We start from the raw sequence: 72,089 nt of genomic DNA, 5'->3' as shown, positions 1-72,089 counted from the left end.
TTGAAGGTCTCAATAGTTACATCGTCCTTCATGATATCCTGCCCTAAATATAGATGTATTTTCATATAGAGACTGACACAGAAAGCATCTAAAAATGAATGCCAACATGTACTTTATTTATATCCTTGCTATGTTTTGGCAAATTAAACCTTTTTTTAATTAAATTTGATAACTAGAAAACCACATATTTCATTCCAGTGTCGAACTTGAAATGAGTTCTGCAATTTGTCCTATCTCCAACAGTCATCTTTGTCCATTTCATAAGTATGAATCAGAATTCCACAATACATGTAATTTTCTCTAATTAATACCTGTTTGAAGCATATTCTCCCAAGGCAGAGTCAAGACGATGGCTTGCAGTAAAGTAAAAATATCTCTGACTAGCTTTCTGTACTAATCTTTAAAAAGCTCTTCAAAAAATACAAAAATCCAGACCCAAAAATGAGAGGGAGCTTCAGGACTCTCCTCCTGAATGCAACTTGAAAGGTAGACAAAGAGAGTCAACTTCCATGTTAGAAGGGAGAGTTCTGACATCCTACTCCTCCTATTACACAGAGATCTGTGATCAGACTCAAAAGTCCAAGGCTTTGACAGTGTCTGGTGGGAAAGAACTTGAAGAAAACCATTTGATTGAGAACCCTCAGCCTCTTCAGCAGCATGCAACAGGGAAAATTTGGCCTTAGAGAAGATTAGTATGACAGGTGAACTCAATCAGTCTAATCCATATATCATAGGAGGAAAGAGAAGATTGAAGATTAGAATTTGGCAATTAGAAGGTCATGACTTTATGAGAAATCAAGATATAAGGAGATAATATATCAAAATCTATAGGCTACAGCAAAAAACAGTACTCAGGGCAAAATTTATCCCTACGTGACTATTTTAAAAAGAGAGAGAGAGAGGAGGGAGATTAATGAATTGGGCATGAAACTTAAAAAAAACTAGAAAAAGAACAATCTTGTTAAAAACCCAGAGAAAACTAAATTGGAAATCCTAAAAATCAAAGGAGAAATTAGCAAAATTGAAAGTAAAAGAACTATTAAATTAATAAATATGATTAGGAGTTGGTTCTCTGAAAAAAAACCCAAATAAAATAAAGTATTGGTCAATCCAAATTTAAAAAGAAAGAACTTCAGGGTAAACATGACTGCAGTCTAGATATAGGAATCTACCTCTCCTCATTGCCTACCTATATAGACTACCTCAGAAAACCAAAAAAAAAAAAAAACAATTAATATGAATGAAGGAACTCCACAGTGGGCGCAGTATTGAAGTTATAAAGGATTTGGGCACTTCCACACTATAAGGGGGTGAAATAGCTCCCACCAAAACATGAATTAATTTACCCTCCCCCAACCCACCTACAGAGTCAGTGCACTAGACTCAGAGCCAGCTCATACAAGAAGCAGTGAGCAAGTAAGGGACACCTCTAGGTCCTTGTAAGCTGACTAAGACCACTAAAGACCTACCCCTGAGAGCAGCTAGACTTGTGACCCTAATAGGCAGAAGAACTCAGATCTTGGGAGTAGAGATAGTGCAGAGAAGGGCTGGAAACAGTAGAAGCTGCAGAGACTGGAGAGATGGCTTCAGGCAAAAACCTCACTCCTTAACTCCAAACACAGAGAGTATGCACATCTCACTTAGACTCCTTACTGAAAAAGAAGGAAAAAACAACTTAGCAATGACAAATAATACCCAGATAATACACCTTCCAACCACCAAGAAAATTAAGAAGAAGGCTTTGACTGTGGATAAATTTTATGGAGAAAAATTTCAGACTACAGAGGAGATAGCAGAGGACAATGAACAATTAAAAACAACCAAAACTTCTAAAAAATGGGAAATGGCCACAAACTCTTGAAGAATTTAAGTCTGAGATTTTGAGAAAAATGAAGGAGTTTTGACAAGAAAAGTTGGAAATAGTTCAAAAAGAAAATAACAGTCTAAAAGATAGGAACTCCCAATTGGAGAAAGAAGCCCAGAAATCAAATAAAATGATAAATAAATGGAGAACACAATTAAAAAGCTGGGAGCCACGAGAAGCAGGATAGACCAAGCCAAAAAGGAAAATCAAAAGATTATAGCAAAAAAAAAAAGAGTATAGTGGAAAACCAGTCTTTAAAGACCAGGACTGGGTAGTTAGAAGCCAATGATCTCCCAAAACAGCAAGAATCAATAAAGCAAAGTCAAAAGAATGACAAAATAAGAAGGAAACATGATATCTCACTGAGAAGATAACTGTTCATGAAATCCGGTCTAGAAGAGACAATTGAGAATCATTGGTCTACCTGAAAACCAATAAATGAGTAGAAACATTGACGTCATGCTACAAGAAGTTATCCAAGAAAAATTCTTGATACTCTTGAACAAGAGGGCAAAATAGACATTGAAAGAGTTCAGAGGACTTCCGGGTAATCATGGCTGCAATCTAGACGCCACACGCTTCCTCTCCCCGGCACCAAACGAAATAGACTACATCAAAGGAGCATAAAATCACCTTTGGAGGAACAGAAGGACTCCCCAGTACCCCACAGAGGCAAAGGTATGTGGGGCTTGAACATTTCCACACTAAAATAAGAAGGAAAAGCTTGCACAGAAAAGTGAACTGAGCCGCCCTTCCCCCACCCGACCTCCCCCACTAAACCAGAGTGAGCTACCTGAGCGCTCACCAGGACAGCGAGTGAGTGGGGAGCGTCTCTGTCTGGGGGGGCACTCCAGGGTCCTTGGGATCTGGGGACTGCCAGGAAAAAACGTCTCAGGGCGCTTTCACTGGAGAATCCAGCGGAACTGTACTTGGGGCGGGCTACGCTGAACAACGCGGACCACGGGCTGATTATCTGGGCAGAGCTGAATACCTGGGCTCGGAGGCTGGGAAGAACTAGTCTGAAGCAACCTAAATTCACAGAAAAACCGCTCATATAACCCAGACCCCAGACCAAAAAGGAAAGGGGAATAAAACCACCAAAGGGATGGCTCACATGGCCCAAAATCAAGCCTCCAGGAAGAAAGGGAAAAAAGTGACTATTGAAAACTTTTATGGTGGAAGTACCCAAGGAAAAGAGGAGAATGAGGAGGAAATCCAAAAAAATTCAGAACACGCCTCCCAAAATGGAAACTATCAACAAGCTCTGGAAGATCTCAAACTGGAACTTATCCAAAAGATGGAAACCTGGAAAGAAAAATGGGAGAAAGAGATCAGCTGTCTGACAGATAAGAATGCTCAATTGGAAAAAGAACTCGAAGCATCCAATAGAAGGGCAGACAAGGCTGAAAAGCAAAACCAGTCCCTAATGACCAGAATTAAGCACCTCGAAGAAAGTGAGATGATAAAACAGCAAGAATCAATAAAGCAAACCCAAATAATTAATGAATTGGAAGAAAACATAAAATATCTCACTGAGAAGGTCACAGACCTGGAGAACAGAGGAAGACGAGAAAATCTCCGTATTATCGGTCTCCCAGAAAAACCAGAGGTAAACAACAAATTGGATATTATTCTACAGGAGATTATAAAAGAAAATTGCCCCCATGTTCTGGAGCAAGGGGGCAAAATAGAAATAGAAAGGATTCATAGAACACCTTCTATACTAAATCCCCAAAAGACAACGCCTAGGAATGTAATTGCCAAATTCAAGAGCTTCCAAGTAAAGGAGAAAATCCTACAAGAAGCCAAGAAGAAGAGCTTCAGATATAAGGGGGCTCCCATAAAGATCACACACGACTTAGCGGCTAATACACTAAGAGACCGCAAAGCATGGAACACAATATTTAGAAAGGCAAGAGAGCTGGGTCTCCAACCAAGAATCAACTACCCAGCAAAACTGACTATATACTTCCAGGGAAAAGTATGGGCATTCAACAAAATAGAAGATTTCCAAGCATTTGCTAAGAAAAGACCAGAGCTCTGTGGAAAGTTCGATATCCAAGCACAGAAAGCAAGAGAAACATGAAAAGGTAAATATGAAAGAAAGGGAAAAGGAGATAAATCTTATCTTTCTCTTTAAGTCAAACTCTCTTCTATAAGGACTACATTTACATCTAATTATATATATTAATATGTGGGGAAAATGTTTTGTGTAACTCTCATAAATTGTATCATCATGAGAGTAGTTAGAAGAAACATGCATAGGGAAAGATTGGGGCATTAAGAAGATTTGGGGAAAGTTGGGGCAAAGAAAGGAAAAGGGAGGGGGGAACCGCGATAATACTAAGATTAACTTCAAGAAATAGGGGGGAATCAATAGAATAATATTTCCCATATAAAGATACACATGGGAAGGGGAGGGTAAGAACTCTCATATGAGAAGGAGAGGAAGAGAACGTGAAGTGGAATTACTTAAACCTTACTCTCAGTGAAATCAAATCTGAGAGGGAAGAACATCTAGATCCAGTGGGATCCTGAATTCTATATTATCCATTAGGGCAAGAAAGAAAGGAAAATCAAGGAGGGGGAGGGGGGAGGGAGTACAAAAAGGGAGGGAAGGAGAGGGGGCAGGGGAAGGGAGCATAAAAAGGGAGGGGCTAGAAAGGGAAGCATCTCAAGGGAGGGTACTAGGGGGACTGACACTTTCTCACTGGTTCAAAAGAAGAAAGCTAAAGAAGAAAGGTCAGAACTAGGGGAAGATATCAAAATGCCAGCGAATCCACAAATAACAATCATAACTTTGAACGTGAATGGGATGAACTCACCCATAAAACGCAGACAAATAGCAGATTGGATTAGAACTCAAAACCCTACCATATGTTGTCTTCAAGAAACACATATGAGACGGGTTGACACTCACAAGGTTAGAATTAAAGGTTGGAGTAAGACCTTTTGGGCCTCAACCGATAGAAAGAAGGCAGGAGTTGCAATCATGATATCTGACAAAGCCAAAGTACAAATAGACCTGATCAAAAGGGATAGGGAAGGTAAATATATTCTGCTAAAAGGAAGTATAGACAATGAGGAAATATCACTAATCAACATGTATGCACCAAATGGTATAGCATCCAAAATTTTAATAGAGAAACTAGGAGAATTGAAGGAGGAAATAGACAGTAAAACCATATTAGTGGGAGACTTGAACCAACCACTATCAAATTTAGATAAATCAAATCAAAAAATAAATAAGAAAGAGGTAAAAGAGGTGAATGAAATCTTAGAAAAATTAGAATTAATAGACATATGGAGAAAAATAAATAGGGACAAAAAAGAATACACCTTCTTTTCAGCACCACATGGCACATTCACAAAAATAGATCATACACTAGGTCATAGAAACATGGCACTCAAATGCAGAAAAGCAGAAATATTAACTGCAGCCTTTTCAGATCACAAGGCAATTAAAATATTGATCGGCAAGGGTACATGGAGACCCAAATCAAAAATTAATTGGAAATTAAATAACATGATACTCCAAAATCGGATAGTTAGAGAAGAAATCATAGAAACAATTAACAATTTCGTTGAAGAAAATGACAACGGCGAAACATCCTTTCAAACCTTATGGGATGCAGCCAAGGCAGTACTTAGAGGAAAATTCATATCCCTGAGTGCATATATTAACAAATTAGGGAGGACAGAGACCAAGAAATTGGAAATGCAAATCAAAAAACTTGAGAATGAACAAATTAAAAACCCCCAGAAGAAAACCATACTAGAGATCCTAAAAATTAAGGGAGAAATTAATAAAATAGAAAGTGACAGAACTATTGAGCTAATATACAAGACTAGAAGCTGGTACTTTGAAAAAACAGACAAAATAGACAAAGTACTGGTTAATTTAATTAAAAAAAGGAAAGAAGAAAGGCAAATTAATAGCATCAAGGATGAAAAGGGGGATCTCACCTCCAATGAAGAGGAAATTAAGGCAATCATTAAAAACTACTTTGCCCAACTATATGGCAATAAATATACCAACCTAGGTGATATGGATGAATATTTACAAAAATATAAATTGCCTAGACTAACAGAAGAAGAAATAGTTTTCTTAAATAATCCCATATCAGAAAAAGAAATCCAACAGGCCATCACAGAACTTCCTAAGAAAAAATCCCCAGGGCCTGATGGATTCACCAGCGAATTCTATCAAACATTCAGAGAACAGTTAATCCCAATACTATACAAACTATTTGACATAATAAGCAAAGAGGGAGTCCTACCAAACTCCTTTTATGACACAAGCATGGTACTGATTCCAAAACCAGGCAGGCCAAAAACAGAGAAAGAAAATTATAGACCAATCTCCCTAATGAATATAGATGCAAAAATCTTAAATAGGATACTAGCAAAAAGACTCCAGCAAGTGATTAGAAGGGTCATCCACCATGATCAAGTAGGATTTATACCAGGGATGCAGGGCTGGTTCAACATTAGGAAAACTATCCACATAATTGACCACATCAACAAGCAAACCAACAAGAACCACATGATTATCTCATTAGATGCAGAAAAAGCCTTTGATAAAATACAACACCCATTCCTACTAAAAACACTAGAAAGCATAGGAATAGAAGGGTCATTCCTAAAAATGATAAACAGTATATATCTAAAACCATCAGCTAATATCATCTGCAATGGGGATAAACTAAATCCATTCCCATTAAGATCAGGAGTGAAACAAGGATGCCCATTATCACCTCTATTATTTGACATTGTATTAGAAACACTAGCAGTAGCAATTAGAGAAGAAAAAGAAATTGAAGGCATCAAAATAGGCAAGGAGGAGACCAAATTATCACTCTTTGCAGATGACATGATGGTCTACTTAAAGAATCCTAGAGACTCAACCAAAAAGCTAATTGAAATAATCAACAACTTTAGCAAAGTTGCAGGATACAAAATAAACCCACATAAGTCATCAGCATTTCTATATAATTCCAACACAGCTCAGCAGCAAGAACTAGAAAGAGAAATCCCATTCAAAATTACCCAAGACAAAATAAAATACTTAGGAATCTATCTCCCGAGACAAACACAGGATCTATATGAACACAACTACAAAACACTTTCCACACAACTAAAACTAGACTTGAACAATTGGAAGAGCATTAACTGCTCATGGGTAGGACGAGCCAATATAATAAAAATGACCATCCTACCCAAACTCATCTATCTATTTAGTGCCATACCAATGGAACTTCCAAAAATTTTTTTTACTGATTTAGAAAAAACCATAACAAAGTTCATTTGGAAGAACAAAAGATCAAGGATATCCAGGGAAATAATGAAAAAAAATACAAAGGAAGGGGGTCTTGCAGTCCCAGATCTCAGACTATATTACAAAGCAGCGGTCATCAAAACAATTTGGTACTGGCTAAGAGACAGAAAGGAGGATCAGTGGAATAGACTGGGGGCAAGCAACCTCAGCAAGACAGTATATGACAAACCCAAAGATCCCAGCTTTTGGGACAAAAATCCACTATTTCATAAAAACTGCTGGGAAAATTGGAGGACAGTGTGGGAAAGATTAGGCTTAGATCAACACCTCACACCCTACACCAAGATAAATTCAAAGTGGGTGAATGACTTGAACATAAAGAAGGAAACTATAAGAAAATTAGGCGAACACAGAATAGTATACATGTCAGACCTTTGGGAAGGGAAATACTTCAAAACCAAGCAAGAATTAGAAAGAGTTACAAAATACAAAATAAATAATCTGGATTACATCAAATTAAAAAGTTTTTGTACAAACAAAACCAATGTAACCAAAATCAGAAGGGTAGCAACAAATTGGGAAACAATCTTCATAAAAACCTCTGACAAAGGTTTAATTACTCAAATTTATGAAGAACTAAATCAATTGTACAAAAAATCAAGCCATTCTCCAATTGACAAATGGGCAAGGGACATGAACAGGCAATTCTCAGCCAAAGAAATCAAAACTATTAATAAGCACATGAAAAAGTGTTCTACATCTCTTATAATCAGAGAGATGCAAATCAAAACAACTCTGAGGTATCATCTCACACCTAGCAGATTGGCTAACATGACAGCTATGCAAAGTAATGAATGCTGGAGGGGATGTGGCAAAGTGGGGACATTAATTCATTGCTGGTGGAGTTGTGAATTGATCCAACCATTCTGGAGGGCAATTTGGAACTATGTCCAAAGGGCGATAAAAGACTGTCTGCCCTTTGATCCAGCCATAGCACTGCTGGGCTTGTACCCCAAAGAGATAATGGGCAAAAAGACTTGTACAAAAATATTCATAGCTGTGCTCTTTGTGGTGGCCAAAAATTGGAAAATGAGAGGATGCCCTTCAATTGGGGAATGGCTGAACAAATTGTGGTATATGTTGGTGATGGAATACTATTGTGCTAAAAGGAATAATAAAGTGGAGGAATTCCATGGAGACTGGAATAACCTCCAGGAAGTGATGCAGAGCGAAAGGAGCAGAACCAGGAAAACATTATACACAGAGACTGATACATTGTGGTACAATCGAAGGTGATGGACTTCTCCATTAGTATCAATGCAATTTCCCTGAACAATCTGCAGGGATCTAAAAAAAAATACTACCCACAAGCAGAGGATAAACTGTGGGAGTAAAAACACCGCTGAAAAGCAACTGCTTGACTACAGGGTTAGAGGAGATAAGACTGAGGAGAGACTCTAAATGAACACTATAATGCAAACTCCAACAACAGGGAAATGGGTTCGAGTCAAGAACACATGTGATAACCAGTGGAATCATGGGTCGGCTACGGGAGAGGGAAAGGCGGGGGGGGGGGTGAATAATGTATGTAAACGACCAAATAAAATAATATTAAAAAAAAAGAAAGAGTTCATAAAACACTGTCTGCACTAAATCCTCAAAAGACAACCCCCAGGAATGTTATAGTCAAATTCAATAGCTTCCAAGTCAAGGAGAAACTTTTATAAGAAGCCAGGAAGAGACAATTCAGATATCAAGGAGCATCCATCAGGATTACACAAGATCTGGCAACTTCCACACTAAAGGAACATAAGACTTGTAATATAATATTCAGAAGGGCAAGAGAATTGGGTCTTCAAACAAGGATCACCTACTCATCAAAACTGACTATATATTTCCAAAGGAAAGTATGGGAATTCAAAAAAATAGATTTCCAAGTATTTGTAAAGAAAAGACCAGAACTAAATGGAAAGTTTGATATCCAAACACAAAAATCAAAAGAAATGTGAAAAGTGTGAACCTTAAAAATTCTCAGACCCTACTTCATAAGGTTGGATTGTGAACCTTAAAAAATTCCCAGACCCTACTTCATAAGATTGGGTTAAGACCATTCCCCATTTTAAACAATGAAGGAACTTAGATCAGGAATGTGAGACTTCTACTTAGATCAGGAATATGAAGATCTCTACTCTACCCCTACTTAAGCATACTTTAGGGGAAGATAAAGTTGTAAACTCTTTGCTGAACAATGAAAGGTACTTTTACCCATACTTATAATAAGGCCAAAAGTGCTTAAGCTGTGCCAATACAAAAGGGTGCTAAGTACCTATAAAGGTCAGGCAACTTGTGAATTTACAAGGAGCAAAGAGGTGAGAAACTTACTCAGAAGTTTTCTGGTGTGAACTTAATAAAAAATTTAAGACTTCTTAGGTGTGAACTAAGAATGGTCAGTCCTTTGGAAAAACATCTACTGTGATTGGTAGATAGGAGAACTTAGGGGAGGTGACATAGGAGAAAATGCCCTTTAAATAGGAGCTCAGAGACATTCAGTGAGACATTGACATTCACATTCAGGCAACGAGCTGGTGGAGTCAGCTGAGATGAAGCTGGCCTGGTGTCACTAGAATCCTTGCTTGGACAGATCTTGTGGTGAGTGATTAAGGACTGACTGATCTTTCTCTTAAGTCTTAGGCATGGGTTGGCCAGGGCTGCCCTGGGTCAGCCTATCCTTTTCTCATTATTTCCTTTTTCTCTCTCTCTCTCTTTCTTAATTCCTCATTGTTTTAATTAAAATCTCTTTAAAACCCAGTTGACTTGGGTATATTTTAATAATTGGGAATATTTCCCTGGTGACCACCTTATATTTGATTTAAACAAGACACTGTCTTGAAACATATTTTCTGTGGTCACAAATTTACTCATCCACACTTATATCTACTACAATTTATGTCTTCCAATATTTTAATCACTACATTTTATGACCTCAACTATTTTAATTATTACAAAAGGTAAATAACAAAGATAGCAGAAAGAAAAGAATTATTTTTATTTAAATTTTCTTCTTTAAGGGCTTCAATAAGATCAAGTTGCTTATATTAATATCTGGGAAAATGTTATTTGTAACTCTCAAAAATTATATTCACTATTATAGTAATTAGAAGAATCATTAATAGGTAGAGATTGGGGTAATAAGTAATATAAGATGATATGTAAAAAAAAGAAAAGAAAAGAAAAGAAAAGAAAAAGAGGATAGGGGATTAGAATATGGCACCAAGAGAAACTTGAAGGAAAAAGAAAAATAGGACAATCTATATCACACAAACAGGCCCATGGAAAGGTGAGGGGAAGAACACTATTATAAGAAGGAGAGGAAGAAAGTGCTAATAGCTAATACTTAAACCTTACTCTCAGTGGAATCAATTCTGAAAGGGAAGATCAAATTCTGTCTTACCCTACAGGGAAAGTAATAAGGGAAAACCTAAGGGGAGGGATTGGGATGGGTAGTACAAAAAAAGGAGAGAAAGAGGGGGGAACTTAATAGACACTAAAAATAATAATAAGGGAACAAAAAGGGAGGGGAAAAAGGGAACTATAATAAATGTGGGGATGAAGGGGACTGACTAAAAGCAAACCATTGGTCTAAAAAGATATAGTAAAAGAAGAAAGGGCAGAACTAGGAGAGGATATCAAAATGTTGGGGAATACAGAGATTATCGTAACTCTGAATGTGAATGGAATGAACTCATCCATAAAACAAAAGCAAATAGCAGTGTTGATTAGAAACAAAAATCCTACCATATGTTGTCTAGAATAAACACACCTGTGGCTGGTAGACACACACAGGATGAGAGTCAAAGGCTGGGACAAATTCTTTTGGGCTTCAAATGAGAAAAAGAACACAGGAATTACAATCATGATATCTGATAAAGCCAAAGTTAAAATAGATCTGATTAAAAGAGTTAGGGAAGGTAATTACATCCTGATAAAAGGCAATATAGACAATGAGGAAATATCACTAATCAACATATATGCACCAAATGCTATAGCATCCAAATTTCTAAAGGAGAAACTAGTGGAATTGAAGGAGGAAATAGATAGCAAAACTATACTAGTGGGAGACCTGAACCTTCCTTTACCAGATCTAGATAAATTAAACCAAAAAAATAAATAAGACAGAGGTAGGATATATGAATGAAATCTCAGAAAAATTAGAGTTAGTAGATATATGGAGAAAAACAATAGGGGCAAAAAGGAATACACCTTTTCAGCAGCGCATGGTAAATTCACAAAGATTGATTGTGTATTAGGGCATAAAAATATGGCAAACAAGTGCAAAAGAGCAGAAATAATAAATGTAACTTCATCAGATCACAGTGCAATAAAAATAATTAGTAAGCTCATGGAGTGGCAAATAAAAATTAATTGGAAATTAAATAATATATTTCTCCAAAACCAGTTAGTTAAAGAACAAATCATAGAAACAATAATATCATTTTAGATCTCTGGATAGAAAAATCCCTTCCCCCCACATTGTTACTCAATTTTTTATGTTACATTTCATATTTAGGTCATATATCCATTTTTAATTTACCCTTGTATAAAGTATAAAAATGTCTTTCATTCTGCTATCCAGTTTTCCTAAAAGTTTTTGTCACTTAGTGAGTCCTCATCACAGTACCTGGGGTATTTGTATTTAATGCTAGGGTACTAGACCCATGTTTTAATGTATGCCATGTACCTTTTGTTCTACTAAACATCTCTAGATTTTAGATGAAACCAAATTCATTTTAGAATTTTTGCTTTAAAATATAGTTTAAAGCAGGCATTGCTTGTCCTCTTACATTCCTACTTCCTTTCATTATACCCCCTGAATTTCTTTACCTTTTCTGATTCCTTATGAATTTCATTATTTAAAAAAAATATATATTTCTGTAAAATAATCCTTTGGTATTTTGATTGCTATAGCATTGATGAGTTTATGAATGATTAGTATTGTTCTAATTATCAAGGTCTGTACATGAATTTCTAAAAATAGTGGTTTGTGGTTGAATGTAAGAACTATGTACTTATATAATTATTTTAACTATGTACTTATATAATTATTTTATTTTTGTTAGGTAAATTGCAAAATATTTTAAACATCCTATATTTTAAATGGAATTTGTTTTTTATCTTCTTCTGGGCTTTATTGATATTATGTGGAGATGATGATATTGCTATTATTCAGAGGTTTCAGTCATATCTAATTCTTTATGACCCCATTTTGGGTATTTTTTTGCAAAGAATTTTGTAGTATTTTGACATTTTCTTCTCCAAATCATTTTATAGATAAGGAAAGTGAGGCAAACATTTGGTTAAATGACTGGACTCACAGCTTAATTTGAACTCAGAACTTCCTGACTTCAGGCAATAACATCTAGCTGCCTCATATGGATAATGGATATGGTAGCTCTTGTTTTCTCAATGAATGGTTGGCAAAGGGGCTAGATGGAAGGAGATAATTTGGAATTGAAAATAAAAATTAAATTGAAAAATGCTAAGTATTTGTGTAGACTTATTTTATATCCTACAAGTTGGCTGAAATTATTGTTTCAATTAATTTTAGTTGACTCTTGGGATTTTAAAGTATATCATTTGAAAAAAGTGATAATTGTATTGTTTTTCCTTATGCTTTTTATGTAAAATTATTTTTGTTGTCTTATTGCTGTAGTTATAATTTCTAGTTATGTACCAAATATAAGTGGTGGCAATGGATACTCTTATTTTACTCCAGTTTTACTGGAAATGATTCTATTTTAGCTCCAATATGATAAAACAGAAGCTCTTTGCTATAGGTGTAGAGAATTTATCATTTAATGGAAATGTATATTGTATTTTGTTTAAAAGGTTTCTCTTCTATCAATATAAATATATTTATTTTTGTCCATTTTTTATTTATAACTTTTCAAAACAGATGAAGAATAAAATGATCAAGAAACAAGTAATAGTTATATCAAAAAAGAAAAAATAAACAATTTTAAAGCTATAAGAATTATGATTAAGCAGTAACCATCCATGCTTATAAAGGACCATTGATAGAATATGAAATCCACTCTCCTGATAAAGAGATGACAGATTTATAATGCAGAATGAAACAGAAATTTCTACAGCTATATAAGAACTATTTAAATTCAACCAGAAACTCCTGTTTAGAGAAATTTTATTAGGGATCTAGCATATTTGAATAATATTAATTGCTCATAGGTAGGATGAGTTCATCTCTATGTAATAAAATTTTATCTTATAATTCATATAAATATATACAAATATATAAATAATATAACCAATTATGATTTTTTTCTTGACTATATATTTGTTCTTTGTCCCCCAATAGAGTAAGAAGTAGAAGAGAAGATAGAATAATTTAATTTTTTAATTAATAACAAAGAGGTAGGAAAGTATTATAGATATGGAATGTTGGATACATACTCAAATGAGGTCATTATATTTTTAGTTTTATTTATCACTTCACTTTGTTATAAGTGACTTCTAACAGAGAATGAACTATAAATGTTTATAATGTAAAAAATACAGCAATAAAGCATTTTTACTATTATTATTATTATGTGCAGATTCATTTCTGAGAACTGAGCTTAGTTCCTTTGAAACTCTTAGGTCTGAGTCTTAGAGATGGGTAAAAGAATGCTTTATAAAGGGAGAATTTGTTTCTAGCTTTTGTAAAGTGTAGGTGACAATGGCAGTTGTTGGATATGTTTTAATCTATTTCTTTCAATTTTATGGAAATGAGAAAAGAACTGTATTTAATTAAAACTATATATGGGCAGTCTATATTTTGGTACTAGTATGACTTCATTAAAATATAGCAGGAAGAGAGTAGAGAGGATTTTTCCCAATTTAAGGGTTCATTGACCTAAGGGATAGACCAAGAGATTAGGTAGATAATTGCTTATGAACTATACTGCCTAGAATAATGAGATAATAGAAAACTCACAAAAAGAAGTAATCTAAGGAACAGAGTAGTTAAGTTTCCAGGTGACCCCACCCACCCAAAGGCCAATGTTTCCTTTAAGGTTCTGCTATGCTAGTATTAGAAGATTTGCATAACTGCCAGGGTTAGTATTTGGGATTGTCAATGACTGTTTTTTTTTTTTTTTTGGTGCAGGATTAGGTTAAGTGGTCAGAATCACCTTCTTTCTGTTCATTAAAAATACATTATCCCCACAATAGGAAAGAAGTGGAACAGAAACCCAGAATTTTAAGAATTGGAGTATATTTCAGTGGCCATCTAGTCCAATCTTTACACAAAAGGCAATCTCACTATGCATACGTACAGACTGTCATATAATCTTTGATTAGAGAACTTCAGTGAGAGGAAATCCTCTACCTTACTTGGCAGGTCATTCCTCTTTTGGACAACTCCAATTGTTATACAATTCCTTTCTGACATGAAGCTTATATCTGCTTCTTTATAACTTCTACCCATTGTTCCTAGAGCCAAATGGAATAAGTCTAGTTATTCTTTTACATGACATTTCTTAAAATATGTCATGCTTCCCTTGAGTCCTTGAGTCTATTCCTTTCTAAGATGAATATGCCCACATCCTTCTCATGATCCTAATGTGACCTGGAATGATGCCTTTACCTTGCAATTGACTCTTATTTGGACACTTTCTTGCTTATAAAATGTCCATCTTAAATCTGTAGTGTCTGGAATTCAACACGGTATTCCATGTGAAAACTGACAAAGGCAGAGTATGAAGACATTATCAACATCATATAGTCGATTAATATCCATAGCAACTTATTGTTCAATAAACCTAATGATCCAAACTTTTGGGGAAAGAACTCACTATTTGACAAAAACTACTGAAAAAACTGGAAAACAATATGGTAGAGATTAGACATAGACCAACATTTCATACCACACACACCAAGGTAATTCAAATTGGTTATTTGACCTATAAATAAAGGGTGGCATCATGAACAAATTAGAGGAATATGGAAAAATTTTACCTGTCAGACTTATGAAAAAGGGAAGAATTTATGACAAACAAGACATATAAAATATTATAAAAAATGAAATAGATGATTTTGCTTACATTAATTTTAAAAGGTTTTTGCTCAAATAAAATCAATGCAACAAAGATTAGAAGTAAATAAAAGTGGTCATCAACACAATATGGTACAGAATGGAGGATCAGTCGAATAGATTTGGGGTAAGTGACCTCAACAAGACAGTCTATGATAAACCCAAAAATCCCAGCTTTTGGGACAAAAATCCAGTATTTGACAAAAACTGCTGGGAAAATTGGAAAATGGTATGGGAAAGATTAGGTCTAGATCAAGATCTCATACTCTACACCAAGATAAACTCAGAATGGGTGAATGACTTCAACATAAAGAAGGAAACTATAAGTAAATTAGGTGAGCACAGAATAATATACTTGTCAGATCTTTGGGAAAGGGAAGATTTTAAGACCAAGCAAGAGTTAGAAAAAAAATTATAAAATGCAAAATAAAAATTTTGATTACATTAAATTAAAATATTTTTGTATAAACAAATCAATGCAACCAAAATTAGAAGGGAAGCAACAAATTGGGAAACAATCTTTATAACAAAAGCCTCTGACAAAGGTCTAATTACTCAAATTTATAAAGAACTAAATCAATTGTACAAAAAATTAAGCCATTCCCCAATTGATAAATGAGCAAGGGACATGAATAGACAATTTTCAAATAAAGAAATCAAAATTATTAATAAGCACATGAGAAAATGTTCTAAATCTCTTATAATAAGAGAAATGCAGATCGAAAGAACTCTGAGGTATCACCTCACACCTAGAAGATTGGCTAACATGAGAGCAAAGGAAAGCAATAAAGTTTGGAGGGGATGTGGCAAAACTGGGACATGATGCATTGCTGGTGGAGTTGTGAATTGATCCAACCATTCTGAAAGGCAATTTGGAACTATGCCCAAAGGGCATTAAATGACTATCTGCCCTTTGATCCAGCCATAGCACATCGGGGTTTGTAACCCAAAGAGATAATAAGGAAAAAAGACATACAAAAATATTCATAGCCACACTGGTTGTGGTCACAAAACATTGGAAAATGAGGGGGTGCCCTCCAATTGGTGGATGGTTGAACAAATTGTGGTATATGTTGGTGATGTAATACTATTGTGCTCAAAGGAATAATAAACTGGAGGAATTCCATGTGAACTGGAACAACCTCCAGGAATTGATGCAGAGTGAAAGGAGCTGAAACAAGAGAACAATGTACACAGAGACTGATACACCGTTGTAAAATCGAATGTAAGGACTTCTCTATTAGTAGCAATGCAATTATCCAGAACTATTAGGAGGCACATATGAGAAAGAACACTATCCACATACAGAGGAAGAACTGTGGGAAAAGAAACCCAGAAGAAAAACATCTGCTTGATCACATGGGTCGATGGGGATATGACTGGGGAAGTAGACTCTAAAAGATCACCCTAGTGCAAATATTAATAATATGGAAATAGGTCTTGATCAATGACACATGTTAAACCCAGTGGAATTGCACATCAGATATGGGAGTGGGGGAGGGCAGGGAAAGAACATGAGTCTTGTAACCATGGGAAACTACTCTAAATCATCTAATTAAATAAAAATTTTAAAAAGAAGTAAATGACAACTGGGGAGGGGCAACAACTATATAGCAAGTATCTCTAGTAAGAACTGAGTCAAATTTATTAGAATACAAAATATTCCCCAATTAAAAAGTGGTCAAAGGCTATAACAGGCAGTTCTCAGAGGAAGAGATTAAAACTATACCTAATCATATGAAAAAATGTTCCAAATCACAATTGATTAAAGAAATGAAAATTAAAGCACCTCTTAGATACCAACTCACATCTACCATATTGACTAATGTGACCAAAAAGAAAAAAATTATAAATGTTGGAGGGGACATGGGAAAATCGCAATGCTACTACACTTTTGGTGGAACTATGAGCTATGAATTAATAAAACCACTCTGGAGAATAATATGGAACAAATAACAAAAAACAAATATATATATATATATGTCATAAGAGTATGGGTATAATCTATGTCAGATTATTCACCACTTGGGAAAGGTGAGGGAAGAGGAGGTAGGGAGAAAATCTGAATTGTAAAATGCCAAAAAATAATTGTCAAAAATTGTTTCTACTTGTAATAAAAAAATCCTATTAATGGAAGATCCCCTTACTACAGTTTCAAATGATGTTAGATTTTTGGGCTACTAAAATATACAGCTGATTTTGATTCACCTACAAATCTACTAAATCACCTAGACATTTTTTTCGGGTCTTCTACCTATTCCTCCTCCATTTTATTCTTCTTGTCAATTTTTTGATACCCATGTGTAAGACTTTATTTTTATCCTTGTTGAATTCCATATTATTAGATTTTTAAAAATCAATGTTTTAGTATTTGAAGAGCCTTTTGGATTCTGACAGTGTTATCTAGGACCAGCTTTCTTTCTTTCCTAGATTTTTGTTGTCTGTAAATTTGTTGAGTATGCCATATATGCTTTTATGAACGTCATTGATAAAAATATAAAACAGCACATACTGCAGTGGAGATCTTCTGCCATGTTGACACCTAATCCTCTTTTTGTCCATCCAGATAGTTCTGTATCCATATGATTGTATTATTATCTAATCTAATCTGTATCTCTCCATCTTCTCCTGATGAAATATTTTATAAAAAGTTTACTAAAATCAAGGTTAGCTATATTCACAATATCCCCCTCATCTATTAGTTTAATTATGATTTTAAAAAGGGAAATGATGTTAATCTGGCATGACCTCACTGATTGAAGTATGGTAGGCTTATAATTATTATTTTCTTTTTCTAGATGTTTGCCAATCATCCATTCTAGATATTTTGCAAAGGAAAAAAGTCTATGGTTTGCAGATTTTGTCCTTGCTCTGTTTCTGTCTTTCTTCTTCATATGAGATATTTATCCTTCTTCCCACTTGTGGTAACTTTCATTTTACATAATCTATACTGACAATGCTTTGGAAAGCATATCTGCAGGTTCCTTTAGGACAGGGTTCCCCAAACTGTGACCCCCTGAGGCCATTTATCCAGCCCCCACCACACTTCCAGAAGGGGTACCTCTTTCATTTGTGGTCAGTGAGAGGACCTCTGTATGTGGTGGCACCACAAAGCTTGGAGTCGCTCACATACAATACTACTTCCAGTGACATAATCCTTTGAGTGTCACATTGGTCTGAGAATGAGAATGAGGTACCATGCAAAGGATTATGTGGCTGCACAATGGAAGACATCAGCATGATGAGTGGTGATCTGGGGGAATGTAAGGCATAAATTTAATGCTTTGACTGAATATATATTTTAGTTGGTCACCAGGGATTTAATTCTAAATCTCAATGAAACAGTCAAGTCAGAATGTAATCTTATGGTAGTTTATTTACAATAGAAGGTAGAACTTAAGAGAGAGAGAGAGAGGAAAAAGGGAAGAAGATCTGCTCCGGCCTGGTCTGAGCTAGGCAGGCGTTCAGAAGCCTCAGCCAAGGGACCTCTCCAGAAAAAAAAAAAAAGGAAAAAAGGGAGTCCTAAGATATGGGCCTTTTCAGAGGCTGTTGCCTCCAGAAAAAGCCAAAGAAAATGGGAATCAGCCTTATAACTCACCACATGATCAAAGGAAAAAAGGGAGTCCTAAGATATGGGCCTTTTCAGAGGCTGTTGCCTCCAGAAAAAGCCAAGGAAAATGGGAATCAGCCTTATAACTCACCACATGATCATCTAAGGAAAGCAGTCTGAGGTCTCACACTTGAGCTTCTCCAGGGTCAAATTCCATGGCCAAGTCCCTCTAATGGAAAATGACAAGAAATATGAAGACAGTTCTTTACATCACTTCCTGTGTCTTACATATACCAATGGTGGCTTAAACTTGGTTTTGGACGATCCAGGGTTCAGTCAGTTGTTTATGATTTTTCACTTGCTAGAACATGTGGATCATGGACCTTCCTACCTCACTCTTAATCCTTAAGCAGGGGTGTATACATTTCTGGTGGCTAGAATTCTAAAGTCTAAGCAGGGTAGAGTAAAACTAAAATTCACAATCAACCTGTAGATTGTGAATTTTGGGCTAGTCTCCCCAATTGATCACTAAACATAATCATCTTGTACCTCTAAAATCTTCTAAGTACAGGTGCATACAAAATTTCACCTTGTAAGAGGAAAGTACAATAGTTAGAGATAAGAGGGAAATAGAAGAGAGAGAGACAGTAAAACAAATGTTTTCCTAGGTTCATTGACAAAAACCAATTGGTGGCAGTCCCCTTTGGGCATAAGAGTGTACATTCAAAATAAATGTTTAATCAACCTTCAGTTCAGTCCACCACACCCCAGAGTTCATTCTGGATTTTCCTGATGTAGTGTAGGTTTTTCAGACATCTTTCTGCAAACAGTTAATTATCTGGATTTAGGAGTTAGGAAGTTCCTTTTCTTGAAGATCTTTCTTGAACAAAAATTATAAATCTTTGATTTTATGAAAATACAATCCCCCCTGAAGTGGGTATTGAAAAACACCCAGTTCAGCTCAGGATACAAGGTTGAGTCATGGGGTGTGAGAGTTGTGAATTTTAAAACTATCCCACTCTAACCAGACCATTCTTTAGAATATTTGATTTAGCTATTTCCTGATCAATAACAATAGAGATACTTGGAATAATATAATCAGGTCTTAGAAACTCTACATTTCTCCTCCCTTCTTAGTTTAACAAGATTTTGAAGGTCTGCATCAAACTCAAGATTTAATTATCTAAGGAATGGCCTTCAACACACGTGCAGAAAAAAGGACAGACTTCTGGGATGTCCAAAAACAAGCTAAGTCCTCATAGGTACAGATGAGACACAGAAAAGTGATGTAAAAATGTCCATATAAAGCATGTCACTTCCTGTCCCTTCCTCTTTCCCTGGAGAGGTGACTCTGGCTGGCAGTGTGCTAGGCATTCCGACATATTGGGAGTAGTGGCAGTTATTTGTCTGGGTTTTTGTGGTGAGTTTTGTCCTTGACCTGATTCAGGTTCAGGAATCTTAGCTGAGCTCCTTTTGGAGTTCAGGTTGATTCCTTCCTCCTTCACACTCAAAACCCTTACTTTCTAGATCTTCTAATCTTCCCATCAGGTATCAGCCAGGTGGGGGAAGAAATCATTTACCCTTTCCTTCATCCTTCTTCTTAATCTTCTCCACTATATCAATTAAATCACCATAAAATTTGGCAGCTGATTTGAGTATTTTATTATTGGGTTTTTCATTAGAATTTTTATAAATAAAAGTCTTGGTGACCTAAATTAATTATATATTCAGTCTCAGCCATAATTTCACCCTTTACAGAGTCAATTATCAAAAGAAAAACAAAAAACAAAAACATAAAAGAAAAAAGATGGAAGAAAAATTAAAATTTTTGGAGAAGGAAAAATTCAAAATCAGAATCAAAATATCAAAAATCTACATATACAAAATTTTGAGTAAGCAATAAATTCATAAAAGGCCCTGTATTAGGGTCTAATAAATTTCTAACAGGCCTTTGTATTAGGGTCCAATTAAGTAATTTCTATCCCACAAGTCTTTAGGACAGAATGCAGTAATATTTCACTTACCCATTTGCAGCCAAGACTACAGGAAGTTGCCATACTATAAGAGAGAAAAAAGGACCAGATTTTTTTGTGTGTTATAGGGAAGTGTCATGCCCTGGTCTGATTTTACCTTCATTTCCAGGGATAGAAGGATCCAGGATGATAGCCAAACTTTGGTACTTGTCTGTGAGTATTTCACAAAGAGTGTGGATACAAGGGAATCCTACATCTTTAACATATGTCAAGCATCGCAATCTCGAGTCTCACACTAGGTTCAAGTACTTTTGTATTGGCTTAGAAGTTAATCAATACCATCTGGACTGGTTTGGTCCTTGTTGACCTTGTGCTCCTTGACACTTTATAGTGGCTCTTTTGTTCCCTTCTCCTGGAATCAGACACAATCATTAATCACAGTCCCATAACATTTATCAATAAATGGTTTATCCCCAAATTATTGTAATTTCAAAGTTGGTTAAGTTTATAAGATCCATTGGAGAGACCAATCTTCCACAGATCTCAGGGGGAAGTATATAATTGAAAATCTATTACCCTAAAACGAACTACATTTCCCAGGAGCCCACTGACTTCCTGTTATTACATACTTCTTATAGATAGGGGATATTAGGCAGGGACATGGAAGTTCCCATTTCTTTACTTCCTGTCCTGAGCTTGGTGGTGGTAAGTGGGGTGTCTGAACTGGCTTATCAGCCTTGGGCAGATGGTTCTTTATTTTGTATCATCTTTATTCCTTGATTTCTAATAATCATTAATAAATCTCTTAAAATATAATATTTCTATGATTAGAGATTTAATTTTTATAACATGGGATTCTGCACTGTGTATACTGCTGCCTGTTATAGTGGTGGTGGTGATGGGCCTGTGCAAGGTGTGACAGACCCATCACAGTCAGCTCTGCAGCCTCCTCTATCCCAGACAGTGGTATACAGATTTGTTCATCTGTTTGTATACAGTTTGTTTTTTTTATAGTCTGACCCACCTATGCTCTGAGGGACAGTGAACTGTCCCCCTGTGTAAAAAGTTTGGGGCCCCTGATTTAAGATCTAAGGATATAGTTCATCTGGGCCAAGTGACTTAAATTCATCAAGGGTCGCTTAATGCTCTCTTACTATCTTCTTACTTATATTTGGTATCAACTCCCTATAAGTCATTTCTGTTCTTTTGCTGCAAACATCAAGGTCATTGATTGATAGAAAAATATAAATGGAAGAGTAAGTAAATGACCACCTAAAAATCCCTTTTCTTTAATCTTAAGATTCCCTCCTCTTTTTAGTGTCAATTTTACATAGATTTTGTTCTCCAGGGCAAGAATTGAATTTCCACTTGCTTATAGAGTACAATGTTGTGCACTCCTTTCCCTCTGCACACATTCAAGTACATATTCAGAATGTCCGGATTTACATAGTAGTTTAAACATTACTTTAAAACTGCTACTGCCTTGGCCACAATTTTGAGTCCATTATTTTTCCTGGAAAGCTGTGTGGAATACTCTTTCTTCTGCTGCATTTTGTTGACATCTTCAATGATGGGTCTGGAAGAAGCACTGCCAGATGGGGCTGCTTCACCCTCTGGGAATCAGCCAGGCATGGCTCCTGGCATTCCCCTTGTACTCTGGTATGGCTTATTTATGATGGGGTTCCAGACCTTCAATTCTTTCTGCTTATGTCAATTGTTCTTTCTTATAGATCTGGTTCATATCTAGTGTGTTGATTATTTCATTACATCTGTCAAGGATTTTCTGTTTGTCTTCATCACCAGCTTTGCCTTAGAGTTTCTCAAATTTCTATGAGTGATCTCACATTGAAAACATAAGATTCAAAAGAATTCTTGGACACCATGAGTTTCCAATTCTTATCTTCAGCTTTGTGTTTCTTAGACTACTAAATGTATCCAATATCTTTTTTGCTCTGATGACCTTTGTCACTGGTGATCCTCCTTGCTTGTACTCTTATTCTCAGCAGAAACATTGAAGATGTCATTTGCATCAATGTCAAATGTTGTTTCAATCTGAGGAACACTCCTGGGGCAAGTGAGGATTCCTGTGAGCTTCAACTTGTTATCCTTTGTCATTGCTCTCTCACGCTCATTAATGTGAATAAATACATCAGATTAGTTGTCTTCATAGATGGTAATGATCTGTGTCTGCTTGATGAGGATGGTGTTTGATCAGAACTGTCATAACTCCACCAGCATTTTCAATCCCAAGAGCTAATGTAGTGATATCCAACAGAAGCAAAACCTGAACATTATCAGATTTATCTCTGGACAATATGGTAGTCTGAACAGCTGCTTAATAGGCAACAGCCTCTGTGGAGGGTTACTCTTATTGAGCTTCTTTCCAATGGAATAAGTTCTGCAGAAGTTTCTGGATTTGGGCGAGCTGAGTAGAACCACCCACCAAAACAATGTTATGAATCTATGATTTTTCTACCTTCAATAGGGTCAAATTTGCCACAGAAGAGGTCAGCATTCAACTCTTCAGAAAAGGAATGGGTAACAGGTATAGAATTGGATACTTTCATAAAGGAAATAAATACCAATACTGGCCTTGGTATTAGAAGAGAGAATATGCTCTACATGTTCACAAGGGATGGACAATTGTCACACAGTCCTTTTGTTCTCACTGAGGTCCTTCTTGTGCTTTCTCTTGATCACAAAAAGGAAATGGTTAACAATTTGGTTGTCAAAATCCTCCTAACCCAAGAGGGTGACACAGCTGTGGACTTGACTTCAAACATGCCATCTTCAAGTGTAAAAATCACATCAAAAGTGGCACCTCCAGAGTCAGAGATCAATACATTTCTCTTAGCACCAACCTTTTTGTCAAGATCATAAGTAAGAGCAGCAGATCATTAATGATTTGAGCACATTGAGATAAGTGATAGTTTCAATATCTTTGGTAGCCTGACTTTGGAAATGGTTGAAGGAGTTTGGTACTGCAATGACAGTATTTATGACAGTCTTTCCAAGGCAAACTTCCTCATTTTTTTATCTTTTTCAATATTATAGGAGACATTTCGGATAAACTTTTGGTCTCCCTTTTGTATTCCACTTGGATATTAGGACTGCCTGCATCATTTGCTACCATAAAAAGATAATGCTTCATATTTATTCAACAACTTTGTGACCAATCATATGTTTAGCATCAAAGACTGTGTTGGTGTACTCCTTTGAAATGTGATTCTATGCAGCATCACCAATTGAATAAACTATGTAAGTGAAAGAGACATAGATTAGGGTAGTCCTGTTTTCTTAGTCATTAGCAATGATCTCTTCTTTCCCATGTTGGATGACTCCCACACAGGAATGAGTGGTACCAAAAATAATGCTGCTTTAGAGATTTAATATTTATATCCAAAAGAAATATCTTCTATGGTCTTTATCAAGATAAAATAAACTGAGGAAACTTACTATTCGAAGACTGTCACAAATGCTGTCATTGTATCCTCTTTAACTGATATTTAGCAATTTTTGAAAATTGTGAAAGTCATAATGTTTATTTAGGAATTAAGTAGTACATAGTTGATGATGTTACTGAAGATGGCCTGAATGTGCAGTATGATTCCTTCCAGTACAATCTTCCAGGTATCAGTGAAAAAAGACACAAAAGTCTCTTAAGAAGGAATTGGTTCATCCTTTTAGGAATGAAGATAATGATGGCAGTGGTGAACATTTATATAGAAACTATTATGTGCTAGACACTGGTTTAAGTAATTTACACATCTCATTTGATCCTCAAGACAACATTGAAAAGTTCTTTGATTGTCTACCTTTTACAGGTAAGTAAACTGAGGCACAGATTAAGTGATTTGGCCAGGTAGACAGCTAGTATCTGAGATAGTGAATTCAGGCCTTTCTGCCTTTAGGTACAGTGCTCTATGTGTTGCATCACTTACCTAGAATCAGTCACTGAGGAATTAAAAAAATTTTAAATAACCTAATTATGTGAAATTAACAACAGATTTCCTAGGGAATTATGACATATGTTTTCTTTTTGGAAGAATCCCAACCCTGGGTAGTGCTAAGTGTAGAGGACTGTAGGACCCTAATGGAAAGTACAACTAACCAAAGAGAATAGAGAATTGTTTTCATTGTTTATGGGCTATTGTGATTCTTTTATATGTTTTCTGCCTTTGTTTATAGATATCTATAAGTCTTCTGTATTTTCTGTGAAGCCTCTTAAAGTTTTTTCCAATATCCAAGATATACATTGCTAGCTTGTGGGCTTACTTAGGATGGTGAGGGATAGTGCTATAGATATGGAGATGCAATAATTCTAGAATATAATCAATGAGATGGAAGACTAGCCATTTTTTCTTTGAGGATTTCTCATACCTCTAAAAGAGGTATGAGAAAAATGATATGCAAATTATTTTTAAAAGTTTTCGATGTCTAGGCCACTAAGAACTTAAAATATGTATTTTTAAAAGTCTACTTTGAGGGCATCTGGATTGCCAGCATGGTGGCTCACTGGATTAAGATCCAGGCCTAGACAGTAGGTCCTGGGTTCAAATCTGGATTCAGAAACTTCCTGTGCCACCCTGAGCAAATCACTTATCCTCCATTGCCTAGCCCTTACTACTCTTCTGCCTTGGAATAAATGTAGTTTTGATTCTGGAATGGAAGATAAGGATTTCTTTTTTAAAAGCTTAGAGGAACTAACAGTAGAGAAAGCTAATAATCCCTAACCCCTAACACTTTCACTCAGTACTGACAGCAATGGTGATAGAAAATAATGAAGCATAGTTTTTTAGCTATTAATACAGGGGAGGGGATAAGCTATTAAATTACCACATCACATTCCCCTTGATTGGATATAACAATGCTGATTGCTACAGGTGACAGGATCTACCTCCAAATTCATAAATTTTTGTCCTGGATATTGGGAGGTCTTTGGTTTGCTTTGAGAAATGAATGTTTTTGGGACAGGCTATTTTTTTTTGTAATTTTCCTATTCTTTGCTCTGCTTTTCAATTATCAGTAAATTGCACTTTTTGCCACTTCAATGTACATAATGTGATTAGTGTTAACTGGTCTGAGGAAAAAGGGTGTGGAATATGAATTATGAACTTAGAGCATTACTTTGAGTAAATGTGAATCCATATTCCAAACAAACACAGGAGAAGGATGCTATTATATTTCTCTTTCTAAGCCCTAGACTACAATGCTCCAGAGAACAATGGGTTAGAAATTATTGGGGTGTTATCTTGGACTTGATATGAGAAAGAACTTCCCAATAATTAGATCTATGCAAAAATAGAATGAGCTTCCTCAGGAAATAATGAGTTTCCCATCATTAAAGATCTTCAAGAAAAAGCTGAATGTGCCTTTTTCAGATATAGTATAGAAATGTTCAGTTAAAAATTGATCAGGGCATTTTCCCCTCCTGTTCTGATATTATCTTATTCTGTCTTAAGAGGACTCTCTGGTTTTTGTTTGGAGAACTACAGGATGTTAAATAGAAGTACTAAACTTGGGCCCCAGACTAATGACTTTCTGACAGCATGAGGATAAGCCAAACATATTTCAACCCTAGCTATGTGCAAAGGTATCTGGAAGATGGAGTTAACCCCTGAGACCAGTTCAGAAAACTCATTACCCCTCAGAGCCTCATGAATTTCCTCTTGCCCATTTCAAGAATCCTCCTACTTCTTTTCAGTGACTTTAAAGGAGCTATTGTATGAATTGGGAGAATCTGCTGTGGTCTCTATTAAATGTCCTCTTTGGAGCTTTTGTGGCATAATTTTGTGGATAAAGAGCCAGGTATATGTAAAAAATGCACACAGAAAATACTCATATAGTACAGTGTCTGACATAAGATGAGTTTATTTTTCAATCCTTACCTTCCATCTTAGAACCAATACTGTATATTGGTTTCAAGGCAGAAGAACAGTAAGGACTAGGAAGGGTCACACTGCTAGAAAGTGTCTGAGGCTGGATTTGAACCCAGGACCTTCCATTTCTAGACCTGGCTCTCAATCCATTGAACCTCCCAGCTGCCCCCATAAGGTAAGTTTTAATAAATGCTTATGGACTGACTTCTTTTGTATCCATCCCCTCTTCTCCACTTAGATAGTTGTCAACCTACCATAACTTGAATTGTTGTAACAAATTCCCAATTGGTTTCTTTCCATTCAGTTTCTTCTTTCTTTAACTCATCTTTCATAAAAGCCCAAATGACTTTCCTCAAACACAGAAGTCAGGAAAACTGTCCTTGAAGTTGATCATCCTACAAATTCAACATGATCATGATATAAGCAAGTTGCCAAAATAATCATTAACATTTGCATTGGTGTTTAATTCATGCCAGCCATTGTGTTAAATTTTTGATAGTTGTGATCTCATTTTAATCTTCACATCAATTATGGGAAGTAGATTAGATACTATTATTATTCCCAATTCATAGATAATAAAACTGAGGCAGAGATTTAGTCACTTGTCAAGGGTCATGTAATCAGTAATATGAGGCTGGATTTGAATTTAAATATTTCTAACTGTAGGTATGGTGTTTTAGCTGCTCTAATATATACTACCAAAGAAATTCTCCATATTGAGGACTCCCCCACACCATGATGAAATCATTGATCCAGACTAAATATAAACAAACAAAAAACAACAAAATGTTATTCATACTCCAGAAGTCAAGCCACATGTGGAAGCTTTTTGCTTGTCTGGAAAGGAATTCAGGAACCCAAGTTGACTGAAAGTATGGTGAAATGAAATTAGAGAAATTCTGATTCATCAAGTAAGCACCTATCCTGTGCCATGCAGTGTGGATACAAAGACAAGTAGAAAAATTATTCTTGAAATTATGGGCTGGCTCTGACCTAAAGCAGTCCCACAAAAGATTGGATTTTATACTGGAATGAAATGCAACACTCATATGACCCTCAAAAACTAACAAAAGGAATTTTACTTAACTGTATCCAGTGAAAGATATTGCACAAGGATAGGACATGTTCACACTTTGAATTGATGCAGTGGAGCAAAGCCCTTTTCCTTAGTTGCCCATCACAGAATTCCTGAAGTTTCTTGTGGCTGTTTTGTACCAGGGGGATCTTAGATGTAGGCTAGAGTTTTGTGAAGGATCTTCAGTGGTGATCTGAGGGAACAAAAAGCATATGATACTTTTTGAAGAGAGTATGTCTATGGCAGCATTAGTCTGTGCTGAGGAAAAGAATTTTGGCTTCTCTGGAAGATAGATTACAGAAAGAAGATGCTGAATGAAAGAAGCCAGTTGCAATAGTTCAAGTTAGGGTGATGAATTAGGGTGATAATTATGTTAAGCAGAGAGAAGGGGGTTGGTTATAAGAAAATCAGTCAATCAATAAACATTTACTATATTTATTATATACCAAATACTTTGTTAATTGCTGGAGATAGAAAGCAAAGAAAAAAATACAATCTTTGCCATTTTTTTACCCTGACCATGGTCTTGCTTTCTCTCCATATGTTGATTAGGATATTGCTGAGATATCTCACATTTCCAAGAGGCCAGACTAGGCCTAGTAGCTGAAGTAGAAGGAGAAATGGAGGAACTCTTTTGGATTGATGTTTGGTAACTCAGAAAGAAATGCTATTTCTGGTTCCCAAAAAAACAATGCTTTCTAGTTCCTACTTCTACAATTAATGGTATATGGCCAGCATTATATGAGATTCATGGACCTCATATAATAATATAATCAAAAATAATTATGTCATCATGCTAGATAATCTAGCATGATGACATAATTATTTTTGGTGTTGATTTTTTGCTTTTATACTCTTTTGGAATTCCAATTAGTGTGTATTCATGAAGGGTGTGTGTGTTTGTGCCTCTCTTAGGGTGTGTTTGTTTCATTTCTGTGGTTGAATATCATGGTGTTTAATGACAATTCTTAAAATCCTTGAGTGGGTGAATGAATGAATGAATGAATGAATGAATGAAAGGGTATTTATTAAATGCTTATATGCAAAGTATTCTGATAAGCTATTAGGATAAATTTTTAGTTGACAGTCCCTGTTGTGAAGGGGCTATCATTTCAATGGAAAAGATAACAAATATAGGAGAACCCACCTGCAGGACAAATGGAAAAACTTATTGATCTTTAAGATAAAGTGGCAAGGAAGATGATAATATATTTTCTTATCCTTTTAATCGACTATATTCACTTCTGATATCGAGCACTTTAAAATGTCATGAATTTGATGGCAAGAACTTTTTTTTTAGCTCATCAGGAGCTCTGACCATTTAAAGACATTAAATGTTTCCCCAATTGTCCCCTTCTCCAGAAAACAACAACAACAAAAAAAAACATTATCACTTCTTTCAAGCAATCCTAATATGGTATGAAGTTCAAAACTTTTGCCATAGCCTGAATGATCTTGTTAATGAATCTCCTTCCTAAATGATTGTACCCCCCCAAATGGACATAATGGTCTACATATGGTCTGAAAGGGTATGAGTGCTTCTGAGAGTATTTTATTATCTGTACTTCTGGAAACCATGCCTTTATTAGTGTCATATCTACAGACTCCACATATTCAAGACCATTCCCCTTGCATTTAATATACTTCCTTCTCACCACTGCTTTGCATAAATGTTCTTGTCTTTTTAAGACTCAGCTCAGTTCCATCTCCTCCATGCACCCTTCCCTGAAATATTACCTGAAAGAAAAGTCTCATTCAAATTTCCCAAAAATATTTTGTATACATGTTTTACCTCACTACTAATTGACTACATCACTAATTATTTGTGTACTTTTCTTATCACCTAAAGTATAATGTAAGCTTCTTGACATCTTATTTGATTTGATTTTTTTCTTTGAAACTCTACCAATGTGAGCAAATATGGATCTGACTTGAGAACCAGAAATATCCAGACTCAAGATCCACCTCTGACATACACTAAATATGTTAACCTTGGGCAAGTTACTTAGCCTTTTAGTCTAGACAACTCTTTAAGATCATAAGTTTCATAAAGTAAACTGACCTACATTCACAAAGGTAGTTCTTCATTGGGGAATTCCTGCCCTCATTGAAATTATTGGTCCAGTCTATATCTTCAGCTTCAATAGTCATTTCTTACATGTATTAGATATCTAATAAATGTTATTTAAATTGAATTGCATTTTTTCATATAGGTGGAAATATGTACATACATATTGAGGTTATTTATATGTGCATATTGAGCAAGACCACATTGACCACTTTGGATTCCATCCTTATATTCTATGTATTCGAAGAGAGATTAATGAAAGGTAGAGTTTAGATATTGAAGGACAAATGTTTGGTGACTTCAGAACAGGAGAAAAGACATACTGATCTCAGCAAAAAAAAAAAGAAAAAGGAAAAGAAACAAATAAGAAAATATAATCAAAATAGAGTACAATAATATGAAGACAAAGGATTCAACCTTCTTAAAATGGACATTGTGGAAGGAAAAAAGCAATCAAGTAGGAGAAGTTCCAGAGGTGGAAGATATTCTCAGTGTCTGAAGTCCTGGGTGGAATGACTTTCCAAGATGAAGAGGTTCCTATTTTGTGTATAGAGTGAGCAATTCAGCTTGGAGAGGATGATTGTGGAAACTCTTAGACTATGTGAAAAGATTATTTCATAGAGGGGTATAATAGCTCAGGCAGGATGTCTGGCTAAAGGAAGAGGTAGGAATACAGATAGTTACACTCTTCTGTAGTCAGAAGTGGTAAGATTTAACATTGACAAGATAGGAGAGATATAGGAAAATGTCGATTTATTTTCAGATCAAATTGATCTTAGGTTTAGATGGCACTTTTTTCAACAACTAAGAGCTATGACAGTAGAGTATACAGAAAGTGAGCCTTAAGATCAGAAGGACTTGGGTTCAAATCAAACCAATAAGATATACTGGGGATATCAGCCTGGGCAACTCATAGTTTACCTCTTTTTTTTTTTTCCTGGACAAGATGCTTAGCCTTTCTTTCTTTGCTCAAGGCAAACCTTTAAAAGTATAAATTGAAGACTAGGTTCAGATTTGCAAAGGTAGAGGGAGTTTTCTCATGAAAAATCCATATACCAATTAAATCCCAGATCTGAACAATAACCAAAAAATACCCTATTTTGCAACTCGTGAAAATGGAGGATTAGCATAATGCACAATTGGGCATAGTTTTAGTGCTATTGAGAACAATAGAAGAAAAGTGAAGAGCTAGAAGAAACTGGCAAATGAGGCATTTAAGATATGGATGGAGTTGAGGCCATTTTTAGAGACTAAAATGAAATGTGTGGGATAGCAAGTATTGAAAAAAACATTTGCCAACTTTGCATGAATCCTATTCATAAGTGTAAAAATAAATGTACTCAACCATGAACTTTTTTTGGGGGGGGGAGGGGGTGGCTTCTAAAACTCTAATTTTAAAATTGTGTTCCTGTCTGAATGGAAGGCCCATCAGAGATCCATGTGAATTAATCTCTGGGGATTTGAACAGTAGCTATTCCAGGAAGTAACCCTTGGACAAGGTTCCTTAGGCAATGACTTGTTTCAAACAGTGGCAGACTATATTACAGGCATTAATCAGGAATGTGTATCAAGATGCCTTGCACAATTGCTAGAGGCCATAATACTTTATATAGCAAACATACATGTGCATTTAGTTGGTACGATTTTTTAAAAAACTTATTCCAAGCTCTTATGACTAAAGGGATTTATCCTCCTAGGCTTTTTAAAAGCTTTTTTTTAAAAAACTATTTTAGCAATAACAAACAAAGTGAAATGCTTTGGTGATTCTCTATAGCTGAAATAACTAATAACTTTAGAATCTTGTCCAAACCTATTCAGGATCTTTAAGCTAGAGAATATATTGAAAAATCTCTATAGGTCATGAGTTTTGATATCATTTCAGATGCAGGTTTAGTTTGAGGGTTACATAAGGACCATTTTGGTTGCTGTTATAGTGAACCCAGGTAAATTATATTGTCATTCCCAGACAAAAGGATTCACAAGATTATTCTTTATATTTATTCATACTATTTATTTCAAACATCCTAAAGCATTATATTGTAGAAGGTATAACTGCTTCGATAACTAGTGAAGTAATTGAATTAGGTGTAAAGTAGCCTAAGCAAGAAGATAAAAACCAGACCCCTTCCCCCATCAAATGCTTAGCCTGTCCTTCCCCTGGGAAATATACTAGTGAAATGAATGGAATCAGTATTCTCTACCACACATCTCACAGAAATCACTGTTCCCTCTCGGGGAGTGGGCCAGTGGACAGGCTGATAAAAAAAAAATGATTGACTCAAATCCAACTGAAACTGGGTCAGAAACAAGATGCTCTGATTCCCATTCTGTGCTCTATTGACCTACACTTCCTAGATAATTAAATATTTGAATTATGTTTACATTTGGGGGGATGCTCCAAAATCAATTATTGTTTTCATTACACTTTCTCTAGGTATAGTGTTAAAAATTTTTTCAGACACAAATCTAGACTAATTCCCTAGAAAAAGAGGGAATGAACTAATGTAAATAGATGAAAATAAATCCAAATAATATTAAGCACATTTACATTCAGGAAAAGGAGAGGATGCCACATACAGTGGCAACAGGAATTATCTTTAGGGTCTGTTATTTTACATAAAGGTAGTAAAGGCATCTTTGATTGTTATCCAAAAACATGTAGTCATATAGCTGGAGATCATTTGGATATAATAAGCTAGAAAGAAAAGCAGAGAGGATTATATGGCATAATTGCAAGAGGGGACATATATGCATGGTTAATGTAGACATTGGGATTTTACTGGATTGCAAGTTCAACATGAATTACGTGATATAGCAAGCAAGAAAATGCTGGTGGGCTCTATGGTTATGTGGATAATCATCAATAAACTTTTATAAAGTGTCTACCATACTGGCATACAACTGACAATACAAAAAAGGGACAAAAGTCAGTCTCTGTGCTCAAAGAATTAATGAACAGATATTGGAAGCAAAGCACCCAGAAAAATGGAGGAGTCAGCCCTGTTGTCCTTTGCAACCAAGTAATCATGTTTGGAATATCATGTTCATTTTAAATGTCAAATTTTTGAAGGGATTTTAATAAGCTAGGACATACCTCAAGGAGAGTGGGGCAACCAAATAATTAGGGAACTAGAAAGCATATGATATGGGAAAACATAGAAGGAACTAGAGATGTTAGGCATGGAGAAGGGAAGATTCAGGTAGGAAGAAACTAGCTGTCTTCAAGTATTTGAAAAGCTGAAATTTGGAAAAGGAATTAGATTTGCTTTGCATAGCCCTAGAGGGTAGAACCAGAAGTAGTAGGTGGAAGTTTCTGAGAAGTAGATTTTAAGTTGGCATAAAGAAAAAATCTTTTTTAAGTTGTTTTTTTTCAATTAACAAGCATTTTTTCTCTCCTTCACACTTCATAAACTTATTGTGTAAAAAGAAAGAAAAATAAAATCCTTGAAATATACATGTATAGTAAAGGGGGAAAAACATGTCCAAACTAATTTCAACCACTAATAATTAGAACTGACCCAAAAGTAGAAGGGGAAATAGTAAATTTCCCATTAGTGGAAGTCTTCAAGGAAAGGTTTACTGTCTCACTAGTAATCAAGGCATTTTCCTCACTTAAATATTAAAGTACTTTCTACTATCATATCTGATTCTAATAGCTAGTTAACATATATATATATATATACATATATATATCAAACTTGAAAGTTTGCAAAGAATTTTATGTATGTCATATCCGATTCTCAAAACAACTCTGAGAATTAGGTTTTACTACTGCTTTTAGTTTATACATGAGGAAACTGAGGCTGAGATAGGTTGTCACTTACCCATCATCATACAGCTAGCAAGTATCTGATACAATATCAGAAGAATCAGCAATTCTTCATGGCTCCAAGTCCAAAACATTATATATTGTAGCACCTACATTCCCCCAGAATACTGTATTTTGATAATTTTATCTCTCCTCAGTGTTCCAGAACAGCTGCTTCTTCCTGAATATCTTTAAACACTATTTTCTACGTTAGGAAATTTAGGTAATTTAGAGAAAGGAGACTCTTCTGACATTGTCTCCTGGAGCCACAAGGACAATCATTATATTATATAGTTGAAGATCCTCACTCCCCAACCCAGAAGAATATCAAGACTTATGTAGCAGGAAAGACTGTCCTTTCTATAATAACTTTCAAGAGAGAAGGCTATCAAGAGTTTGAAGGAGTTTAGTTATCTACCCACTAAGTTATAGAGATAATTCATTATAATCACCTTTTTCTAACCTAGTAAAAATTTCAAAACATTAGAGAAACTTAGACTGTTGAGAAATGAAATCCAAACTGAATGTCAGACTAAGCCCAAATGAAGAACATAAATATATAGTCTATAGCACTGGCCCTGTCAATATACAACCTTCCCCAAATATTCAGTATCACGATATTTTGAAGGAAGATAATATTCTAAGTGAAGCTGATGGCTTGTCAATTCTGAGTAAGAAGTCTTCTTTTTTCCCCACTACTTGGGTATTCTAAAAAAGTACTATATCAGCAAACACATCAGTTACTGTAATTACAAGGTCAGCTATTTTATTTCCCAAATGTAACCATGGCTAGTGTTTCTCAATTTATGCAATGGCTTCCATGATATGAACCTTTAGAGGCAAGGGAAAGGAAGGAATTGATATTGAATACTGAAGGGAGATGAGAAGTAACATTGTTTATTTGTTGGTGTGAGTAAAATGATAATTTTTCTGCTTTGACTTGCCTCATAGACTCAGTTTAAAAAGTTAATATGAATTATGATTATTCCAGAACTAAATCCTAAAGAAATAAGTTTTTATTCTTAGTAACTTTATGGTAGCCATTATATTAAGTACCATTGTATCAGTTACAAAGAGTAAAATAGGCTGAATTTATTTCCATCACTTTGTCTTTTTTTTAAATAATGTAAAATATTTCTCAACAGTTCAAACTTGATATATGAAAAGTCTATGTCTTATTGCCATGAAATATTGGCATACTTCTAACGCCCTTAGTGTTCTATTTGGACCACAGTTGGGTCCTCCATATATGTTGTAGAATGACTAATTTACTGGCACAGAGTAAAAAGGAAAGTCTACTTTAGTGTCACCCAATAAATGAGACTGGAGATCAAGGTATATCAACTCCTTGAAGTAGATGAGGCCAAAATGTGATTTTGTTGAGGCACAGCATTGAGATGAGTTGAGACTCATCTTCCTGAATTTGAATCTGTCCTAAGGCACTTACTCTGTGACCCTGGATAAGTCAATCAACAAAGCAAAAAGCTTCAGTTTCCTCATCTGTAAAATGAGCTAGAGATGAAAATGGAGAACGAGCCCACAGAGTTAGACATGATCAAAATGACTGAACAAGAATAACAATTTTAGAAATGAAGGATTAAGTGAAGCTCTGGTCATTTCCCAAAAATATGGATTTGATCATATAGTCATCTATTTAGAGCTAGAAGGGAATTTAGGACCCATCTAATTCAATTCTTTTTTTTTTTTTTACATCTGAGGCACTAAAATTCAGATGGGTTAATTGCCCAGAATCAAAGGAATGACAATATCCAATTATAGGTATGAGTAATAAAATTTTGAGTAAAAAATAATGGGATCTGAAGGGCAGGATGTAGAGGGGACATAAAACATGGTGTGGACGTTGGAACAAAGGAAGATCTTGGGTGCTTTATTTTGATACATTCTAGCCTTTGTGTACCAAAATGACAAAATATATTTCTAGCACCCTATCAGGGGTGTGCATGTGTGTGTGTTTAGGTGTGTGTATGGGGAGGTTGATTTTATATTAGATTGATATTTTCAAACAGTGCTAGATTGCTTTTCACTCAAAATATTTTTTCTTTTTGTAATTTTATTAACATAAAGAGAACATTTCTATATACAAAGTAGAACAGAAAAATAAACTATGAATCTTTATTCCATAAAATATATAAGTATTTATATGTATATATACTTACAAATATATAAATTTCAATAAGTCAAGTAGCATTTATTAAGTACTTAATACTTTCTTGGCAATGTGATAAGTGTTGGGGATGGGGATACAAAGAAAGTCAAAGAACAGACTCTGGTCTGAAAAAGTTCAGCATCTAATAATGGAGAATATATTCAAGTGATATTCAAAGAAGATATATAGAGGATAAATTAGAGGTAGTTTCAGAGGCAAAGCACTAAGACAAAGGAGGTCCAAGATAAACCTCTTGCAGAGGAAGGCACTTGAACATTTTTACTTTATAAAGTTTTCTTATATGTTTATTTCTGCCTGAATTTCCTTCTGTTTCCATCAATGCATTTTCCAAGATGCTGTGACTGTGTCATTTTAATTGTCTTCATAAATAAGGGGAAGGGTAGAGTCAAAATGGAAGAGTATCCAGAAGAGCAGTACAATTACACCACAAAATTCCTCTCTGACCAAGAGTAAAGTATTGCCGCAAAATGAATAAAGGAGTGCAAGGACTAACAAGGGACAGAGTGAAACAACCCTCAAAAAAAGAAAAACCCAAAAGGTAGGCAGAGATCATTTAGGGAACTGGGATGAGAGGGGAGCAGAGCTAGCAGGAGGAATAGCAGCAAGTGAAGAGCAAGCACCCTCCCACACACCTGCTATCACAGGTTCTGAGCTTAGGCTCTACCTAGTGGGCAGACCCTGAGATCCTGCAAGGACAAGTAGGGGTCCAAGCCAACTCACACCCCATGAAATTTCAAACCTGTGAAGAAGTATGGTGTTCCAGCCAAGGGCAATTTGGGTTGATGGGGGCCAATCCAGAGTGAATCCAGGAATCCCAGTCTGGGTTTGGGATGAGGACATAATTCATGGTTTGGAATGAGGACACAGTTCTCAAGGGGAACCTCCCTGGGATATTTTTGCCCAAAACTAAGGGCAGAGCTCCATGAGAGGACAATCAAGGGTGTGCCTGATTGAATCAAGAATATCTTGAGACAAAAAAAAAATTGACCCTAAACATGAGAGTAGAATTTGATCAGCACCTGACCTGATCAAGTTCAGAGTGAGATCAAAAGCTTATTTACACCCAAGCCTGAGGAAAGTTTTTTAAGCTATCAACATCTCAAGGGTCAAGCTCTCAGTCCTCAGATCATCTGAAAAACTAGTAACAACCCAGAAAATAAGCTGAAAATAGCATCTAGGAAGGACTGAAGCTTAAGAGGGAACCCTAACTTCCCAGAAAACTGAGCCTATCTATAATCATATATATATATATATATATATATGTATATATATATCATATGTATATATATCATAACAGATAGTAAAATGAGCAACCAACCAAAAAAGCACCTAACTCTAAAGAGTTTTTACAGAGATAAAGAGAAAGGTGCAGACAAAGAAGGGGAAAGTGAAAGCAAAGGAAACACATGCAAAGTCCAAAAGAAAAATATGGATTGGATACAGTGTCTGGGAGAACTCAAAAATGGCTTCAAAAACTAAGAGATGTAGAGGAAAAGTAGGGAAGAGAAATGAAAGTGATGCAAGAAGAAAGGAAAGTGATGCAAGAAAAAATGGGCCAAATGAAAAAAAAGAACCAAAAACTGACAGAGGAAAACCAGGACTTTAAAAAATAAGAATTGACCATCTAGAAGCTAATGATCTCATGAGAAATCGAGAAAAAATAAAGCATAATCAAGGGAATGAAAAAACAGAGGAAAACATGAAATATCTTATTGAAAAAATAACTCACCTAGAAAATACATATGGTAGAGACCATCTGGGAATTATTGGACTACCTGAAAGCCATGATGAAGAAAAAGACTTTTATATCTTATCACAAGAAATTATCAAATATAACTGCTCAGAGATCCTTCAACAAGAAAATAAAATTAAAATTGAAAGAATGCATAAATCTCCTCCTGAAAGAAATCCTCAATATAAATAAGGGCAGGAGCCCTACGACTGGCAGGACTCCCCAGACCACCAAACCTGCTTCCAAACAAGTCCTCATAGTCATTATGCAATGATCTGACTCCTTTGGAGAAGAGTGCAACTATCCTTACCAATTGTCAACCAACTTTCACTCATAGGGCAGTTAATGCAAACTAGAAAGAGCAGTCAGGTCCCTTGAGAAAAGGGAGGAAACATCATGTATCAGGCAAGTCAGACCACCATTACCACCACTTTGACCACCATTACCTTTTGTACCTTTGATGAAGCCAGTATCTCTGGTGGAAATGGAGCCTGGTAACCACTGTTACTGTTATAAGCCACAGCTATTGAAGATTCATCTATAAAGGAAGGAAAGTTCTCACTACCAAAGTCCTTGGCACTGTCAAATTAGTCATCATTAGAAACTGATATCTTTTTATCCACGAAAATTAGGGAAAATATACTACCATTGGTTTTGCTGCTGATTTTTAAGGACCATTGTGACTTTCCACCTGATTTGCAGGTGAAACCTTCCATATACATTTTCATTCCCATTGGAAGGTGAATTCCTGTAAATCAAGTACTATCTTCCTTTTCCATTTATATTCCTAGCTGTTAGCACAGTGGTTTGTACAAAATAAGTACATAATAAATGCTTCATTTATCCATTCATTCCCTTTTTCTTTGTTTTGACAACATTCTCACTAGTTCCTTATCTTTCACATCCCTCTAAAAAACACAATAAAAAGATAAAAATGCAATCCTTAGAGAACTGTCAAAAAGTTTTTATGGGACATCAACCTTCAACATATCAACAAGTATTTTAAGGGCAGGGAAATGTGAGTGTGTGTCTTGGTTTTATATAAATATAAGATGGTCGCCAAGGAATATATTCCCAAATTATGAATATACCCAAGCCAACTGGGTTTTATAGAGAAATTTAATTTATAATATACTGATTAATCAATAGAAAAAGAGAGAAAGTAAGAAAGGAATAAGAATGAATAAATCAGGCAGTTGGTTTTATCACTCACCCAAGGCTTCTTGGTTTTATCACTCACCCAATAAGGCTTCTCATGCCAACCTCAGGCTCCACCTTCAAGAGAGCCTCCTTTCAAGAAATGTTTCCAGAGAATTCTCCTCCTGACTCCTCCTGAGTTCTCCTTCCACAGCCTCCTTCAAGACCTCTCCAGGAGCTCTCCCTCCAGGACGTCTCTCCTCTCAGACCTCCTCAGAGCCAAACTTCTCAGAGCAAAACCTCCTCTCTTCTGTCCTCAGACCCCGCTATCTTTAAGGAAACCATCTAAGTCCCCTCCCCTCAGTTCTCACATCTACCAATCACTGTCGATGTCTCCCCTGTGCCAATGGTGGTTCTAGCTTAACCCACGACCGCCCAGAGGTCTATGGCCTTTGCACATGTCTGTTGAAGGTCATATTCTCAAATAATTAAATCTTGATCTTTGCTGCAGCCCTTCCTAAATCCTGTTACTCTGAGTAGGGTGGAGATTGTAAGTTCCAAGAACTGGTTCTGTTATTCCAAGTATCTATATTGTATCAATTCTAAAATCAATCATGACTCAAAGAACTTCCTGTTCTATGCTTAAGTATAGGTCAAAGCCTTTTCCATTGTTTAGCAAAAGGTTTATGTCCTAAAGTAGTCTTAAGTAGGGAGGAGAAGGATCCTCTCATGCCAAGGAGTTTCACATTCCAATAGAGTTCTTACTATCAGTAGGAAATTTTTTCAAGTATGAAATTTCCCAATGGGGAAATTTCCAACATTCATAAGTCTAAGAAATTTTAAGGTTTACAAGTGCAGGCAATAAGCATGCATTAAACTAGTTTCCTGGCCATAATATATGCACCATATATCAATTTAAGTCAGCAAATATTTATAAAGCACCTATTAAAGACAAAAATCAAAAGTACCTGCTCTTTATAAATAAGGATTCTTTTATTAATTGTAAAATAGCCAGAACTTATACTTTAACCTTTTCAGAGTGCTTGCTATACAAATATGATTTCATTTTATCCCTACAACAATCCTGGGAGATGGGTGTTTTATTATGCCCATTTTATAGAAAAGGAAACCAAAACTACAGGAGGTTAAATGACCTACCTGGGATCATAATGGAGTCTATGGTTGAAATTGAATGCAAGTCTTCCTGACTGCAGAACTAGGGTTCCACCTCTTGTGCCCTCTATTGGCCTTTTCTTTTTTCTAGTACCAAAATATTTTCTGGCTAGAATAGATGCTTAATAAATACATACTGCTTGACTGAAGAATATATAAAAAAAATGCAAAGTATGGATTAAATCATTTCATTAGAGAAAGAGCACTAGTAAATGGGGAAGTGGGCAAAGGGCTCATGGAGAAGGTGCCATTTGGTTTTGGTCTCCCCTTATATTGGAAGCTCCTTGAGGGCAGAAATTATCTTTCTTTTAATTCATTGTACCCCTAGCAATGAGCAGAGTGCCTGCTAGTCATGGGTGCTCAATAAACGATTTTTGGATTGGGCTGAAAGGAAGTTAAGGATTCTACCTGTATAAAAGCTTGGAGGTAGGAGATGAAATAAAACATGGCAGTGAGGGACAACTAGCAGGCTAGTGGTCCTGAAAATTATATGTGTGTTATTGAGTATTCATTCCAGTTATTATTGCTTAGGTGACTGACAATAAATGGCTTCAATTGTAAATCGACTTTTGCCATACTTTGAGAATTACCTTTTGCTGAAACATCTCATGAGGGCAATTGGTCTCTGCGATTAAGAAGGAGCATGTGAACTGATTCATTTCTCCCCAGATTGGAATGATGTCTTTGTATAGAAGCAGCACAAGCAAGGAATTCCTTATTGACCAAAGAGTAGTGTGAAATCCAAAGAGCTTCATTTTTCAGATGATTGGTCATTACTTTGCAGTGACCTGTTTCACTGAAAGATGGCATTCCCTTTGTGATGTCTGGCTGTGTCCTGCCTGGAGAGCAAAATACTACACTGGCCCCTTCAAATAGCTCTGGTCACAAGGCAGATCTGAATGCTTACAGACAAGAGACTCACAAGAAACAGGGCAATCCACTGCACAGCTGAATTTGCTGGACAACAGTGAATCCTGAATAATGCATTCCAGTCTGTGTTATTAAAAATGTAGTATGTGTCAGTCACACGAAACCCAGTTTTCTTAGAGAGATTCTTCTCCACTCTCCACAATGACTAGCAACAAGCAGAGAGATTTTTCACAAATTAGAACTGAAATTCATAAGCTTTTTCTTTCCCATTCCTTCTCTACATGCCACTCTCTCCAACTTCCTTGCAAAAGGCTTAAATTAGATAGATAGTTGTGGCTGTACAAACTGAAAGTGTCTATCTGTGTGAGAAATAATGCTTTACTAAGGTCTGGGGTGCAGGGATATATGTGGTAAATGCTACAAGAGGAGGAATTACTAAGTCCATTTGTGTATGTTATTTTTAAAACTGTGTGAATGTAGGGCTGCTATTTACTTTTCTACATGAAGTCATTTTACCAATGCAGAATGGAACTGAGGGTAGAGTTATTCTGACAATGACAAAATTTGAGAAATGAAGGAACCAGTGCATCCATTCTTGAAAGGTATCCATATTATAATGAATTTATCTGCCAAATGGTCATTCAGTTTCTGCTAAAAGACTTCCAAGGTCAGAGAATCCATTCCCTCCCAAAAGCAGCCCATTCCACCTTGGGATAACTCTAATTTGTTGAAGATTTCCTCAACATCAATGTATTGCCTCTGATTACTGTTTGTTTGTGCTCTATTTCTAGATCAGACTATAAATTTTCTGAGAACAAAGAGCAGATTATTCATTTCTAACATTTACATCTTCCCCAACTTTAAAATAATGTCCTATGTAATTTTTGTCGGGGATGAATTAATATTTTTGAATCTGATTGAGCAGAGTGGTGCAATGGTACTAGAACCAGAGGATCCTGCATCTCTTTTTCCTCATCTGTAAAATTATGAGGTTGAGACTAGATGACCATTAAAATTTTAATCTATAATTCTGTGACCCTAAAATATTATTTTAAAGGGATATATCTTTCATACATTATTGAATTTGTAGAATAAAAGCCAAAGTGGTCTGGTAAATGTTTAACAATTAGCTTTCTAAAAAAAACACAGACACAATGCACTTATAAACTTAATCTGCATTATTAACATTTTACCATTATATTCTTAGGTCTAAACAGTCAACAAAACAATATATCAAGTCCTAATTTATGAGGTTTGTCTACTCTTGAGATGTAAATATTCTGTTGGAAATTTAGCAAATGTCTCTCCAGAGCCTATTTAGCTAACTCCACCATTGAACAGGATATAAGTTAGGTAACAGAGACAAGGAGACAAAAGAGCATACCCATATTCAGACTTGGGATGGAAGCATTTGTACTTTGAAAACCTGTAAAGCTTTTAGACTTTCATTTGCATATGAAAAAGTCAAGAAAACAGTTAACTAGAAGATAAGTGATCATAAGATAAAGTCCTTTATTTGGAGTTAGGGAGACTTGTCTCAGACACTTACTGACTGTGTAACCTAACCTAAATCACCTAAAATAAGGGTGTCTCTATTTACTCATTTGTGAAATGAGAGAGGTGGAGTTCATGGCTCTAAGGTTTCCTCTACCTCCACATCTATGATACTGTGCCAAGAAAAATAATTATTTTGTCCCCTGGACAGAGGTTGCCTCTTTAACTTCTCCCCATCCACCATCTGAATGCAGAAATGAGAGAAACTTGGTGTCTTGAAATTAGGGAATCCTGAACCACAAAGCTGTTAGTGCTTATTGGGAATATGATCACTAAGTTGTTATGATCTAGCCTGAAGAGTTGAACATTAAGAAAATTGCATTGGATAGTCATTATAAGTTAGAGGAGCTCTCTCATCAGCTCTCTCATCTATCTGTACCAGGAAGATAGGGAAAGAGGAAAAGCTAAACCTAAAGACATTAATTTCCTTGAATGATCCTATTTTTTAATTTTTTGCCTAGGAAAAGCAAAGAGTCCATCTGCCAAGGGGACAGAAATGAAGATACTTCTAGCCTTTTCAGGGGAAAGGTTTCACCATTCATTCTAAAAGAACACTGAAGTTGAGGATTGTCAGAAATTTGGGACTTTGGAGACTAAAAATATGCACGAAGCAGCAAGAAAGCCCAAGGAATTCATCAAATTGTTGCCCAACACAGATATCATGCCCATCAGGAAAGAACTTTCAGAAGACCTCAAAATATCTGAAATAACATTTGCCTTGGCCACATGCATTCCCTAAACTTTACTTTCTATTACCGTGCTCTTTAAGTGTGCAGTCTTTTCAGTGAAACCATGTGTTTGTAGGAAAGAGTTTCTCAGGATAAGTTATTTGGGAAATATTTTGTAACACATGTTTTTAATTATGTCATTTCAGTAAATGTCATTGCTTAGAATTAACTGTGCTCTCTAGCTGACCTTCAAAGGTAAGCCCATTGGTGAACAATACTTTCAGGATTCACAGAGTACCATGAGACAGGACTTTCACTGGCATGTGAATGTGAGTTGAGGGGAAGTAGCACAGAAAGCACAGGTATCCCTTCGACAACATAGGGGTTAGAGGAATGGTACTCTCATTTAAATCTTGAAAATCTGAGTAAAATTTTAGCCCTTCTTTCATACCACAGAAGAAATTTGATTTTTTTTTTTACTTTTTCTATTATGGGCTGTTTGCAGAATATTATTGTAAAATTTGGACTAAATATTTCATTATATTATATCAGCTCCATATAGGTCAATCTTAAGTAAAAATACTCCATGAAAATAAAATTTTTAAGTATGAAATAAATGTGAAAATTAAACTTTTAGTTATTTTACCCTTAAAAGAGAATTGTACTTATGACATTACATAAAATTATACATACATTTTCTACATTTCTGAGTTTTAAAACTCTCTGTGTCATCTGTTGGCCTTCATGAGTTATTTGCTATTTCCTCAACACTCAAAAAATTCCCACTTAATTTCTTGTGCTGACCCAGGAATACATTAAACCATGGTGTCAAAAGTCCCAGAGTAGAAAAGTTACTTGTACTATACTCTGAATTATCTTTCAGATTAATTCTGACTCATCCAGAGGCCAATGCCTTAATTATAACCTAATACTCTTTGCAGTTGTATAGAATTGGCCAGATCATCTTCATTCCAAATGATGGAATATTGTCAGTAGCTCTAAGAGAACATATAATTGAGGGAGAAATGAAGATGGAGGGTCACTGTAATCAGTATAAATCAACTTTAGAGAAGTAGACTGCTGTCATTATTATTCATATGGTAGGCAGAAAACAAAGAAAAAGTATAAAAAGATATACATCTAACATATTGGAAAAATAATTCAAAGTACATGTTCTTTTGACAGTGGGTGAAAACTACCATCATCATATTTAAAGAGAATTTAGCCAATGAGATCATAGTGGAGAGGGGAAAGCATTGGCTTTGGATCCAGAAAGATGTGAGTTCAAAACCTGCTACAGACACTGACCTACTGGGAGACTCTAGGTAAGTCATTTCTCTTCTCTCAGGTTCAGTTTTATCATCTGTAAGATGAAGATAGCAATAGCACCCTCATCAGAGGATGATGCTAATAAATAAGATGATGTACAAAGCACTTTGCACATTTTCAAGTATTATATAATTGTCGATTACTAAAGTTATTATTATCATCATGATATTCAGTTATGGTCTGAGTGATGTATTTGCTCATTTTCACATCATATAAAGCCTTAAGTAAAATCTGGAACAATATAAATGTTCAACAGTTTGGAGAATGACTTTGAAGGCTGTGACATATCAGCATAATGATATTCCATTATTATTATCCCCAAGAAGGATAATTATGCAAATTTAGAAGGACATAGAAAACAATGAGATATGAGTAGGACAAAGAACAATAGGACACACATTGATATGACTATATAATAAAATGAGAAGAAAAACACATGTAGGTGAAGTCAAGGAAATCAGAGGGGATGTGGAGGGAGTCATCATCCAGGTTTTGATACTACAATTATTTTGATGTTTATAAACTTTCAAAGTCTGGCTTCAGCCTACCTTTCCAGACTCATTATTCTTCCTCCAACATTTTAGGTTCTAACCAAATTTTCCAATTTGCTAGTGCTAGAAAAGGACACTCTATCCCTCTTCTGTGTCTGCACATGTTTATCTCCCTTTTCTGGATTGCATCTCTTCCATATATTTGATTAAATACTGTATCTCAAAGAATAGGTAATATATATGTATGTGACTTTGACTTGCCCAAAGTCACATAGCTAGAAAGTGGCTGAGACCAGATTTTAACACTGACTCCAGGCCTGGTGCACTATCCACTGTGCTACTTAGCTGTCCTTTGTCCTTTTTCTCCTAATACTTAACTGTAATAAACCATCAGGATAAATGAAAGTAAAGACTAGTCAAAAATATTAAATGCGAATTAAATGCATGTTATTATTAATAGGTTGACATTTGTTGAAGAGAGTTGGTCCCTTTTCCACAGGGCTTGCTTTCTTTAAGTATCATTTCTGTTATGACCTGTTCTTTTTTTTTTTAAAGCAAACCATTTACAGCCACATGAAAGATGTTTCTAAGTTATGAATAATAAGAGAAATGCTTGCAAAAAACAACTCTGTGATTTCACTTCACACTTAAATTGGTAAAGCTAACAAAACACGAGTATAGTCAGTGCTGGAATGACTAGAATGGAATATTACCAAGGCTAATATTTTGTGATATGTACACACACAGAGATTGCTATCCCTTGTGCCATGAACATACTGCAAATAGGAAATTTTTCCTCTCTATCTTCAAGCTTCCTTGTTAAGGTCATTCCTTGGAGGATTCCATGATATCAACTTAGAAGTAGAATACATCCTGTCGATGGAGTTTGAATTAGCCCAACAATCATGGAACGATATTTGAACTTAATAGTAGACCACATATGTGTTCACTTACATTGGTTTTGAGATCTCATTGCTAAGGCTATGCTCTAAGAGAGTTAAAGCTAAGTCAAGTAAATAAGCATTTATTATATATTATGTGCCAAAGATTCTGTTAAGCATTAGAAATACGTAGGAAGTGAAACATTCTTAAGGTACTCACAGTCTAATAGAGACAATATGCAAAAAAAATGTAAAGGATAATTTGGAGATAATCAACAGAGGGAAAACACTAAGATTAAGAAATAACTGAAAGGAGTGTTTACCCCTATACTTTATATATGGAGTTTCTGGAATTTACATACACACATGTAAACTCCAGAAATATATATATATATAATAAAATATATAATAAGTATAAATATATTTGTATATTTATATACTGTAAGGATGATATTAGAAAATAAGTATTGTTTTAGTAGAAAGAACTGGAGTTTGAAGCCGAGCTGAGAGAGCTTGTTAATTTCAGATGTGACAGTAATAACCATTTTTCTATGTCAGTTACTCTCTCTGGCAGTTGCCAGAGACATTCTGAGACTTGCTCTCAGGGTTAGAGGAGGTAACATCTTTGCCTCTCTCTCTCTCTGAGGGAAGGATCTGAAGGAACTCAGTGTTTTCCTTTCCCAACTTGGAAAACCCTATTGACTATGTATTGCAGTTTTTACAGATTATTTAACTCTGAGAAGACCAAATAAAAACCTGATCTTTGGTTTGGATTCTGAGTCTGTTAAGTCTGAGTCTTAACAGACTCAGAGTCCTAACTGGATTCTTGTTGAGACTCAACCAGCTAGACTTTGCTATTTTATGATTTGAAGGCCAAGTTAAGAATTATAAGGATAATAGAGGTAGTTTTTATTTAGATAGTATAAATTTGGCTGTGAAACACAGGAGAAGCAGTTCCTTGTGGAACCAGGGAGTTTATTTGGGTGGATTTAGAATCCCTTAGACTTAGAAATCCTTTATTTATCCTTATATATTTCAATAAATATTTTATGTTTATAATAAGAGTCTCTTTAGTGTCCTTATGCCTGTCCCTGAAGGGAAGTTCACATTTGAGCTTCATTTCACCACTGAAGATACTTTTGATTACATCTATCAAAATTATCCAATCAGGGATGTACACTCTAAATGAACATCCTAATGCAAACACCAACAACATGGAAATGGGTTCTGATGAAGGACACCCAATGGAATTGTGCATCGGCTATGGGAGAGGTGGGGGGAGGAGAGGGAGGGATAGAATATGATTTTTGTAACCAAGGAATAATGTTTGAAATTGACCAAATAAATTTTTTTTTAATATCCAAACAATTTTGAACACTTTTGAACCTATATTGAACAGTTTTCCATCCAAATATTTTATTTATTTAGCTCAACATTATTATTTTTACAGTACACACATGTATTATGTATATACATGAATATATGTTACATACATATATTTATGTATACATACATAAATATATGTGTGTAAGAGGCATGAAGGAAGAGAGAATTTCATGCATGCAAGACAGAAAGCTGGGGACATAATCTGTCCATCAAGGTGAACATTCCAAATAGAATGTTCCCAGGAAAGACAGTTGGAGACTCAAGCCAGGCTGAAGAGGGGGAATCTGGGAACAGGTTCCCTGTTAGCTTCTGTCCTAGGCTGAAGGACCCTTGGGGGGGCTTCTGGAGCTAGGCTGAGAAGAAATTAACTTTTGTTGCTGGCTTAGAGTGTGGAGAACTGATTGTATATTTGAGATTTGAGTTTGAAGGAAAAAGAAAGAAGATTAAACAGTTGTCCTCCCATCTCCCTGACAGATTTTTGGGTCACAGTTGTGACAGGACTGACATTTCCTAAAATCCTCCTAACCCTCATTATAGATTAGGGAAAACCTCATCCCTCTCACCTCAATTTCCATCCTTGTCCTGTTTTTCACAATAAACCCCCTTACTTGAGAAAGGAAGAGAAAGGAGTTTTTCTTCTCTAAACCTCACAGTTCACCTTTGAATTACTTAGAAGGGTGGCCGACTAACAGGGGGGAGGGGAAGGGAGGCAGGAGGGTGTGGGTGGAAAATTGGGAGGTGAAGGGTGGAGGATAGGAAATATTAGCCATCAGTAGTGATCAATAGGCAACCCCAGAGTATCCCCTCTAGTAGTATCTTTCTATCTTTCAGAAGTATCTCTATCTCCATTACAACTAGGCACCCTCAGGATTCCCCTCATATCTCTCTAGTCACTGCCAGAGTACCTCAGTTATTACAGCCAGAAATATATCCAAGATTATATTTCTAATACATATATGAATGCATATTCACATAAATGCATGATATATAGTGTTGGTATTTAATATATACATGATGTATATATGCATATATAAATATATATTTGTCTATGTCTATACATAGACATTTAATATATATATATAAATTTATAGGGATTTTTATAGTTATACTGTGGAAGGAAAGATTTGGAACTAGAAAGATTTAGAACTAGATTTGGAATTTGAAAAGGAAACATGGAGAAAAAGCTTGAATTAGAATGAAGAAAATATAAGTATAAATCCTATTTCATAATTTTATAAGCTATATGATCTTGAGTATATTATTTTACTTTGCTTAATTTTGCTTTCCTCATATGTCATTGGGGATAAGATGGAGGGTTAGACAAAATGGCATCTCATGTACATTCCATGTTTAAAATCTTATGCAATTTGCTAGTTTTTTTTTTAATTGCATTTCTCCCAATGGCAAGGTTTTGTTTTTTGTTGTTTTTTTTTTTTATGTAGGCATTATAATCCCTCACCTCCCTTATTAGAAAGAATAAGATAAACTAATAAACAAGACTAGAAGCTGGTACTTTGAAAAAACAGACAAAATAGACAAAGTACTGGTTAATTTAATTAAAAAAAGGAAAGAAGAAAGGCAAATTAATAGCATCAAGGATGAAAAGGGGGATCTCACCTCCAATGAAGAGGAAATTAAGGCAATCATTAAAAACTACTTTGCCCAACTATATGGCAATAAATATACCAACCTAGGTGATATGGATGAATATTTACAAAAATATAAATTGCCTAGACTAACAGAAGAAGAAATAGTTTTCTTAAATAATCCCATATCAGAAATTGAAATCCATCAAGCCATCAAAGAACTGCCTAAGAAAAAATCCCCAGGGCCTGATGGATTCACCAGTGAATTCTATCAAACATTCAGAGAACAGTTAACCCCAATATTATACAAACTATTTGACATAATAAGCAAAGAGGGAGTCCTACCAAACTCCTTTTATGACACAAGCATGGTACTAATTCCAAAGCCAGGCAGGCCAAAAACAGAGAAAGAAAACTATAGGCCAATCTCCCTAATGAATATAGATGCAAAAATCTTAAATAGGATACTAGCAAAAAGACTCCAGCAAGTGATTAGAAGGGTCATCCACCATGATCAAGTAGGATTCATACCAGGGATGCAGGGCTGGTTCAACATTAGGAAAACTATCCACATAATTGACCACATCAACAAGCAAACCAACAAGAATCACATGATTATCTCAATAGATGCAGAAAAAGCCTTTGATAAAATACAACACCCATTCCTACTAAAAACACTAGAAAGCATAGGAATAGAAGGGTCATTCCTAAAAATAATAAACAGTATATATCTAAAACCATCAGCTAATATCATCTGGAATGGGGATAAACTAAATCCATTCCCATTAAGATCAGGAGTGAAACAAGGATGCCCATTATCACCTCTATTATTTGACATTGTATTAGAAACACTAGCAGTAGCAATTAGAGAAGAAAAAGAAATTGAAGGCATCAAAATAGGCAAGGAGGAGACCAAATTATCACTCTTTGCAGATGACATGATGGTCTACTTAAAGAATCCTAGAGACTCAACCAAAAAGCTAATTGAAATAATCAACAACTTTAGCAAAGTTGCAGGATACAAAATAAACCCACATAAGTCATCAGCATTTCTATATAATTCCAACACAGCTCAGCAGCAAGAACTAGAAAGAGAAATCCCATTCAAAATTACCCAAGACAAAATAAAATACTTAGGAATCTATCTCCCGAGACAAACACAGGATCTATATGAACACAACTACAAAACACTTTCCACACAACTAAAACTAGACTTGAACAATTGGAAGAACATTAACTGCTCATGGGTAGGACGAGCCAATATAATAAAAACTACCATCCTACCCAAACTCATCTATCTATTTAGTGCCATACCCATGGAATTCCAAAAATTTTTTTTACTGATTTAGAAAAAAACATAACAAAGTTCATTTGGAAGAACAAAAGATCAAGGATATCCAGGGAATTAATGAAAAAAAATACAAAGGAAGGGCGTCTTGCAGTCCCAGATCTCAGACTATATTATAAAGCAGCGGTCATCAAAACAATTTGGTACTGGCTAAGAGACAGAAAGGAGGATCAGTGGAATAGACTGGGGGCAAGCAACCTCAGCAAGACAGTATATGACAAACCCAAAGATCCCAGCTTTTGGGACAAAAATCCACTATTTCATAAAAACTGTTGGGAAAATTGGAGGACAGTGTGGGAAAGATTAGGCTTAGATCAACACCTCACACCCTACACCAAGATAAATTCAAAATGGATGAATGACTTGAACATAAAGAAGGAAACTATAAGAAAATTAGGCGAACACAGAATAGTATACATGTCAGACCTTTGGGAAGGGAAATACTTCAAAACCAAGCAAGAATTAGAAAGAATTACAAAATGCAAAATAAATAATCTGGATTACATCAAATTAAAAAGCTTTTGTACAAACAAAACCAATGTAACCAAAATCAGAAGGGTAGCAACAAATTGGGAAACAATCTTCATAAAAACCTCTGACAAGGGTTTAATTACTAAAATTTATAAAGAACTAAATCAATTGTACAAAAAATCAAGCCATTCTCCAATTGACAAATGGGCAAGGGACATGAACAGGCAATTCTCAGCCAAAGAAATCAAAACTATTAATAAGCACATGAAAAAGTGCTCTACATCTCTTATAATCAGAGAGATGCAAATCAAAACAACTCTGAGGTATCATCTCACACCTAGCAGATTGGCTAACATGACAGCTATGCAAAGTAATGAATGCTGGAGGGGATGTGGCAAAGTGGGGACATTAATTCATTGCTGGTGGAGTTGTGAATTGATCCAACCATTCTGGAGGGCAATTTGGAACTATGTCCAAAGGGTGATAAAAGACTGTCTGCCCTTTGATCCAGCCATAGCACTGCTGGGCTTGTACCCCAAAGAGATAATGGACAAAAAGACTTGTACAAAAATATTCATAGCTGCGCTCTTTGTGGTGGCCAAAAATTGGAAAATGAGGGGATGCCCCTCAATTGGGGAATGGCTGAACAAATTGTGGTATATGTTGGTGATGGAATACTATTGTGCTAAAAGGAATAATAAAGTGGAGAAGTTCCATGGAGACTGGAACAACCTCCAGGAAGTAATGCAGAGCAAGAGGAGCAGAACCAGGAAAACATTGTACACAGAGACTGATACATTGTGGTACAATCGAAGGTGATGGACTTCTCCATTAGTATCAATGCAATCCCTGAACAATCTGCAGGGATCTAAAAAAAAAAATACTACCCACAAGCAGAGGATAAACTGTGGGAGTAAAAACACCGCTGAAAAGCAACTGCTTGACTACAGGGTTGGAGGAGATAAGACTGAGGAGAGACTCTAAATGAACACTATAATGCAAACTCCAACAACAGGGAAATGGGTTCGAGTCAAGAACACATGTGATAACCAGTGGAATCATGCGTTGGCTATGGGAGAGGGAAAGGCGGGGGGGGGGGGGGGCAGGGGAGAGGAGGAAAAGAAAACGATCTTTGTTTCCAGTGAATAATGTATGAAAACGACCAAATAAAATAATATTTAAAAAAAAAGAAAGAAAGAATAAGATAGGAAAAGATACAGGATTTGGGGACAAAACTCACTATTTGACAAAAATTGTTGAGAAAACCAGATAACAGCATCCAGTAGAATATCCCAGCTATTTATGCCTAGCTCTTTATTATTCAACATAGTTATCAATGGTAAAGGTTTAAAGGTAAAAATGGTTTTGTCAAAAGATTTGCAAATGATGTGAAGCTGATAGGCATAGTGAATGCAGTAGAGGAAAGCAATGATTTGATATGATATTTGACCCCTTAGAACAGTAATAGTGAACCTTTTAAAGGGGTGGGTAATATAAGAAATATCTTCAGATGTACATAGAGGGGCGAGGGGATCAGCCTGGCTTCAGGTCCCTCTGGTTTTCTAGTAATGAACTCTGGCAAACTCTGTGCTGGAGTGAAGGCACGTGTGCCCACAGAGAGGGTTCTCAGTGCCCCCTCTAACATATGTGTCATAGGTTCACCACCACGGCTCTAGAGTATTATCCAAATCTAATAACACACAATAGGGATAAATGTAAAATCTTCACCTTTAATAAACTGATCAACCTCATAAGTGAAAGCTGTGAGAAGCATAGACAGACAGCAGTTCCAAACAGGAGGAGCTGGGAGTTTTAATAGATTACAAGCTAAATATGAATCAACTGTAGGATGTAGCAGTTAAAAAAGATAATGCGATTTGAGAATACATTAAGAGGATCCTAACTTCTAGAAATAAGGAATAGTCACACCACATATTGCACATTATCAAACCTCATCTGTAGCATTTTCAATTCTGGGCACCAGGCTTTAATAAATAAATTGATAATCTGAAGAATTTCCAGAAGTCACCAAACAAGATGGTAAATAATCTACAGTACATTTCATGGGAATATTGATTAAATGGCCTAGCAATGTTTAGAATGAAAAGTCATGATTTAAGGTGTACATGCCAGTTAACTTCAATTATTTGAAAGGTTATAATTGAAAAGGAGCACTAGGAATGTTCCATTTGGCCACAAAAAGAAAGAGTCAGAAGCCTCAAGTAGAAGCTACAAAAAGGAAAATTTAAGCTTACTGTCAGGAAAATCTTTTTCCTAACACTTATAGTATCTAATACTAAAAGCTATCCTATAGTTTTGGACTATAGAATTTCTGAATTCCCCAGTTTTAACACCTTCAAGCAGAACCTGGTCTATTAATTCTCATCTAAGTTATAGTGAAGATTCCTTCTTATATGTGTTGGATTGATGGGTCCCTTCCTAATCTCAGATTCTGTGATGCTGAGTTTGAACAAGATTTCTCTGGTGGTGATGAATATTAATGTGTATTAATGGATGTATATCAATATATGTATATTAATATTAATAAAAGGATGTATATTAAAAGAGAAATGGGAAGCAGGTATTGTAACCCACATATAAAATATGTAGGTGATGCTACATAAAGAAAAGATGAAAAAAAGGATCTTCACATGAAGTATGTCACTGCAAGTATACTGTGCAGTTATACATCTAATATATACTTCAAATAACCTGGATAACCACACATTTGGGACATGAAAATATTTTACTACTTATTCATGTGGCAAGTTGTGGGGTTGACTACCCACAGGCATAATATAACCCAAACCAAACGTACTATGTGATTCATTACACTTTTCAAAGCATGCCCCCCCCCTTAATCTACTTGACATGTTACCTAATCAATTGTCATCCTGTTTTCTCATAGGTTTTTTGCATCTATTTTTCTCTGTCTCTCTCACTCTCTGTATGTCTCTGTCTCTCTTTTTCTTCCTCCTCTCTCTCCACTTTTTCAGCCTTCACACTGCCTCACCAAATTCCCTAATGTGATTAAAATAAAATTAATACCACTAACTACAGAATTTATTAACAGTATGGCAAAAATCCTAATGACATGTATAAATATTTCAAAATAATATCACAGTGAAGAAGATATTGCAAAGCTAGAGAAATCTCTAACCACAAACTTCAAAGGTTAAATTCTTGTTGCCTCTGAAAATGAAAAAGCTATTGAAGCTGAAATTAAATAATCAATATGGATGTAAAAATCCAAAATAAAATACTAGTTATAAGACTACAACTTTTCATAAAAAAGATTATACACAGTAACCAAACAAGATTTATAGCCATAATGCAAGGATGGTTTTAAAATGAGGGAAATTATCAACATAATTGACTATATTACTAACAAAAGCAATAAAAATCATATGAGTACATCAATAAATGAAGAAAAAATCTTTGATTATATGCATCTCTTTCCTATAAAAAATGGTGGAAAGGATGGGTTTAAATGAAGTTTTCTTAAAATGATATGAGACATCTACCTAAAATCATCACCAAAAATATTTGTAGTCGGGATAAGCTAAAATTTTTCCCAATATTATCAGGAGTAAAATAAAGGTTATTTAATATAATATTTGAAATACTAGAAATAATTTTAAGAGAAGAAAAATAAATTGAAGGAATCAGAAGGGCAAAAAGATAATAAAACTATTTAATTGTGCAGATGATATGATGGCATATGTGGAAAATCCTAGAGATTCAACTAAAAAAAGTAGTTGAAACTGTCAATATTTTTAGTAAAATATCAGAATATAAAATTAATACATATTAATCATCAGCAGTTTTATATATTAACAAAGTTCTGAAAGTACAGATACTTCATTTAAAATAGCCATAGAAAATAAAATATTTAGGAGTATACTTGCCAAAACAAACCTGGGAACTAGATGAACAGAATTATAAAATACTTTTAACACAAATAAAGTCAAATCTAAATAAATTGAGAAATATTACTTGTTCATGGATGGACAGAGCCAATATGATTAAAATTACCATCCTATCTAAACTAATCTACTTATTCAATGCTATCCCATCAGAATTCCATAAAGCTATCTTACTGAGATAGAAAACATAACAAAATTCATTTGGAAGAATTTTTAAAAATCAAGAATATCAAGAAAATTAATTTTTAAAATGTAATGGAAGGAAGTCTAGCAGCATGAGATTTTAATCCACACCATGAAGGAGCAGTGATTAAAGCTACCTGGCACTGACTAAAAAACAAAAAGGTAGAAAAGTGGAACAGAATAGAATAGTCATGCAACCAACCATAGTAAAACCTAATACTAAATTTATATTTGGCAAAAACAGACATCCAGGCTATTGGGATTAGAAATCACCATTTGGTAAAAAATTACTTGGGACAAGTGAAAAATAGTTTGCCAGAAACTAGATATAGACCAATATCTTACACAATTCACTAAGATGACATCAAAATGGAAGTGTGATCTAGACATAAAAGGAGATATCACAAGTAAATTAGAAGACCAGAGAACAAATTATCTATCATATTTATGTACAGGGGAGGAATTTATGAGTAATCAAGAGATGGAAAGCATTGTAAGATGTAAAATAAACAATTTTGAATGTATTAAAATGATTTTATACAAATAAAACAAATGTTACTAAGATTAGAAGGAAATCAGAAAATTTTAAACTTAGTCTCTAAAATAGAAGACATATCTAAATAATATAGAGAATTTTGTCAAATTTATGAGAACAAGAGCCCTCCTCTAATTGATAAGTGGGTGAAAGATATAAACAGGCATTTTTCAGATGAAGAAATAAAAGGCATATATAGGTATACCAAAAAAATGAATAAAAGATTAGAGAAATGCAAACCAAAACATTTCTGAGATATTTCATACCTATCAGATTGACTAAAATGTCAAAAGAATCCATTGGGTAATGGCTGAACAAATTGTGACACACAGTGATGGAGTACTATTGTGCTATAAGAAATGATAAGCAAGATGATTTTAGAAAAAGCCAGAAGGATTTCCATGAACTGATGCAGAACAAAATAAGCAGAACTGGGAGAAAATTATACATGGTAACAGAAAAACTGTATGATGACTAACTGTAAAATACTTAGCTACTATCAGCAATGCAATTATTTGGGATAATCCTGAAAGATGTATGACAGGTAATACTATCCACCTCCAGAGGGGAGTGAAAAAAAAACTGTTGGGGTTGGATGGATGTGGATCAAAGTATACTATCCTTCACATCAGTGTATGTATTTATGGCTTTTTTTGGGGGGAGGGGCATTTTGGTTATATATGAGTGTGCTCTTGTAGCAATGACCAATATGGAAGTTTGTTTTGCATGATAACAAAAATTTAATTAAAGAAATTAAATGACCAAAAAAGCAAAATGGAAAATGTTCGAGGGGAAGTGGAGAAGTAGGGAAACTATTACTGTTTTTGGAACTATGACCTGATCCAACAAATTTGGAGAGCAATCTGGAATTACACTCCAAGAGCTATGAAACTTTATATCCTTAGACCCAACTGTGTATATCCTTAGATTTGCTTCTGGGTCTATTTCTCAAAGAGATCAGGGGAAATTGAAAGAATCTAGATGTTTTAAAATATTTATGACAGCTCTCTTATTGGTGACAAAGAATTGGAAATTGAGGGGATGACCATCAATTGGGAAAAGGCTGTATAAATTGTGGTATACAACTATGATGGAATACTACTACTCTACAGGAACTGATGAGCAGATTAGTTTTTTTAAAAACATGGAAAGAACTACACAAGATACTGAAGAATAAAACAAGTAGAACCAAGAAAACATATATAGCTACAGATTTAATATTTGAAGAATAATTTATAAACATTGACCTCCAGAGAATGAACTAAGCAGTGGAAATATAGAAGACATAATCTTGATATTCATAATTGCTTGCTTGATGATATCTTCAATGGCATGGGGGCAGTAGAGAGGTATTGAGATATCTAAAAATAAAAGAAAAATAAATTATCAAAGTTTACAGGTTCACAAAATGTATGATTCCAGTAAGTGCTTACATGAAATATAATACCTTAAGATTTTAAAAATATTCCTTCTCAATGAAAATCTCCAGACAGAAACCAAATGGCCACTGTTTTAGCTATGTTATACTTGATTTTTCTTTTTCATTACAGATTACATTAAATGATTAATAAGACTTTCAAGTTCTAAAAATTCTGTGATTCAGTGATTACAAAAATGATAAAAGCAGGAGGACATAAATTGGGGGATAATGGAATAATAACAGAATAATAATTCATAGAAATAATCAAAATACCTTTATCACTAATAGCAGAAAGGCCTACAGTGGATTAGGTGACTCATGCTGGAGGATACTAATTGCTAATAATAGGAGATGAAATGAAAGGAATAGTACAAATCTATAGAAATGAAAAAAAAGAGCATTTGGTGGGCAGTTTTTTTGTTCACTTATAGATTAAAAGAAAAGCCAAAAAGGTGAAATAAGATGTCAATATAAGGCTATGTAAAATAAAAGCTATTTAACTTAAGCAGGAATACTCTAAAATAAGTTGTACATAGACTATAACTGAGGCGAACAATGGCAACAGTGAAATGAAAGGTAAGAACAATCAATGCTATGAGTATTCGCATCCAGAAGACTAGGCACAAAATGTGTAGTTCTTTGAAAGGAAGAAAAAAATTTGAGGAAATTATATTCTTGAGAAATTACAGTAGAAATAGAAGACCAAGTAGGCAGCAGCAAAAATTCCTGGCTTTGGACACTACCTTTTGGAATTGGAGTTTCTTCTGCTCACATAAGATGAAGGAATTTTATCTTTTATGGTCTATCCTAGATCTCAACTGAAGTAGGAAAAAAAATAACTATATATAAAACCTTATTTTCTCCATGGGGGACTATTATTGGGATATCTACATAACATAATAGGAAAAAAAGAAATTGAAGTTTTCAGCTATGGTCTGGTCTCTAGTTTCATGTAGGAAAGGTGAAGGAGTATTATTATATGACATAAAATGATGTTTTGCAAATATAAATTCAAGCAGTGATAGAATTCCAGATCAACTTAGATGAAGTAACTAGATATGATAATGGCCCTATATAGAAATGCTTATCTGGAAATTAAGAGACATAACTTAATCTATTACAAACAAAACTTTTATTCTTTTTCTAAAAATTATTCAGAAAAAAGATTCAAACTGAAAATAGGAAATTAAAATCAATTTAGTCTTTTACATTAAAAAAATTTATTTTTAAAATTCTCTTGCCTTTTTTACTATCTCTTCAATGTTACAAACTATATATAATAGCCCCTGCTCTCCCATAACTTTAATTGTTTAGAGACTCATAACTCATAGGACCACAGGAAAAATACTAATATTAATAAGGTAGATATTTGTTTCAAGAAAATGCTTGAAGTTACCAAAAACAATAAAGCAGTCCCTAAAAGCAATCCAACCAATTGTCTTGACATTTAATTCTAAGACCTGTTCATTATCCATTATATATCATGGTACATGTTAAATACACAAGCTGTATAAAACATCCATCTATCCAACTATTTCATAAACTTCATCCATTTGTTTTTTTCATATATGAACAATTAGATATGAATGAACTAGAAAATATTAGCAATTAATATTTCTATAGAAGAGAATGGATATAGTCAGAGAGATATATGAGAGTTTGTCAGGATGATGGACTGAGTTGATTGTAGATAGGTTAGGTCCCACATACCTACTACAACAAAATTCTGCTTGTAACAATAGATAGAATAATTATCAAGAAATCATCAAGTAATTGACTTGGGAAAACTATTTTTAAAAAGTCACTTCTTCAATCTTAGAACTGAAATATAAGATTTTAACTCATTCCTGAGGAAAAGACCAGAGCTGAATAGAAATTCTGACATTCAAAACCAAGACTCACAAGAAGCATAAAAAGAAAATATGAGAGTAATAAGTATGTGAGACTCAATAAGGTTAAGCTATTTCTATTTTAATATGGGATTTTGGCAAATAGTTCCTAAGAATTTCATCATCATTAGTACAGTTACAAAGATTGTTCATAAACGGAGGTATGATTGTGAATCTATTATATCAGGATGATCTCTAAATAAATAAATAAAGGTATAAGAAAAATAAATGTATTGGTAGAAGGGGCAAAGGAGAGATAGAATTGTGCAATATTTCTCACATGAAAAAGTTGCACACAAGGAAAAACTATAATGGTAGAGAGAAATATGAAGTGGTGACAAGAAATATTTGAACATCACTCTCATCAAAATTGGTTCAAAGAGGGTAGAATATACACACATACACTCAATTGAATATAGTAATCTAATTTAGAAAAATATGAGAGATAGGAGAATCATAAAATGAAGAGTGGATTGAGAGAGTATTCAGAAATAAGAGACTTGAGGAGGGAATAGGATAAAGAGAGTGACAGAAGGATAAATAGAAGAAAAGTGAAAAAAATAAATTCAAATAATACAAAAAGAAAATAACAACTTAAAATACAAAATTGCCCAAATGGAAAAGAGGCACAAAAATCAAATGAAATAATAAGCAAATTGAAGATAAGAATTGATCTGCTGGAAGCCATGAAAAGGAGGATAGACCAAACCTAAAATGAAAATCAAAAATCATAATTGAATATCAATCTTTAAAGATTAGAATTGGGCAAGTAAAAGTGAATGATTTCATGAGACAACAAGAAATACTAAAACAAAATTTAAAAAATTAAATAATAGAAGGAAGCATGAAATATCTCAAGGGTGTTGGGGAATGGCTAAACAAATTATGGTATATCATGGTGATGGAATACTACTGTGCTGTAACAAATGATCATCTGAAGGATTTCTATATGAACTGGGAGAACATCAATGAACTGATACAGAGTGAAATGAGAAGAACCAAAAAAACATGGTATACAGAAAGTGAAACATTGTGGAACTATCCAATGTTATGGACTTTACAACTAGTTAGTAGCAATGCAATAATCCAGGATGCTCCTGAAGGACTGATGAGAAACAATGGTATTCCCATTTAGATAAAGAACTATGGGAGTATAAACACAAAAGAAAAACATGATTTATCACTTATATGAATTGGGGTTTTGGCTTTAAAAGATTGCTCTATAGTAAAAATGAATAATAACAAAATAGGTATCAAGTGATAACATTTGTACAACCCAGTAGAATTGTTTCTTGGCTCTGGGAGAAGGGAGGAAAGGGGGAGGAAAAGAAAATGAATCATGTAAACATGGAAAAATATTTTTTAAAGAAATCAATGAAAAATTTTCAAAAGAAATAAACTTCAAAAGGATAACAACAAAAATAAATTAAAAAGAAACAATTACTGTAAATGAGAATCAGATGAGCTTACCCATAAAAGAAAGCAAATAGCCAAATGGATTGCAAATCAGATATCCAACAATATATTGTTTAAAACAGAAATGCTAGAAACAGAAATATTCAGAATTAAAATAAAGGGCTGAAGCAGAATTCATTACATTTTATTTAGCTAAAGTAAAAAAGGTGGAAGAAATAATCATGATCTCAGGCAAAGCAAAAGCAAAAGGAGACCTAATTAACAGGAAAATTATATTTTGCTAAAAGGTTCCACAGGGAATGAAGTAATTTTTTTAAACATGGCAAGTTTCTCCTTTAAAGGCCTGATTTTTTTAAAAATATAGGGAGTTGAGCCCAATTTGCAAAAATACAAGTCATTCCCCAATTGATAAATTGTCAAATGAGCAATATTCTAGGAAAAAAAGAAATCAAAATTATCTATAGTTACATGAAAAAGTCTAAATCATTATTGGAGAAGTGCACACTTAAAAAAATCTGAGCTACTATGCCAAACCTATAAGAAATTACTTATGTTGAAGGGGATGAGGGGGAAAATAGTTCTATTTATATAATAACAGTTGTGGAACCATTCTGGAAAATGTTTTGTAACTATGATCAAAAGGTTATAAACTGTATGAACATTTCACTTCAGTAATACCACTACAACAATTTTATCCTAAAGAGATTAAAAGAAAAGAAAAAAAGAAAAGAAAAGGACCTATACATATAAAAAAAAAGCTGATAACAGCTCTTTTTTTTTGGTAGCAAAGAATTGGACATTGAAGATATGCTTATCCACTGGGGAGTGATTAAACACATTGTGACATATGATTGTGATGGAAAACAATTGTATTATAAGAAATGATGAGGAATTTGTTTCAGAAGAAAAAATGCTACAGGATCTATAAGAACTTATGCAAAGTAAAATGAGAAGAACAAAGAGATCATCATGCATAGTAATAGCAGTGTTGTAATGGTGATCAACCATGAAAGACTTAACTATTCTGATCAATGCAATGGTCCAAGACAGTTCCAAAGGTCTCCGGATGGAAAAAAAAAATGCTATACTTCTCCACAAAGAGAACTGATAGATTTCCAGGGGTGAAACTAAGATAGAGGAGTAACTAGATCAGCAGCTCCATTTCACCATGAAAATCCTCTCCAACCAAGATTAAAATATTGCCACAAAATGAATACAAGAGAGAAAGAACCAACAAGGAGACAGAATGAAACAGCCTTCAAGAAAAGAAAAACCCAAAAGGGAAGCAGAGACCATCTGGGGAACTGAGGTGAGAGGGGAACAGAGCTAGCAGGAGGCCATAGCAGGGAGTAAAGAACAAGCCAAGAGCAAACCACAACCCCCATCCCACATTTGCTGTCAGAGGTTCTGAACTTAAGCCCTAACTAACATTTAGATCCTGAAATCCTGCCTGGGCATATAGTGGTCCAAGCAAACTCATACACCTTGAAATTTCAAACCTGTGAAGAAGTATGGAATCCCAACCCAGGGCAATCTGGGCTGAATGGGGCTCATCCGTATGGGTCCAGAGCAAAGCCAGGAATCCCAGTCTAGGCTTGGGATGAGGACATAAACCATGGTTTAGGATGAGGACACAGTTCTCAGAGGTATTCCCCCCCCCCAAGATCTTTTTGCCCAAAACTAAGAGCAGAGCTCCAGGACAGGGCAATCAAGGGTGTGCCTGATTGAATCAAGAACACCTTAAGACCAAAAATGTGAGCCTAAGCATGGGGCTAGAATTTGATCAGCACCTGACCTGATCAAGTTCGGAGTGAGATCAAAAACTTACTTACAACTAAGCCTGAGGAAAGTCTTTAAGCTATCAACATCTCAAGTGTCAATTGAATCAGCATTGAAAGGAGGCTCTCAGAGCTCTCAACCCTAAGACCACCTGATAAACTAGTAACAACTCAGAAAGTAAGCTGAAAATAGCATTAAGGATGGACTGAAGTTTAAGAGGGTACTGCAACTTCCCAAAAAAACAGTCTACCTATAATTAAATAGGAAATTGAGGAAACAACAACCAAAAAAATCTAACTCTAAAGAATTTTTATGGAAACAAAGAGCAAGGAACAAATGGGACAGTTAAAGCAAAGGAAACACATGCTAAATCCAAAAGAAAAATATGGATTGGACACAGATTCTGGAAGAGCTCAAAAAAGTCTTAAAAAAACAATTAAGAGAAGCAGAGGAAAAAATGGAGAAGAGAAAGGAAAGTGATGCAAGAAGAAATGGGTCAATTAAAAAAGGAGAACCAAAAACTGACAGAGAAAAACCAGGCCTTAAAAATCATAATTGACCCCTTAGAAACTAATGATTTCAAGAGAAATCAAGAAACAATAATGTAGAGCCAAAGACATTAAAAAAAAAAACAGAGGAAAACATGAAATATCTTTTTGAAAAAAAGAACTAACTAGAAAATAGATATAGGAGAGACAATTTGAGAATTATTGAACTACCTGAAAGCCTTGATGAAGCAAAAACATTGGACATCATGTTAAAAGAAATTATCAAAGATGACTGCCCAGAGATCCTTGAACAAGAAAATAAAGTTTAAATTGAAAGAATTCACAAATTGCCTCCAGAAAGAAATCCTCAATTGACAACTTCTAGGAATATAATAACTAAATTCAAGAGCCAACAAGTCAAGGAAAAAATACTTCAAGCATCCATTCAAATACCAAAATAATTCAAATACTATGGAGCTACAATCAGGATCACACAGGACCTAGTGGCTTCTACATTAAAGAATTGAAAGGCATGGAATATGATATTCAGGAAGGCAAAAGATTTGGATTTACAACCCAGAGTCACCTATCTGGCAAAACTGAGTATATTCTTTCAGGGGGAAAATGGACATTCAATAAGATAGAAGATTTCCAAGCATTCCTGAGGAATAAGTGCAAGATGAGGGTTCATGACTAGACCTGCCAAGAAGTTACTCCCAGATTTGATCTTACCAACTGTGAATCTTAAAACTTCTCAGACTACCTTAGAACATTTGGTTAAGGCTATTCCCCATTTAAACAATGGAGGTACTTGTTCAGGAATGTATTGAGAACTTTACATTACTCTACCTATACTTAGGCATACTTTAGTGGAAGATAAAGTTGTAAACTCCTTACTGAACAATGAAAAAGTCCCCAACCCATACTTATAGTGGGGCCAAAACCTTAAGCTAAGTCTGTTTTTGATCTAATACAAAAGGGTGCTAAGTACCTATGAAGGTCAAATTAATCACTAAAAAGTCAAGCAACTTACAAAAGGCAAGCTTAGCAAGAGGTGTGAAGTACTCAGAAGATATAATCTACCCAGAGAAGGTGAGAGCTAAAGAGTGGTGAAAACTAAGAATGGGCAGTCCTAGGAAAAGTGTCTACTGTGATTGGTAGATGTGAAAATTTAGGGGAGGTGACACAAGAGAAAATTTTCTTTAAAAGGAAGGAGCTTGAGGACTTTGGAAGCTGAATTGGAGGTCACGAGTCAGAGCTGGTTCCCTGAACTCAGTTCAGGAGTTGAGAATTTCAGTGAAGAATTGGAGTTTGCTTGAGACAAAATCTTGTGGTGAGTGATTAAAGACTGACTTAGTTTCTCTCTTAAAGAGAAATAGCCTTTTCCTACTATTTCCTCTTAATCTGTCTCTTTCCCTTCCCTTAATTCCTTCATTTTGTATTAATTAAAATCTCCATAAACCCAGCCAACTTGAGTATTTCATATTTGGGAATTTTTCCCATGGCGACCACTTATTTTTGATTTAACTCAAGACACTAAAATTTATCTTTACAATTTTGGCAATTCACAGTCTTGAACCCACATTTTCATGGTCACATAACTCCTACCTCCTAGGAATCCTAGTGATGTGGATTAATGCCATGGCTTATAAACAGGGAGGGCAAGTTGATTTTCCATCTTATATTAGAGACAGTAGGAGACTTAGGGATTGGGTAGGAAACCCTTCTGCCTATAAGTTTCTAATATGGAAATTTCAGGAGATGGGTGGCAGAGTACACAAAGAAAATTGAGTTGATAAAAGACTAATGGATATCAGATAGGACTTCCTTCCACCAAAATATGTTCCCACCCCCACCCCAACTATTCCCATTTTATCATGTAATGAAATTGAGGCACAGAAATGTTAAAATTCAGTCAGAATTGGGGTTAGAACTCCTGCCTACTAATTCTATTTAGACAGCTCTTTCTTCAACACTTTGCTGTACATGTCACTCAGATAGAGTCATATAGTTGAGAGTATGCTCTAATAGGGTATAGTGACAAGAAAACTTCTCTTGAACACAGTCTATCTCTGCTACTAACTAGAAATGTGGTCTTTTATAAGTTGATCTATTTTTCTGGTCCAATTTCTTCATTGTAAAATGAGAATAACATACAACCATACTGTCTACCTCCTAGGGTTGTTGTGAGAAAAGCAATTTATAAATACTAAAATGTTATGTAAATGATGTGAGCTGTTCTTATGTGTATAACACAAATCCTAGCAGGGGGGAAATGAGTGAGTTAGGTGAAATAAACATTTGTTGTATCCAATCTATATTGGCTTCTTCTGTTGATTCATGTTGAGTCGGCCTTGTGGTGGGTAGTGGTTACAACCCACAGAACAGTGGAAATAGCTAAGAGGAAAATAGTCACAGGAGGAATGTGGAGAAATAATTACTAACCAAATAGGAGAGATTAAAGGATAAATAAGAGAAATATACTAACATCATGTGAGAGGGAAGGCAAAAGCAGGCAAAACAAAGTTTTATTTGGAAATAAGCTAGGATGCTTAAGGAAATGGGAAGATTTTTTTTGAGTTTTTAAAGAAGAAAATAGGGAAATCAAGATGTGATTAATATGAGTTAGAAAGAACAGGGGCATTTTTTCTTCTAATTGATTAAACAACAAGAAAAGAAACAGGAAAAGACCATGGGGATAAAAATAGAGAAATTGGGGATTTCGAACAAGAATAACGACTTAAGAAGTAGAAAATACAACAAAGCTGAGAAAAGGACACATGCCTAGTATGTGAGTTAGCTACTGAATTTTATAAAGAATTTACTGTTTGCATCATTAGTAAAGATTTTATTGTCACTTCTGGGGGAAAGGAGTTTAGAAAATCACAGCATAAGAAATAAACCTATTTTAAGTACTCAGGAATCTTTAACAAGTAATAAAACATTTGGGGAAATTATATTACTAATTGTAGCACCATCGTTAGAAGAATTATAGGTAAGGAATGGCAGTTGATCTAGATCTGCTACTGCTTGACTTCTGGAAACTTTCCTCTCAATTCCTGCATCTAACTTCTCTGCAATTTTTAAACAACAGGGATGAAGATTTCCAACAATCCAATATCACTCTCATCTTACATAGTGGCAGGAACACAGTAAGTACTTATTTAGTCATTGATTTATAGATTGAATGATCACATTAATGTGGGTATTCCCTTCATATGCAGATTATGGCTCATCCTTAACTATTTTATTCCACTTTCAAGTAAGTTTTTTCAAATAGTTTCGACATGGAAATCATCTAAAATTTCAGGGACTTCTCCCCTTTACATTCTGGAATTACAAATGGAGCATATTGCTTGTCCATTGATTGTGCTGATTATTACTACATTACCAGAATACCCCCATCATATATTTACCACATCTTTCATGACATGAACAACAGCATAAATTTCATTTTATAATATTTAAACAATATTCTCTCATTTTGTTCTTACAGTGATCCTGGGAGTTGTCTGTATTTTACAGAGGAGGTACCTGAAGTACTTTTTATTGCCTTTGCTTGTGCCCACCTTTGTAGTGAAGGTTCTGAGAGGTGTGTCAAGAGCTTTATCCAGTTCATTGTACAATTTATCTACTTTCACATCCTCTGTAATCAACTTCAGTATATAAGCTACAATTATATTTAAGGTGTTTTTTTAAGACAAAGTAATAAAGTTTATTAAGCATAGCATAGGTCAGGCTCTTTGAGAAACACTAGTCATAGAAATACAAGCAAAAAAGACAGATTGTTTCTCTCCTCAAGAATCTTATATTCTAATGGGGAATAACAATTTCAAAGGCAGCTGGAAAGTTGTGTGGTCAGAGGAAGAGGAAAGAATACACATGTGAGGAGTATGATGACACTGCCATTATTATATTTCAGAAAGACCCCAACTCTAAGTAAAGGGCCTTTCACTTGATGGTTTAATGATCCAGGATAGGCTTGGAAATAATACATATCTTCCTTCTTCATACAGTGAAACAGGAACACAGAGGCACAAGAGTCTAGATTCCTCCCCATCCTTGTCCTCAAGCATGAGATGTAAGTTGCTAATATCCTCTGAGGTACTTGTGTCTTGTCCACCTTCCAAAAGTGATTCCCTGACCTCACCAGCTCAGCAAAGAGAGTTTTATGGATTGTTGGGTTTCACCTGTCAGCCTTCTCCAGTTCTCATACTCTTCAGATTTTCAGAAACAATCACATAGGAACTGGATAATGTAATATCCACTCTGATTTCTACCCTGAATTTGCTGAGGGTCTCAATTGTTGAGGGATGAGACATTCTTTCAGCTCTGGGTTGACAAACTTGGGACTTTGGGATAACATTGACTTATTTCATACCAATACTTCCCTGGCAACCTGCAGTAGTTCAAAATTGGATTTGTGGTTTGATTCCTGCAGCTCTAGCATGATTTGCTGAAGGGTTTGGATATACTGAGATATTCTGGCTTTGCTGTTTGTTTTTTGTTGCTGTTGTTGTTGTTCCAATATTTTTTGTTCCTCCAACATCTCTTCACAATGAATTTAACACAAATTTTAGCAGTTTGCAATATTCTCCTGAATTCAGTCAATTGGTTGTCCATTCTCCTGAGAGAGAAGTTTCTTTGTCTCAAATTCCTTCTTCAAGTAGTTCACAATCTTCTGGAACTTCTTTCCATAATAGAGAACAGTCTCTTCCATAACCTCATTTTCTGGTATTTGGCAAGAAGGGACACAGAGTGTTGTCTGGTCTTCCTCACAAAAGAACATGATGATTTCCTTGAGTTCAGGGGATTATCCTTCAATCCTCTGAAAACTGAGGATGTTGAGCTGCCTGTCAATATTACTTAGGTTTTCCAGATTCACATTGAGTGCTGAAAATTCTTTGATCTAGGAAACTTGCCTACATTCAGGACATGAGAAAGGTGTGACTCTAATTCTTTAACTCCAAGACAGATGTTCTCCACAAAAACTGTGTCCATAGTTCATGGTGACTGACTGAGAAAAGTAGTTCCTACAGATTATACAGGTGATTTGGCTCTGTAGTTTCTGGAACATTTCCATACCAGAAGCCATTTTTCTCTTTCTGGAGTTTGTTTCTTGCAGCACCTGAGTTTGAGAAGTTCAGTTCCCCTCAAGGAAATCATATTCAAGGTTTTTAAAATATATTTTCCTTGGACTCTGAGCTATGAGTGTACTAAAAAAGTCCATGAAAAAATGTTTTCCAATATTTTGAATACTCAATAAAACTCTCTTCATTCAGTCTTCTATGTACTTTTCTAAGAAAAACCAGTCAAAAATAAGTTCTAATTCTCTTATCCTTCGCCTCAATTCCTTCATCTGTAAAATATAACAATATCTACCTTCTAGGGTTATTGTGAGGATAAAATGAGATAATACTTGTAAAATTCTTTACAAAATTTAAACTGCTATATAAATACTAGCTATTATTTTCTTTATATTAATGTACAACATATTTTGTCTCCTTATTTCTTAAAGTGACTGTCATGTTTGATATATTTCCTGTAGTAGTGTGCCTATTCAATAGCAATTGAATAGGAGTCATGGATTTACCTCCTCATTTTATAGATAAAGATGGTTGTGCCTTTCCTGGAGTGACACTGGTAGTAAACATAAGAAGCAAGATTAGAATTCAGACTCTCTTGACTATAAGCCCAAGCATTCTATCAGCTGGAATGTATCGTTTCACATTTAGAGTAACAACAGCTAAGTTAACATGTATAGGTTCTAAAAACTAGATGATTCTCAAAACTCCACCATTATCACTACAGAAGTTGGTGGGATGGGCAGGAGGGAAGGATTATCATTATGAATTCTTTGTTGCATGGGCAACCATGGCCAAGAACTCATAAGGAAGAGTCAAGTGAACTGGTGATACGTTTCTTCTACTCGGCCAGAGAGCATAAGGACAAAAACTTCATATTAGGACATAATATATAATAAAAATTATAATCACATCTGATAATAGTATGAAGTCCAGCTTACAAAAATAATTGCTAACAATCCTTTGGTTCTTGATATAGCTAGCATTTATAGAGAACAGGAACCCCTTCTACATTACCAGGATTGGGGGTAGTTATGATGCCCTGATGGAAGAACCAAGTAAATTTTTTTGGCCCTCCCTTTGGACAAAGGAAATCTTTATTTTTTTTTCTTTTATTGGATGATTACAGAATCTTACTGTAAAATTTTGGTTAAGTATTTGGTCACAAGCTATGTGTAGGTCAGTGCTAAGACACTACACTTTTAGCCTTTATGTGTCATCTACTGGCTTTCTTGTTTTCACCAGCTTTAACTTTAAAATTATTTTAACTTTTAAAAAGAACTGTGTATATTTGTGGCATTAAATAGCAAATATATTAGTATTATTCAATAATATACATATATTTTTGTATTTCTGAGTTTCTAAACTTTTTGTGTCATCTACTGGTCTTTACATGTTGTCTGTGGCTTCCATAGAACTCCCCAAAAATTCCCACTTAGTTTCTTATGCCAATCTGTGCTATAGAAACCCTGAAGGTGCAAGTTGAGCTGTGGGATGGATACCTGTACTTTAAATTATGCAAAGTGCCTTACATATATATTCTCATTTAATCCTCAAACTTCCCTGAGAATTAAATGCTATTATCTCCATATTGTAGATTAGGAAACTGAGGTAAGTGGTGGATAAATGACTTGTCTAAGATTACCCAACTAGCACGTGTCTGAAGATTTGAATTCAGCCCTCCTGACTTCAAGTTCAGTAATATTTTCATGGCACCACCCAGCTGTCTTTTTTCGTTTCAAGGCATCTTAAACCCTCTTTTGGCAGTTCAGGTTTTCCTCCCTGACTATGAGAAATTTCTAATCCTTTCCTTGTCCTTCACTGGCTCTCTCTGTTCTTGGCCAGGTACTTTTCAATAGAAGCAATAAACCTCATTTTGTCCTTGATTTCTAAGCCAGTACTAGGCTCAGCTCCCTGAGTAGATATCCCTTAGCTTTTCCCCTTATCCAACTCCTTAGCAACAGGTATTTCCCGGGTTCTGATATCCATGAAATTCCCTAATTTCTTTTCATCTTTAAAGGTTCTCCACCCCATGAGGGTATATCTAGCATTAGATGGATCACTAAGCCTTTCACTGAGTCTAACTCAAGGGATGATGAAAAATTTTTTTTGTTTGTCCAGTAACAATTAATTCAACAGTTTATTCTTGTTCTTTGTCCCCTCCTCCCTAAAAAAATTGTGGTTATATCACTTAGCACACATAAACAGAAAAGTATACATCCCCACAATATTATCAAATGTGGGTTAAATAAGGAAATATTTATAAAAACATTTCCTGGTCATAAACCACAGAAATTATAAATTTGTCAGTAGTAGGCAAACTAGAAAATAATAAAAATTGTTACAATAAAAAAGGACAAAATAAGAAGCTAGTATGTAACAGGAAATGAAAATATCCAAAGAATGGGATATTCCATGATCACTTTTTCCTTTAAAATATTAAGGCCTCCAGTAAATGGTGTACATGCCTAAGGAAGATTAGTAGAAAATATGGCCCATGGTTTATCAGTAAAATATATGGAGTGATTATAATCTGCCTTAATGGAAAGAGAGATCATCCCCACTAAAAAAAGAAAAAATTCTCAAAATATCAAAATGTAATTTTGAAAGTTTGAATTATTTGAATTGTGAACTTAATAATTGCCAAAAAGTTCAACATTTTGACTTACAAACATGAATACTTTATATAAAAATTGTGAAATGAATTTAAATATATTTCTTTTAAATACAATTTTGAAATGATATATTTAAAAGAAAGAATAGCAGATAATTGATCAGAATTGTCATATACTATGACATCAGTTTTAGGATTGCCCATGTCTTTACATTGTTCAGAGCAAAAGGAATACCTGTGAATTCCATGGGAGAAGAATAGTAACTGATCAAAATAGCAGAGATAAAACTGGTGCTTTTTAAAGATTAAATTTCAAAACTATATTTTAAGGTCTTACATGTATGTATGTATACACATATATTTCAAGGACAATGTGATGAGTTTTATGGTCTTTTAAAAAAGTGTATGGGTCCCCTTATGACTAAATATGGAGGAGAATGAATATTAGAAACCCCAGGCTTCACATCTCTTTGGAAGGATAGAGCCCTACATGTTCCATGAGTTTGGTCATATCAGGGTGACAGGTCAGGGTGGACAGTTCACAGTAGATTTCTGGATGTGAAACAGTGACAACAAGCATCAATATCACTAGGAACACTGGGGCCACAGCACAGATGATGACATTTATGATAAATGTCACAATCTCAGCATTGGTCATGGTTATCCCTAGTAAGCTGGCTAAGAGATAGATAAATATTTTAAAACTATTTCAGGAATTGTTTTGAAGAATACATGTCAATCTTATGACTAAGATTGCTATACCCCTCCAAAGAAAGAAGTGTTGGTGTCAGAATGCTGATCAAACCATGTGATTTTTACTTTATTATTTGGGATTTTGTTTTGGTGTTTTGCTTTTATATAATTATTCTCTCAGAAAAATGAGTAACATGGAAATGTGCTTTGCATGATGATACATGTATCATCATATAACCCAGATCAAATTGCTTACCAGCTCTGGGAAGCAGAAAGGAATGGAGGGAGGGAGAAAATTTGGATCATATAACTTTGGAATTCTTATATAGAAATTTGTAATTAAAAGTAATTGGTAAAAAATAAAATATCTTTATAATAAAATAAAAAAGAATACATATTAATGCAATTTTTAGTCATTGTTTTCTGACATTTTGTAACCCGTGTTCTCTCCCTCTCTTTACTCTTCCCCTCCTGAAGACCTCAGGTAATATTATATAGGTTATATATGTTTTATCATATAACACATATTCCCATGTTCATCATTTTGCAAAACAAGAAACATATCACTTTACAGTACTGAAAAGTTCATGGAAGAGATAAAGCACATACACTATATGACATTGTATGTAAATTAATATATATCAATCTTCATTTGCAATTACATATTCACAAATTCTCTGAATCATTAAAATGTTATTTGTAAGTCTAGAATCAATATTTATGGAGCTTTCATGGTCATTGTCAGGCATGTGGCAGAGTGGCAAAAAATTTGATTCACCCAATGTGCATGTTCCAGTTAAGAATGAACAAGGTGATGCTTTTTTGTTTTAGCTCTCCTATTGTAAACATGCATCCTCTAAGTGGTCTATTTGGTACAATTTTTATTTTGTACTTTTGTTGGTGATTTCACTGTTTTAAAAGGCTCCCCAAGAATAGTGCTGAAGTGCAATTTAGTTTTCCTAAGTGCAAGAGGCTGGATGTCCCTTACCAAGAAAATACATGTGTTAGAAATGGTTTGCTCAGGCATGAGTTTTAGTTCTGTTGGTCATCAGTTGAATATTAATGAATTAAGAAAATGACACATCCAGAAAAAAGGAAAAGAAAATTTACTAATCTGTGGATAAGGCTGCTTTGTAAAGTGCTAAAGAAAATGTGATCAGGGGCTTCCAGGACTATAATCCTATATTTCCCCTAGTAGTAATAGTTCAATATTTACTACTTCAGAGAACCTTTCAATTGTATAGATCATAACTACTGAAAATGATTTGAATTAACTAAACATGTAAGAAAACTAGATAGATATTCACATATAATATACATCCATATACACGCCAATTGTTCCAAAAGTCTTGTTACAATTCCAAAGTACTAAAACTTAAAATTTCACTAAGAACTAAGAACTTGTATTATGTGTGTTTATATGTATAAATGTATGTAGAGTAGAAATATTTAAATATATCACATATATTAAATATCAATATATATGAATGAATATATGCTTTACCCAAAAAAGGAAGAACAGAGAAAACTGGAATCTACACATTATTTCACAAATCCAGACTCCTGAAATATAAAAATTATTGGAAGAGAAAAGGTCGGGGGGAAACTCATGCACTTATATCTTTAGTATCAATGATATTCTAAAATGCCTGTCCTGGTCTCTT

At 34.9% G+C, this 72,089-nt stretch overlaps 1 pseudogene; it reads right to left on the bottom strand.

Moving 5' to 3' along the window:
- Positions 1 to 22,215: 22,215 nt before the first annotated feature.
- On the bottom strand, positions 22,216 to 70,390 carry LOC130455236 (heat shock cognate 71 kDa protein-like; annotated as a pseudogene).
- Positions 70,391 to 72,089: the final 1,699 nt, after the last annotated feature.

This window comes from Monodelphis domestica, chromosome 6, assembly GCF_027887165.1.
Source record: "Monodelphis domestica isolate mMonDom1 chromosome 6, mMonDom1.pri, whole genome shotgun sequence".
Lineage (NCBI taxonomy): Eukaryota > Metazoa > Chordata > Mammalia > Didelphimorphia > Didelphidae > Monodelphis > Monodelphis domestica.
The sequence above is the reverse complement of the archived record's forward strand: the minus strand, read 5'-3'. Positions and strand labels throughout refer to the sequence as shown.